The sequence below is a fragment of the Cupressus sempervirens genome, chromosome 9 (assembly GCF_028749045.1).
Source record: "Cupressus sempervirens isolate cs-2001-9-10 chromosome 9, ASM2874904v1, whole genome shotgun sequence".
NCBI classification, from domain to species: domain Eukaryota; kingdom Viridiplantae; phylum Streptophyta; class Pinopsida; order Cupressales; family Cupressaceae; genus Cupressus; species Cupressus sempervirens.
This window is the reverse complement of record NC_143126.1, coordinates 591,200,270-591,263,458: the sequence shown is the minus strand read 5'-3', so window position 1 is coordinate 591,263,458 and position 63,189 is coordinate 591,200,270. Positions and strand designations below refer to the sequence as shown.

The 63,189-nt window shown below is 35.6% G+C and overlaps 1 protein-coding gene across 2 annotated transcripts; it reads left to right on the top strand.

Moving 5' to 3' along the window:
* The first annotated feature begins 3,723 nt into the window (after positions 1-3,723).
* LOC149540064 (uncharacterized) lies at positions 3,724-39,195 on the top strand. 2 transcript variants are annotated; one of them, XM_089801254.1, is made up of 7 exons: positions 3,724-3,817; positions 3,905-4,102; positions 25,347-25,488; positions 25,706-25,794; positions 38,126-38,180; positions 38,413-38,498; positions 38,657-39,195. In XM_089801254.1, exons 1-7 carry the CDS (start codon positions 3,785-3,787, stop codon positions 38,801-38,803), a joined length of 750 nt encoding a protein of 249 aa, XP_089657380.1. In that variant the 5' UTR covers positions 3,724-3,784; the 3' UTR covers positions 38,804-39,195. The 2 variants fall into 2 exon arrangements, with proteins under 2 accessions (XP_089657380.1, XP_089657379.1); XM_089801253.1 differs by having other exon boundaries at positions 3,899-4,102.
* The last annotated feature ends 23,994 nt before the right edge of the window (positions 39,196-63,189 follow it).

The following is a 63,189-nucleotide window of genomic DNA, read 5'->3' as shown; positions in this document are numbered from 1 at the left end:
ATATAGGTTGTTTGATCCTGATTCCAAAGAGGTCTTGTTTTGGCAAGATGTCCTATTTGATGAGCATTATTCTCCAATGGAGTCTCCATCACTAGCTTCTCCCTTACTGCCTTGTAGGTCCTCTTCTTCTCTATAGGGTTCTTTTTCCTTTAAGGATGATCTTGATGATGATCCACCTTCCCCTCCTCCCCTTGATGTTTCGTTAGTACCTAAGTGGGCTCATGATATTGTTGATGTCGCTAGACATATGGCAGGAGATCCTTTAGATCCTCATCGCACTCATGCTTAGACATCTGGTGCTGGACTATTAAGTCATGCCATTTTAGATGATCCATAGAGTTTTTCACAAGCGCCAAGACACTCAGATTGGGATAGAGTTATAGACTAGGATTAGCCTTCTTTGACGAAGAACCACACATGAGATCTTTGTCCTCTTTTGAAGTGAAGAAAGTTGGTTTGGTGTAGGTGGGTGTATTGTACTAAGTATGTTGCAAATGGTTCTATTGATAGGTACAAGGCACACCTTGTTGCGAAGGGATTTTCACAGGTGGAGGGCATTGATTACTTCAAGATCTTTGCTCCTATTGTCAAGATGAATTATATTTGCCTTGTCCTCTCTCTTGTAGCTTCTCAAGGATGGACAATGTTTCAAATGAATGCGAAGAGTGCCCTTTTGAATGGAGACCTACATGAGGTGATCTATATGGAGCAACCTCATGATTTTGTGCAGAACTCTTCTATGGTGTGCAAACTTTGGAGGTCATCTAATGGTTTCAAACAAGCTCCTTGAGTTTGGTATGAGAAGATGGATTCCTTCTTGCTTACATCACACTTCACATGTTGTCATTTTGATCTTTCAGTGCACATTTAACATCATGGGGCTAATCCTTTGATAGTTGCGCTATATGTTGATGATCTCATTATTACAACTATCTCACCCTTTATGATTCAAGGTGTTCAACAAGCTTTGAGAGAGAAAATTGAGATGACATACCTTGGACTTATGTACTATTTTTTGGGCCTATAGGTTGTTCAGTCTTCAGATGGGATAACCATACTCCAACAGAAGTATGCTCTTGATATGTTTTAGAGATTCAACATGCTTGATTGCAAACCTGCTCCCACACCTTTTCAGTTGGGTGTTGTTTTATCTACCACCTGCTCTACTCCTATAGTGGATTCCACTTTATACATACAACTTGTGGGTAGTTTGTTGTACCTAATATACATACGTCCTAATCTTTTCTTTGCAGTTGGCCTTGTCTCTCGATTCTCACATGATCCTCATGAGAGCCATTGGCAAACTACCAAACATATTTTGAGGTACTACATGTTATGCCATTCACTATACATAAGGGGATCCTCACATTGTTGGTTATATAGATTCAGATTGGGCTTGTGATATTGATGATCAGAAGTCCACTTCTAGATTTATTTTTTGTCTTGGTTCTGGTCCTATCACATGTTCTTGCAACAAGCAACATGCTCATGCATTATCATCTACAGAGGAAGAATGCAGGGCAACTATGCTAGCTAGTCAAGAGGTTTTATGGCTTTGATAGTTGATGACAGGGTTTGGATCCCCCCCTGATAGTTCCACCTTTCTCTGGTGTGACAATTAGAGTGTTATACACATTTCTCATAACCTGGTTGAGCATTAACAAACCAATCACATTGAGATTCATAGGCACTTCATTAGACATTTGATTCATGATGACTCTCTTAGCTTGGAGTATATTGTCATTGCTGAGGAAGTTGCATACATCTTCACTAAACTTTTTGCATCCTTGTGGTATCTTCAGTTGTGTTCTATGCTTGGGGTGAAGGGAGTTGTCCATGGGGGGTCTTAGTGATAAGTCCTTCCTTCCTTCTTATTTTTTAACATTCTTATGTCTCTTTTTGGAGTAAGGTTCTTCTTACATAATTTTCCCTTTTTCTATATTTTTTAGAGAATTGGTTGTGCTAGGTACTTCATTAGGCCATGTTGTCAGGACTCAATTTTGCTTTCAACATTGCAATATCCTTTCTTTTTCTTGCATTGTTTGTAGTTGCATTGCTGCTCATCTTAAGGGGGTGTTAGAGTAAATGATTAATTTAATTTAATTTATTAAATTACCTTTACTCCCTATTTAAGATTTCAATTCACGCACATGCATTCCAATTTAATAATTAAATATTAATTATTAAATGTCATTTACCTTTTAGGATTTCCCTTTTAGGTTTTTTGATCTCCTTCTACAAGGATTGATTCATTCTATAATTTTACTTATTCTTATTTTATAATAACATATTCTTGCATATTTTCAGAGCCAAACCTTTGCCTCATGTTGTCTTTTGCTTCTATATGACATGTTCTTGCATGCAGGTGTTCTATGAGATGTATGGATTTGTTCTCATCAAATCCTTCAATAACTTATTAAACCCTTAAACCCCAACATTGACCAACCCATTTACATTCATTATCAACATGTAAAGCATAAAGCTTATCGAACCCTTAAACTCCATCTTATTTGTAATGAAAGCTAACAATAGTTGTAAAATGAGAATATCAAAACACAACTATGCATAGTAGGAGGCAAAATATGAACAAAGATGCTTGATAGCTTAAAAAGATTGAGTTTCTTTCATTGTGAACATGATAATGGAAAAGTATGATTCTTTGGGGTTAATAGTGTTAATAAAAATAATAAATCATGTTTAGAAACACAAAGCAACAAACAATAATTGTTTAAAAGCAAAGACATGAAAAAAAAATGTAGTGAGGTTTGTGTTAGTGAGACAAGCATGCAAAGAAAACAAGAAAAGAAGACATTGAATTGGGCACAATGGTGAGACACGACCGTAGTGAGGAGATATAACCTCACCTCCATTAAAGACCAGATAGTAAATGCGCTCCCGTATCTCCCACAACTCATTGTCTCGTCTTCTACCTCCTTGACTTTAAAATCTCGAGCATCATACATAAAGATTATGGTTTGCCCTACAACCACAAAAGAGAGAAATGAGAAAATAAGAAATAACAAGTAAAAGATTAATCAAACAAAAAAATCCTTGTAAAGTTGAAACAAAAGGTGGTCCATGGGTGAGTAGATAACAAAGACATTTAATGTTTGCAAGGTTCGACTCTTAATTGATCAAAGACTCTAGATTGGGCAGGAATGAAAGGAATGTTAGGTGTCTTAAGCTGTGCATAAGAATACACATTGAATAGATTCGTGATCATAAATTGCATCCCCTTAAGCAAAATTAAGGCGACTTAATGTATAGTGAAATCATTTGCTTGTACTCTGCATGCAAGGCAAAATTCCTACGCACATCTTGATCGCCAAGCATGTCCTAACCAATACACTGAAATGACAAGTTTAACCTACCTTCAACCGTAACATATAACATGTAACAAGATATTTCCAAATGAATTCAACTTTTGATTTCAGTTACCTACTAGAATAAGTGAACTCATGAAAAAAATTTAGATATAGGATCCACATGGCAGCCCTCGTAAGTTAGGGTGCCCCCGTTATAGGTCCTCCCCCAGACAAGTCGAGATAGAAAATTGGTCGAGAAACTCGAAGCCGTATATGCTAGACTGATGCCGTTTGGACGGTCGTGCCACAATGTTAGTTGGGGTAATCGGACCCGAATTGAAACAACGGGGTATTGACGGATAAGAAAAACCAAACATAATGAATTAAATAAAAAAAAAAAAACTACGAGCACTCTCCGAGCATTGTAAACAACGGAAAATAGGTTGTAAAGCGGTCCAGGTCTCGCAGAAGACGCTTGTATGGCATCCATGGCGACCTTTCGAACTACTTTGGTAAGCAAAGGCACAATGAACACTCCTCGTTGTTGTGCATATTGGGCTTTAGAGGCATTTTCATTTTATCTTTGATGGCAGGTGCAGAGGACTCTGACAGCTTGTTCTGCTTCCAATGCCCTTCTCAGCCCTCCCTCTTCCTCCAAAAAGATTCTCACTCTCGGTCTAAGGAAATCCTTAGCTCTGGGAACTTCATCAAATCCAGTTTGCACACCATTCCCCTCACTTACCCCCTCTACTAAGAAATCAGTACGGCGCATGAGCACAACTCGAGCTCAGTTGCAGGTAATGGAGGAATTTACATCAGTGTACTAATGCTCATTGTTTTTGAGTTTTAGAAACGTGTAATGGGTTTGTTACTATTGTAGAAACTAGTTCCGTAAATCCTGAACGAAAGACATTGATACGTGGAAGTTCAGATTGAATTAGTGGGCATTTATCATTGTTAAAATAGAAATTTAATGGTATCGGCCGTACAGTGCCGAGTTATCAATGGATAATGTTGTTTTCTGACGATGTCATTTGTGCGAAATGAAAGGCAAATATTTAATGGAAACTGCCCCTGCTCTGTTGGTCTTGTTAGTGCTTCCTCTTTTAATTTTGAGAGTAACTTAAAAAAAAATGTTTCTACGTTGAAGAATGTAGGAGGACCCTAAACGGAAATGGGTCAGCACACTATGGTCTATTTCCTAAGAAATGACTAATCTTATAGAATATTATGCTTAATCGGTGCTGGGTAATTATCTTGGATTGCGCTCGATTTTGTGATGAATTTTTGTGTCTCTTCCGCTTTATACCTTTTCCTGTGTCACTTAATCTGTTTTAGTTGTTTGGCCTCTCCACTCGCAACCTTGTTTTTTATTAGTGAATCCAAAATGAAATAAGAGGCAAGCAACCTGCTTGATGGAAATTAAGTTAAAGAGTGAAATTGAATTTTAGGAAAAGGGCGTTTCAACATCAGTTCATTAGCTTACTTTTATGAAAAAAACAAGTGCAGACAATGAGCAGTTAGCAATATTTTCAGGATGGTGAACTATCTTTTAGGTGATCACCAAGAGCTCCCTATTTTGCCTCAATTTATGTTGTTTTCTGTTGACCTCATATATTGTTAAAAAAGGTGTATATACGCTATTCCCTCTAGATGATAAACCCATAATGTAGACAATAAAAACGTAGACTTAAATCATAATGATCTAGTAGGTTCTTACGACTTGATTATTCCATGTACACTTTGGTAGTATGTGGTATGAGACATCTTCAACTTCGCCTTCAGGATTTTCTCAAGGACACAATCCATGTACCTGCCTTATGTTTGCTTTACTGAGACTTTTGTTGTGCAGCAACTGACTGCACGCTGATCCCTCTGAGCATATGTTAATACATCTGCTGGAATTGGGGTGGGCTGGCTTGCAATACTTGTGAGAGATGTATTGCCATCATACCCTCATACCATTTTTATATCAGTAGATTTGCCAATGCAGCTCTCTGATATTCTCTCTCACTGGCTTTTTCCTTTTTTGCTGGCATGTAGCTAGCATCATTGGCCTCATGGATGAAGTATTGTATCCTTTCAAATTCTTTGTACGTAATTGACATAGCTGATGAAGTATATTTTTTATTGGAATTTTTTCTACATCACTGGCTTGATAAACGACACACAAGTTTCTTTGTAAGTTTATGTGCATCATTTGCAAGTCCAAGTTATCATCAGAAAAATCCATATTTATAGTTTAGCCCTTAGTCATTGTTCAAGAAGAAGGCACATAATTTGCTCTGCTTTGACACACATATTCACCTTAACAAGAGAAAAACGATTTAGAGTTAGAGGAGCTCACATTGAGGAAGAAAAGTCAATGTAATGATCTAGATTCAACAATAGGGGCTGTACCAATGAGGAAGGTTCAAGAATATATGCTATACCAATGGGGAAGATTCAAGAACAAAAGCTTTACCAATGAGTTTTACAAAGTTTTCGAAATCTGCAATTTTTGTCTACTTAGGTCTCCTCCTATCCATCTGGGCTTCACTTACAACCCTCTTGTTAACAAGTCAACTACAGGGAAGTATTTCTAACCCTAATCTCTTTGTTTTGGTAATTTGATTTACATTCTGAATGCTGTATGCCTCATCATCATGCATTAGAGAGCATGGTGTTGTTTACTGCCTAATGGCATTCTAGTCTCAGTGACTTTTTCCTGCTGCCTAGTGGCACCACCCTCTTGCAAACAGCTCTTGATTATGGGTTCAGATTGCTTTGTGGACTGTCGTCGATCTAGAATCATGCTCTACCTTGTTCCTATTCAGAGGATCATCATATCATTCAGATCTATTTCAGGGCCAACACAATCCAAACTTATATTCTATGACGCAGAAGTTTGACAGTTTCAGACCTGTTTCACATAGGTGTTATTGCAGCACATGTGAAAATGAAAAAAACTAGCATATGGAAGGCAAACTAGCATATGGAAAGCAATTGCATCCCTTTTAAGTTGAATGCCATCTCTCTGTTTCTTTACCTTATAGTTTAATTATAATATATTATAGATACCCTTTGCATAAGCATTGGATGGATAGGAGCTGTATTTGCCTTTGGATGAACGTTCGATCTTTCAAATCATTGTGTATACCATAATTAAAATACAATCCAGTTCTAGGATGTTTTTCTTTTACCTTTGAGCCCTTTTTATTCAATACTCTGATTATTTCTTAGTGCACTGTTTCACTTCTAAATTGCTTCTGTTCATAGCACATTAGATTTTAGAATGAATTTTACTCTGGTCTCCCTTGGGAAACCTTGGGCCCAAAGATCAGTGGTATCATAATGTACATGCTATCACATCATAGTGGTAATGAAGTGTCTTTGCATTTGAATCCTTCCCTATATTTGTATGCCAAACCATAACAGGTCAGACTACAAGAAGCTTGGTATTGCAAATTATGATCCTTCATCTGATCTTCCTGGTCATTTTCCACAACTTCAATAGATGGCAAACATATACATGCATGAGATGGTGACTTCGGATTCTTTTTAGTGCATGATATAGAGTGCTTTGCAAAGGCAGAGGGATGATGCAAGTAGCACACTATATGAGAAAAATATGGGACCATTAATTTCTTCACTCAACTTCAATGCATACAATCTTTGTTCCACTTGTCAATGCAGTTTGCCAACGAACCATCTGGAGGCCAAACATTGCACTAGTCACAATTAGATCTAGAATAGAATAGAGCTAAAGGATTTTAACATCCACAAGGCCAAAGATAGCCTTTGGGATTGCAAACATTGCCACTCTAGCTTCTAACTTGTCGACATTTTGTCAGGAAGCTTGATGATGAGCTCCTCAAATTTCCCAACCTTCTCCACTTTGAAAAAATCTTGCATGAATTGGCTGCTAATGTACCCTTATATTTGGCCATGTCATTGTAAGCTTCATATACTAGAGTTCAGTACTTCTCTGATTCAGTTGCCTCAGTTGTGCACAAGATGCAATCTGTTTCCTTTCATTCTTCTTTAGGCCTCTACCATATACCTGTTTCATATTGAAGATGAACTTGTTCATAATTAGGATAGAAGTATGTGTGCTCCCCAAGGGATATTTGCTCCCATGTATGACTTTTCTTGATGATCATAGGTGTGGTTATACTCATTAGCTTAATATTTCCCCTTTCTTCCAAATGGCTTTTCCCATAGACTTGCAAAATCAAACCATGACAAAAGCTTTTTTCTTCTTTGTGTTTATTTGGACACACATTTAGGTGGATGTCCCATTTGCTCATCCACTTAGAAGTTTCCTTTTCCATCCAATACTTATTTCTTGTGCAAGTCTTCTTTGATAATACCCTTAAGCTGCCTATGCCTTCATTTGCACAATTTTTTCAAGATAACTTTTGAAATGGCCTTAATAGGAAGGTACTTTGTTTCAGTTAGAAAAATCTTATAGAGGACTCAAGCTTTGAGTTTGAATTTGTTGGTATGTTTGTCGTTGCGTCAAAAGCTCGAGCTATCAACGAATGTCACAAACACCAGACTTACCTAGATCCATGAGAGGCAGTTAAGCCATCTTGCGAACCCTGAAGGAGGTGCTGACCACCAGGTCAACAATCTCCCCCTTAGCACCGACTGAGGGTTCCGCATTGACGGAATGAAGGAGACCTCCTAAGATTCGGACCTGTGACCAAGGCTCTAATACCAATTGTTGGTATGTTTGTCATTGCGCCAAAAGCTCGAGCTATCAATGAACGTCACAAACACCATGCTTACCCCATGAGAGGCAGTTAAGCCATGTTGCGAACCCCGAAGGAGGTGCTGACCACCAAGTCAACAGAATTTGCTTGGAGTTGTGCATTATTATATCTTCTCTACTTGCTTCCATTTAACCTTAGAAGTGCTGCTGGTCCATAATTCACATATATAAAGCACCACTAAAATGATCAAAGACCAAATAGAATCTGCATGGTTTTCTAGTCACATAACTCCATGATTATATTTTGCAGTGTGTAAAGTGCTTTCCACCCTTCCAAAATTCTCTTCCGTCTACAAGTATCCCGATTGAGCTTGTTGCTAAGGTCAAATCCAAGATATTTGTACTTTGTTACTTCTGTAATATTTCCTAAGGTGGGTTGCTTTGCATGGTTTGCTCTCAGAAAGAGGATATTAACCAGCGACATACTTCATAAACTCAATATTTCACAACTTTTCAAATGTGTACTATGCAATGAAGCAGTGGAAGATGCAGATCACCTTTTTGTCCAGTGTTCCTTTGCTCAAAAATGCTGGCATCATATCATGTCAATGCCTTTGCCAAACACTTTGTGGGTAGTTTTTCAATCATGGCTGATTCCATTCTCCAAGTCCTATTTTGCATGCATTTGGCTCTGGTTCCCAGCCCTTATTAAATGGTCAAATTGGTGGGAATGCAATAAAAGAATTTTCAGAAATGTGAGTTCTCCACAGGATTTGATTCTTAATGGCTTAGAAAAGTCAATTTCCGAGGTGGTCAATGCTCACGTCAGGGAAAAGGTTTCTAATTATAGCTTTACTTATTCGGACAGCATGCTTGTTAAAGAATGTTATTGTATTTTCATTCCACTATTTATGACCCCCTCCTTATTGAATAATCAGTCAGATAGATCAAATGTTAGATGGATGCTTCCTTCCTTGGGATTTATTAAAATTAATTTTGATGGTTCGTCTAGGGGCAATACTGGGAAATCAGGCTGTGCTATTTGCATCAGAAATCACATGGGGGAAATCTTAGCATTTAAATACTCATCTTTACCTTCAGCTACAAATAACCAAGCTGAGGCTTATGCTTTTCTTCATGGCTTGGTCCTAGCTGAAAAATTGGGGTATAAGAAAGTCCATATTGAAGGAGATTCTAATCTCATTATCAATGCTTGTACCAGTAGGTGGTTATCTAACTGGAAAATTAGATAAATCATGGTGAGTATTTAGAAACTCTTGGAATTTTTTTGAATGCTGTCATATTTCTCATATTTTTAGGGAGGGCAATGTAGCTGCTGATTTATTTGCAAATTGTGGATCTAATGGATTAAACATGGACTCTTCACAAATAGACATCAATACATCTGATTTTCCAGAATTATTATCCATTGTTGAATCAGAAAAGAGACATTTGGATTGGAGATCCAGATCATTCACAAGATCAAGACCAATCAAGACCGCTTGGTTCACAGTAATTCATGCAAAGAGATTTTGTAGGTGTATTTTCTCCTATTCTAATGCATCTTCAGCAACTCAGGTTTTATGATATGCTGAAATCAAAAGTATATGATATTGGCCAACATATTATATTGTGCAGTCTGTCGTGTGGCGGAAAAATGTGGTGGCTGGATAACTTGGAGGAAGTCCTTGATGCTGATTTTGATGGATTGTATGAGCAGTGCTGGTTGGAATTGGAGCAGTGCAAGTGGGTTGTGGTTAAGAATGTTTTTGATTGCAGGGATGTTTGCAAGTTTTGACAAGAAGGAGTTTTGTCCCTCTCATATTTTTTTGTTCTACACCATATTTACGCTGCCCTGCGAGACAGTGAGATGGGGGGACAAGTTTCCTAGACGGGGGGATAGAGGGGCCTTGATTTGGGGACAGCAGTGGGGGACAGGGGGTGGCGGGGGGAGCAGGTGTGTATATACTATACATATGGTACTTAAAATGCTAGTTATGAAAAGATGTACTACAATTATACAATATAAGTTATAACTTGATGTAATCATATAAAGATGTAAAAAAAGTAAACTTAAACAATACAAAATTAAAATTGAACATTGCATTGGAGTTTTGAACTTGAACATCATGATTCATGATCAAATGACAAACAAACAATGAACATTAACATTAAACATCAACAAATATTAGTCTATATATCAGTCTTCATATCAATAGTATGAGTATCTAGATTCTACTATCTAAAACTAATCAATGATCATATGAGTCATGACATAAAGATGATTACAATAAGTATTATGTGCCGTGAATCATGATATCAAAACAAGTATATAATATTATAATTTAGAATGCAAACAAAAACTACCAAGTCTCCTTGCACCCACAATAAAGGAGACTCCGTTGCATCGCCCGGCAATAAAGGAGACTCTGTCGCGTTCCCCCTCACCCAAAGGAGACTCCATCGCATCCCCTCACACCCACACAAGAGACGTCTTTCTGTCTTCGACGGAGGTGGCGCTCTAAGTGGCGCTGCCCGAAACGTCAAGATGCCATCCCCCCGTCCCAAGAACGTCCCCGTCTTTGAGATGACCCAATTTGGGGTGGGGGATGCGTCTTCGTGTTAGACTGTTCTACACACTCCAATATTTGAGTAGGGTTTTCTTATTAATTCTGTCGGTGCTCTCATTAGTTCTTTATGCAGATTGGTATATGTTATTTTCAGAGTTCAAGTTATTGGCTGGAGTTGCAATGGTAGTTCATGGGGATCTCATTCATTATTCTTATTGTGTACTTGCGATGACTTAGTGTTTTCTTTTCAGATTCTTTCCCTAATGAGCCTTTGAATCTGGTCTGTTTCTCTATATTTATATAAGGCTTTGCCACTTTGGCCAGCCCTCCCCCCCCACCACAAAAAAAAAAAAAAAAAAAAATTCCCTCAAAGTAAAAGTTGATCTAGTGTTTCTTCTTTATTTTGGAGAAGATCATGATCGTAACTCACTAGCTCTTGTAACTATAATGTCCCTTTCCAGGATTTTCTTGTAATCTGCCCAGCATTCACAAAATCCATACAAAACAATGAACATAATGTAGTTAGAGATATAACCGTAACCTAGGAATAAGATGAGATAATCCTATCTTGGAACATGCAACGAAAATCGATTATAATAATATAATCACAACACATGTAGTACATCCACTTTTAGGGTTAAGAGTGAAATACTTATAGCATATAATTTTCATGGGCTCGATCATAGTCAGGGTTGAGACAAGAAAGACACGATGAGGTGCCCTAATTATCTTCAGCCCTAGGTGCAAGAGAAGAAACTTTGCCTCCTTGGCTACATGTGGGCATAACCATGCTCATGAGGTGATGTATGTTGTGAAGCCTATACGTCGTTCCCTACCATTACGCTATCCTTCTCTCCTCTTATGACTGGGTACCTCATTGAGATAGGAAGGAGATCAATGTTAAAATGTGAAGTTGAAGCTACTCATGTTGTTGTCATTGATGTCAACATATTTGATGCATAGAGGAGATTCATTTATGGATGGTTGAATGAATGAATGAAAGATTTTAATAATGTCCTTGAGGACAAAGTAGCCTATGGGACCACGTAGAAACGTCCAATGCCCAAAATCTTAGTTCTTTTGTAGTTGTTTCCTTAGATCTGTTCTTCAACAGTGAATGTTGACCACTAGATTTGCTGACATGTCAAGCTGCGTTTCTTCAAAAAGACTAACTAGGTTGCCTCTTTCCAGAATATCACCATAGCTGGAGCAGATGTCATTGTAGGCTGGGTAGTCTATGATCAAATGTCGCTCTGTCTCCACCACTCCCATGCTACAAAATAGATAGATTCTCTCTTCCCACTCCTCTTTTGGAATCATCCTTCTCCCAGTTTCACACCTCAACTGATGTGAGCTCGTTCTAAGTTGCGCTATGATCATTTTGACTTTCTAGCTGATATTTTTCCTATGTATACCTTCTCTTCAAGATCTCTCATTGGATTAAATTCTTTATATAATAGTCTTTTTTGTGCCCATTTTGATTTGTTCACAGGAAGCGTTTGAATTTTTCTTTTGTAAGCTTTTTTATTCCATCAATGTTATCAGGGCATTCATGTATACTAATATTCCATTTTTCCATCCACTTGATATTTTGTTTCATCTACGTTTTCTTTCTTCTATCCATATTTCCTCTATGATCAGTTTGGGCTAGCAATGCGCTTCCATACCTTGAGTTTTCTTTAAATAGCATAATAACCAAACCATAGTTGAAGCCTCTATAGGAAGCATGCTTGTTTCTGCCAATAGGATCCCATAGGGAATCGTTGATTTAATTTTGAGAGTGCTGGTGATTAAATGCTTTTGGATTCTTTCCACTTGTCTCCATTTTTTATTTAACAAGCTATTGGCCCAAATCTCGCACCCATAAAGAGTCATCGGGATGACCAACAGGTCGAAGGGCATCTTTTTGGTTCTCCAGTCCCATAATTCTGCATTCCTGCGTCTATTCTGAAGTGAGTATAATGCTTTCTATCCTCCTTGAATTCTTTTTGTTCTACATGTTTCCCAGTTGAGCTTTTTGTGAAAGTTGATGCCAAGATATTTGTATTCCTCCACTATCTCTAAAGTGCTGCCCTCAAAAAGAAAAGTGTTTTGTTGCTTCTTGGTCCGTTTTAGAGAGAAAATCATCAGTTTTGTTTTGGTATGTTCACTTGCATCCCGGCTGAATGACAAAAGACATCAAGTGCCTTCAAGTGCTCCTTCAACCCATCAGCCATTTTAGCAATCATAATGAGATCATCACCATATAGAAGAAGCTTTATCACATAGTTAGCTAGTTGAACCCCCCATTGCTGTTATTCTTGTCTAGACATTCTTCTAACTTATCAATATATAACCCAAACAAGGCAAGAGAGAGGGGGCAACCCTGATTAACTCCTATATCGCTGCCAAAGCTCTCTAACATCCCCTCCATGGTTCTGATCTTAGTCATTACTTGGTCATATAATTTGTGGTGCAGCTCTAAGTTCAATTGGGATTTGTAGCTCTTCCATTCTCAACCAAAGTTTGTCTCATGGCACCGTGTCAGAGGCTTTTTTAAAGTCAACGAAGCAACAAAAAGCCTCTACACCTTGTGTGTTTCTGTGATATCCCCATTTCGGCATATAAATTAACTAATAATATATAAAGAGTATAATATTAATAATCAATAATTTATATAAAATATTATAATTGTACTAAGAAACAAATATAAATTGTTATATATTATATAATTATAAATATTAATATATACATATGAATATTATTATATATATTTATATATAATTAGATATTTATATGTCATAGATAATTAATATATATCTGAATGACAATAGTATATGATATTATATCTTTGTTATATATTAAAATAATATAATATATAATCATATATCATTATAATATATAATCATATATAATTAATATATATATATATAATCATATATATTAATATAATAATATATATAATATAATTCGTTTATTAATATAATTATTAATATTATGAAAGGTCGTGACTCTATGAAAAATACACATATATATATAATATTTATCATTGATAGTGAAGATGAGGAAAGGGATACAAAAATAAAAGGAATCTAAAAATGTCCTGAAACAGGACATTAGAAGTGGTATCAGAGCAGGTTCCCTCCAAGGCCTATGAGGTTTCAGAACTATTATGCAAAGTTATTTCTGAAAAGGAAGCATATTAATTTGGTAAAATTCATCTTCTGGTTGATTTGAGCATTGAGGCATGGTTCTATCTGATAAAATTGTGTCTCTTGTTGATTGTCCGTGATTGATTGCTACTTCAATTCATCCATTGTCTTCCTTCTATGGACTCTGGAAAATTAGAGAATTTAGAGCATATCGGACCTCTTCTCTCCTAAGTGGTGACCAGGTTGCGTACATCATTGTGCTAGCCATTAATAACTTTATCTGTCACAAGTACTCCAATACGCGAACACCATAAGTAAAATTGTTACAGTCCAGAAAAAGAAAAAGCATTATATGTTAGTCATTGGAAATTTATGCTTTGTACAATCTGAACAGATATTTGTTATAGGCATATTATTGTCTCAATGATGACAACTCCCAGTTATGGAATCTGTGTAGTGATTGTTGATCTGCATTATGGTTGATTAGCAGCATGTGAACAATCATATATTGGCAGTGAGTGAGGTGTCTTGGAACTGGTATGACAACTGCAGAAAATGTAATAACCACCACTTATGTCCACGAATGCTAAAGTTGATATGTCACAGTTGTAAGACTGATGTATGAGTAGAATGCGATCTGCATGAAAATGAATGGTAATGACATCGTCAATGGCTAAAAGCTGAGAATATCAGTATATAATAACATTGGATCTGACACACCCACGAAGGCAATGTAAGGGATAAGTTGTGGAGGATACTTGGTGCTGCCTACACCGAGTATTATACTCAATTGAGAAGCACGCAGGATTAAGACTTTAAGACCAAATGCTAAAGGAGTGTGCACTAGTAATAAGAAGAACAGACCATTGTATTCCACGATCTACATAGAAGGTCAAGGTGTGAAGGCAAATTGAAAAGTAGGAATTATAAAAACAATTTGACATCATTTACTTGTAGACCCTTCAATTTGGAGGAGGCGTCAACCTCCCCAGATTAAGGGGTAATCTACAAAGAATATAGGCTTCATCAAAGGAGAAAGAATCTATGTTCCACGGAGTTTCCGGGACGGGGACGTTTTAGGGGACGGGGACGTGTTTCCGGTACGGGTACGGGTCGAAGCCAAAATTTAGGGGACGGGACATCAGGGGACGGCGATTAAAAACATAGGGGATTTTTTTAATATAGAGACAAAATTCAAATATGTATATCATAACATTGATAAACCATTCACCATATACATTTTAGAAGATAAATACATGGAATATTATCAAATGGCAAATACTAAGTGCTTCCATTATAACAATATCACATACATATATAGCAAAAATTAAAATGCCTAAAGGCTTCAAGTATCATGCTGAAATCAGAATGAAATAAAGAGAAGTCCAACTAAAATAGTTGGTAAATAGTAAATACCGAACGTAGTCTTGCCTCACTAAACACAATCTTTGCTCATTGCTGCTACTGCTCTTATGTTTTTTTCCTTCCTCTTAGCAAGTATGTTAAATCGAAAAATGAGTAGAAGAGTTAGTGTTTTAATGGACCAAATATGGGTTGCATATTGTTATTATGTCTTTAAGATGACTAGGGGCCACACGAACAACAAAAATTAGGAAAAAATGTTTTTTTGGGGATGGTTTGCCTTTACCAGATTGACTGGAAAAAAGGGGACGGCCAGCAGTTTCGGGGACGGATAGGGGACGGCAAAACTGTCCCCGATACTGCTGGCCGTCCCCAAGTTTCCTGCCCAAAAAAATTGGCCGTTTCGGGGACGTTTCTGAATTCTTCAAAAAAGGGACGTCACAGGGTACGGCCAAAATCCGTACCCGCGTCCCCGTTTCGTACCCGGTACGGGTACTAGGGTACAGAGGCAGGGGACGCGTCCCCGTGGAGCATAGGAAAGAATATATTACAAGCCAAGTCTACCTGTGAAACTTCATGTAGACTCCCCACATTTCAAGTTCTAACAGGGCATCAGATTGGGACCACTTATAATTCTAGCATAGACAGTCAATACATTATCAGATCTAATCAGAAATCTAAAATTCTCAACCAGCGGAAGACTATACTCGATTAAGAAGGAATTACTTCAGAAGATCGCTGAAATAGTACCAGCAAGTAATTAAGGGACGGTCTTTAACGACTAGCAAGCATTAATTCCATCAGTTCCCACCACTAAACACAGGTAAGTAGGTATATTGTAAGTTATTCACAATCAATAAATATGTTTATGAAAGGCAATGATTATATATTATAAGCTATATATTTGAAACAAATAATTGATATATTGTTTTAGATAAATTCATCCAATAGATAATTAATGTATTGTTTTAGATCTTATGGACCACTGAGTTGTTATAATTCTTTTGATCCAAGTAAACTTGGTGGAGGAAAGTGCACAGTTTTGAATAATTTTGAATAGTTTCAAATAATATTTATTTTATTTGAAATTTAATTTATTTAAGAATGGTATAATTGCATAGATGTGGATTATTCAATATCTTATTACAATTAGCAATCAATAATGTTCTTTCTACTATTAATTTCTACAACTTTGATATTAAATCTTAACTGAAATCAGTTTCCAAATCATTTTTTGCGCATAATTATTATGCCAAAATTTACTTGTAAGAAGGAAACAAGGATTATTTCTTTTGATGAATATTGAATATTTGATACTTATGGTTGATTAGTTATAATGGAGTGATTGATTCCCTAAGATGATAGGGTTCTAATTAAATAATTATCAAATCAGATGATTACAATTAAGTATTGATTGATTAGAACTAAGTTTCCAAATTCTAATATTGAATTCTAAGTGAGATTAGTTTTCAATCATTATCATAACTAATGTTGTTAAGTAAAACTAATTAAATTATTGAACATCATCATCTTCCAAGATAAGATAAGGCTTGTGGTGGAATGGGCTGGGTGACACTACTCGAAGGTACTAGGTAAGGCTTGTGGTGAGATGGGCATTGGGCTACATCATCCAAGGGTACTAGGTAAGGCCTACGGTGGAGAGAATACCTCGGGGTACATCATACAAAGGCACTATCTTGGAGATGATTAGAGAGAGATAACAATAATGAGGGAAAACGGTGAGGCCCATGACTGGGTAACAGGGCACCCTATTATAGTTTCTCCTTCTGTACTCAGAAAATGATGATTTAATAAATAAACAATACTTTTGATTGACAAGTCACTAAATTGAGATCATCAATACCTTGTAAAGGATTGATATAAGAAAATCCTAAAAAGTAAAATTTATATATAAATGTGTACTAATAATATTTTGTGGTTGTAGGTTCACAATCAAGGAATTGCATAACGTGAGTCTTCATCTGTCTGCATTGTGTTTGCTTCGTGTCTTCACTTGTCTGCATCGTGTTTGCTTCGCGTCTTCACCTGTCTGCATCGTGTTTGCTTCGTGTCTTCAGCTGTTTGCATCATGTTTGCTTCGTGTTTTCATTCATTAAGATGTAGATTTCATAAATCTTTTAGGACTTTTGTATGCAAATATGTTTTGTATCTATGAAGGAATTTGTGCATCATGTTTGCTTCATGTTTTCATTCATTAAGATGTAGATTTCATAAATCTTTTAGGACTTTTGTATGCAAATATGTTTTGTATCTTTTAGGACTTTTGATTGACAAGTCACTAAATTGAGATCATCAATACCTTGTAAAGGATTGATATAAGAAAATCCTAAAAAGTAAAATTTATATATAAATGTGTACTAATAATATTTTGTGGTTGTAGGTTCACAATCAAGGAATTGCATAACGTGAGTCTTCATCTGTCTGCATTGTGTTTGCTTCGTGTCTTCACCTGTCTGCATCGTGTTTGCTTCGTGTCTTCACCTGTCTGCAGCGTGTTTGCTTCGTGTCTTCAGCTGTTTGCATCATGTTTGCTTCGTGTTTTCATTCATTAAGATGTAGATTTCATAAATCTTTTAGGACTTTTGTATGCAAATATGTTTTGTATCTATGAAGGAATTTGTGTTTGCATCATGTTTGCTTCGTGTTTTCATTCATTAAGATGTAGATTTCATAAATCTTTTAGGACTTTTGTATGCAAATATGTTTTGTATCTTTTAGGACTTTTGATTGACAAGTCACTAAATTGAGATCATCAATACCTTGTAAAGGATTGATATAAGAAAATCCTAAAAAGTAAAATTTATATATAAATGTGTACTAATAATATTTTGTGGTTGTAGGTTCACAATCAAGGAATTGCATAACGTGAGTCTTCATCTGTCTGCATTGTGTTTGCTTCGTGTCTTCACCTGTCTGCATCGTGTTTGCTTCGCGTCTTCACCTGTCTGCATCGTGTTTGCTTCGTGTCTTCAGCTGTTTGCATCATGTTTGCTTCGTGTTTTCATTCATTAAGATGTAGATTTCATAAATCTTTTAGGACTTTTGTATGCAAATATGTTTTGTATCTATGAAGGAATTTGTGTATGAATGATTTTGCTTGAGGACAAGCAAATTCGAGAGGGGAGGATTGTGATATCCCCATTTCGGCATATAAATTAACTAATAATATATAAAGAGTATAATATTAATAATCAATAATTTATATAAAATATTATAATTTTACTAAGAAACAAATATAAATTGTTATATATTATATAATTATAAATATTAATATATACATATGAATATTATTATATATTTATATATAATTAGATATTTATATGTCATAGATAATTAATATATATCTGAATGACAATAGTATATGATATTATATCTTTGTTATATATTAAAATAATATAATAAATAATCATAGATCATTATAATATATAATCATATATAATTAATAGTAATATATTATTAATATATATAATCATATATATTTAATATAATAATATATAATATAATTCTTTTATTAATATAATTATTAATATTATGAAAGGTCGTGACTCGATGAAAAATACACACATATATAATATTTATCATTGATAGTGAAGATGAGGAAAGGGATACAAAAATAAAAGGAAAATCTAAAAATATTTTGAAACGGGAGATTACAGTTTCATATATTTTCAACCGAGAATCTTAGTGTGGCACCTGATCGATTGTGGAATGTTTATGTCTGAAACCTGCCCGCCCCTTCGCTCTTTTATTCTTTGATTTTGCCCATTTTGTGATTTTGCATTCCACCATGCTGCCAAAGAGCTTCACCAAGAGGGGATTGATCGTTATGGTACGATAGTTTGATGGATTATTTATATCTCCGTCTTTATGAAGAGGGATCACCATGCTAGTTGTCCAGTTTTTAGGAAAACCTACTTTGTTGAATTCATTGAAGGTTGCTGCTCTTTAGATGTTTGGCTTGCAGCCCATCTATATCTTGTGCCTTCCCCCTGTCAGTCTCTTTATGCCTTGGAAGATGTCTTCAATAGTGAAAAGTTCTTTTGTGGTCTTGATTACTAGAGGTTTATGCTTTGTCATTCTTGTGCTCATATAGCTACTTTGCATATTCAAGCCATTGAGACCCTGTAATGTTGTTATCAGTTTGCCTTATTTTTTGCTGCAGCTCTTTCCAGAACTTCTTGGGATTTTGTTTACGAAGGGCAATCACCTCCATCCTTCTTTTTCTCACATAGTAATCTTTTTTCTTTCTCAACAGTTGTTCATACTCTTTTTTGCTTTCTTTATCCATTTTCTTTCTCAAATTTCTCTTTGCTAACTTGCAATCTTCATTAAAACAAGGATTGGCTGGAAAGGAGTTTTTAGTTTTTTTCTTGGTTTGGTTCTTTTACATCTCTAAAACCTTGTGGATTAGAGGAACTAAGGTGTCCTTGCTTGCTATTTGCTGTTCTGTGTGATCCACATTACTTTTTGGACTCTCAATCAGTCTTTTAAGAGCCTTCTTAAGAAATTTCTGATTTTCTTGGTTCATTAGGATTCTGCCTTGTGGGGGCTCCCTTTTGTTTGAGCTGGGTTTCTTCTCCCTGCTTTTCCTTCTTGTGATATACTAGTTTTAGGAAAATTAGTGTTTACTGTACAAGGTAAACAGAGATTTATTGCATTTACAGACTAGAATGGGACACAACATAAGATAGTATTTTATTCATATAATCAGAACATACAATAACGATTACAATGATAATGATGATCTATAGTTCAATAGGATGATATACATATATAAATTCCAAAGGGGCGACTCAACTGTCGTACAACCTTTCGGGTACTAACTAATCCCATCGGCTTTGTTATACTTTTGCCGATCACAATTGGATTGTGGTCTGATTTTAGTTCTACAGAGCACTCTCTTATCTCTATCTCTTTTATTCTTGTGATGTGATCTTGAGAGCATATAATATAATTAATGACACCTTGCCCATTGTAGGTTTTGCATGTAATAAATCCTGATTTTGGCCACATTTTCATGCTGTTACATATGACCATATTATGTAAACTGCATAAACTCAATAATTCTGTCCCGTAGTAATTGATATTGCCTTTGCTGTCTCCGGATGCTCTTCTCCAATTGTGATCATTCTCTTCCTCTAACCATAACGGGTCTCTTCTTTCCTTGTAGCTACTCCTCAAATTGAGGGCTTGGTTATTCGCTGTCCTGGCATTGAAGTCACTGAGTAGTAGAACTACCCCCATCGTGTTGATAACAGAGATATCCTTTTTCAGCGATGACTAAGGGTCCTCATGATCTAAGTCTTTCTTATAAGTTTTTGATCCTTTCACTGCAAAGTAGTAGGTTGCAACCCTTATTGTAGCCTGATTTTCACGAATTTTTAACCACATATATTGTTTGTTTGGGTCTTCCTTCTCTAAACTTATGAACTTGCTCCATGACTCCTTAATTAGAGAAGTGATTCCCCCATGTCCTTTGCCTCTATCGGTTCTTTCATTCCAAACTGAAATTTTTTTGTAACCTTCAAATTCCGGAACTTCACATCCATCGTGCTCATGTGGCTTCATGAGTAAGATAATGTCTTTTCCTTTAGCTATGGGCTCTAAACCAGGTCCTCTTCTCCAAAGGTAACCTCTACACTTCTAACTAACTATATTCAAGTGCTCTTGGGGGGCCGAGTTCCTATTTCTTATGCTCCATTTTTTCGCTGATTTGGGCCTTACCATGCTGTAACTATGCCCACTTTCCGTTCTCCCTTGCTGCCTTTACTTTTTCCCACTCTTTCCTTCTCTCTTCTTGCTGGCCAATGGTGAATTTTGTCATCAATATATATACGTGTACCTTTGAGGAACCGTTTGTTTGTCAGTATCATGTTCTTATCTTCTGTATTTTTCAAGATGACACTCACATGTCTGCACCCTTTATCTTTCCACCCTTTACCAATCCTTTGTGCATGCTGAACTACTCAATACCATTCTAGGTGGTCTTTGAGGAAATCTCTTATCAGATATTTTGTGTTCTCCTTTTCTCCATAATCTTTTAGCCCTTTAAGGATGATATTCACTGCCCTATCATTTCTGTCTTTCTCCTCTCGTAAGTGCCTTCTCACTTGCTTCTCTATGAACTCCGTTGGTTTGTTTGTTTGTCCTTTCACTATCTGGCTCCACAATTTGACTTCTTCTATTTGCTCTCCAAGTTAGTTACCTTTTAACTCCATGTTTTCCATTGCACATTGTATTTCTTTAATTTGTGGGACCTCTTGTTCCTCCTCGCTTACCCTGCATTCCCCTGTTACTTTCATTTCCTCCATTGCCTTCTTTAATAGGATCAACTTGGATTCCCCTTTTTCCATATTAAATTGTAGCTTTTGAACCTGTTCTATAAGCGTTTTGTTTTCATTTGTTAGCATCATATTGCCGCTGACAACTTCCTTCATCCTATTGTCCTCTGCCTGGGCTCTTGATTCTAAAGCCCAAAGCCTTTCTTTTATGAAGTTTAGTTCACTTACAAACAGCTCCGGGTGCCATGTTAATGGTGTCAAAAATGGGCTATATGTGTTTGTGGGTCCTTTTTCTCCAATCTCTACCTTATCTGCCACCTGGGATTTTTCCTTGCATTTTTTCGAAATTGGTGTGAAGTTAGTCTCACTGTTCACTGCCCTTTTAAGTTGTCTCTGCTCGTGTTGTTTAGCCATTTCTAGTGCTTTCAGTATGGTTCTAGGGAGAATGTACGCCAGTTTTCCTATTCTTGCCTGTTTGTGTTGTCAAATCTTTCTGTGCCTTCAGATTCTTTTGTACTGCTTTGTATTTTTGTGTTGTCGAATCTTTCTGCACCTTAAGATTTTTTTGTACTGCTTTGTATTGACGTATACACATTTCTCCTTCAGAACTGGTTTATCAGGTTTATCATCCTGTGTGTTGCCAAGTTTGCAAGTTATCTGAGTACTTGCATCTGAGGGCTTGATTTTGAAAATCAGGGTTCCAAACCACCTTGAGAAGCCGCTGAGGGCTGTCTCGAGAAGTTAAATGGGATCAAACAACCTTTCTGTGATAGCACCCCAGACATAGGGTTCTGTTCTAGTTTCTCTCCTTGGTGCCCTAGTTTAGTCTGCGAGTTGCCCTTTGTGTTGTTGTTTCCCCGTCTCTGATTTTACTCCATCTGTTATTGTTTCTGTCACTGAACATGTCGTCTCAGTATGGTAATCACTGTTTACTACTATCATTGTTACCAGCTCTGATATTTCAGACTGGGAGCTGGTGTCCGATGTATTAAGACTTGTTATCTCCTTCTGACTATTTGTGTCCACTATTATCATTGTCCCTGAACTTGTCATCTCCGTTGTCTGAATATCTGTACTCAGTTTCTGTGCTGTTGCCTTTATTTGTTAACTGTGAGGGAAACCTTTCCCCCCTTGTGTCTAGTTCCGCATCAGTGCTGTTCACATCTGCTGACTAGTTTTTGTTTATGATTTGTTTTTTTTTACAGTGAGATGCTTGAGAGGTTTTTGAGAGAAGCAGATTAAAACAAAGCACAAAAGATCCAGAGTAAGGAAGTAGATTGGAACAGGTCGAGCTGTCAAGCCCTAGTCTGCATGCACTGAGTCCGCTGGTAGAGCCCTCGAGCCCTAGTTTGGTTCAGCCACTTGTTATGCCTCCACGATTAGAAGTGCTCACCTGGTTGTTTTTCTGTATCGGTTGATGTGTACAGATATCCTTGGTGTATTGGTAGAAGTGCTCACCCAAGGTTGTGCCCTAAGTAATGTTCCTTATCTGTGTTGGCGATGGCCCCATTTAGTGTGCAACATATGGTGGATCATTTGTTTGGGTTCAATCCTATTTGCAGTGTGTCATTTACGTTTTGGTCCCAACAATTACTGTGTAATACATTGTTCATATTTGTTGGTACTGATGGTGTAGCATGTTGACATGCATGAGGTGCATAGTGTTGAGTGAAGTGGTCTATGTTTTATTCCTTACCACCGGGAGAATGCTTTGGTGTGACATATTTCAAATCGGTTTAGCCCGACTTGATTGATGGTTTCAAACAATATAAGAAGAGGGATGATCTTAGTTGTTGAGAGATGCGTGATGCTTGTGTGCTAGTGATGTGTAAAGTGAATGCGAAGGTAGAATCTATGTTGGTAATTGTGTGAGTTGATGCAATCGATAGTAGAGCTATATATCTTGTTTGTATTGCAGTGTGTTGGTGATAGTGACTTCAGTGGTGAATTCAATTTTCATTTCTTATATTCTGGCTGTAAGCCTTATTGTATTGTCAGTGAGCCTATTTGTATTGGCAGCTAGCCATTTCTGTATTTCTGGGTAGTTAGCCCAACCAGCGGTGGGCCAAACAACAGCGAGCAAACCGGCAGAGAGCCATTTGTAAAAATCACCTTAACTGGTGTTCATTTCATGGGAATTAGTTTCTCTGTGGTTTTTCCCAGTTTTAGTTTCCATGTAAACCTTGGTGTTCATTGTGATGGTGGTTTTGTTCTTTTCTGCTTATCTGTTATGAGTTTCTGAATGTTTAAGTATTTACCAAATCAGCAAATGTTTTAGAAAGTGTTTGTTGATAACTGATTCATCCTCCCCTCCCCCCTCAGTTATTCAGCATGTTCATCAATGAGGTGCCCTAATTATCCCCAGCCCTATGCCCAAGAGCAGAAACTCTGTCCTCCATGACCTCATATGGTTTTAAATGTAGTCATGAGGCGGTGTTCCTAGCAGAGCCTGTACGCTTTTCTCCTCCATGCTATCTTACTCATCTCTTGAGGATCTCTTTCTTAGTTACTCCAATAACTGACACATACAGGCCTCACTGTTCCTCCTCTTTGCACTTCCTTTCCTTCCCTAATATGGTTGATTATTTTAGGTGTACAATTAATATCTTAACCGCACCCTTTGAGGATCAGATGACATCTTTATCCGAGTGATGCCTTTACCAGGTATAATTGTTGTTCTTACAATGAATTTTAACCTCTAAGCTTTACCATAAAATCTTTCTGATTTCTGCCATAGTTATTAATGAAGATCGCTTTCTCTTATATTATGATGATGACCGCTTCTTGCCTTGATCAATGTTTCAGTTTTTTGTTTATCTCTTTTATGTGTGTTCTTACCCCTACAATATTTTCTTCCATTCCCGCCCCATACAAAATCTGTTCTAGATTGCTGTAGATCTGCTCTTATTTGTCATAAAGGACTGCTACCACCTATTAGATCTGCTTATATTTCTGCAAATGAATAGATAGATATTCGTGCCCTTAAAATGAGTTTATCTCCCCTTTATATTTTCGATGGCAAGGAGTCACACCGCTTCATTTTGTCTGCCCTTTGCAGTGGTCACACACTAGAGTGACAACCCCTCACCATTTCTGCCCTTTGATTTGTCACACATATCTTGGTCCTTGAGTCAAGTTACGAAAGATAGTATAAAGTCAGTTTTCCGTTGGAGAGCTGTACCACAGATAGTATCTTAGTATTTTGGGAAGTGAAATTTTGCACAAGTGCTCGTGTTTGCTGAATCTTCTGCAACCATTTGATTGTGATTGATGCTCAGAAAGATGTACTTGAAGCAGTCCTCTCTCATTATGGTTGTCCAACTTCCTACAAGGAAACATTCATTTTCATGGCGATGTAATTTTCTAGGTATGTAGGAATTGCTACTGCAGGTGGTAATATAAAACTTTTAGAGCTTGTCAAACAGTTTTTGAGATATTATTTTTAATTATTTCTTAAGCCTATTTGGCCCTGGAGTGGCCGCAATATTATGTTTTGACATAGTTTCAAACCATATAAGCTTGTTTAAGTTACAGGTCACTACTTAATCATATATCAGAATTTTCAAATACGTTTTCTTGAATGCTTTGTTATATTATACTCACTTTTTCTCTTTCAGAGTTCCTACCATACATTACCTTGTTTTGACATAGAAGGAATTAAGGCCAAGTTTTGTAAGGCAATTTCCAAGTGCATAGTGAATAAGACAAATGTCAATAAATGCAGAAACTATTTCGGTTCATTTTCCCTACTTGCATTGGTGCATTGGTTATTCAAAAAATATGATGGTCTCAGAGCTATGGTGGAGTCAGCAATTAACATTGAGATTGCAAGCTTGTTTATGTGTATACATATGCTGTTCTACCAAAGTAATGGATGTGAAGGTTATAATATTCATTAAGTTTCTTGTTTGAATTGAATTTGAGCTTTATTTCTCATGTTTTAACTTATAAACTAATAATTTTTTTTTCTGTACTTGCAGGATGTGGCATTACAGTCCACCGTGACAACAAAATGTTTTTTTGATATTACGATAGGAGGGGAACCTGCTGGGAGGATTGTTATGGGGTTGTTTGGTGACGATGTTCCACAAACAGCGGAAAATTTCCGTGCATTATGTACAGGTATGTTTGCATGCCACTTTGATAAATTATATTCTTAATTTTTATAGCTTCAAATAATAGAGTCAGTATTTCAATTTTGGTCTGTTGTAGGGACATTTTTGTGTCCAATCGCTGTTTGCATATTGGTATAACCATTGTGGTTATATGTGGGACAAGCCATTTTCTGAAGTAGATAGGAAGTTTGTTTCTAATATATGTCTGCTGCTGGAATGTGTAGGAGAGAAGGGCTTTGGTTTCAAAGGATCTGCTTTTCACCGTATTATACAAAATTTTATGATACAGGGTGGAGATTTTGATAAGGGCAATGTAAGTGAGCTTTTAGAAATGATCTATGTACTTAACTTCGTTGCAGCCATAATTGCATGTCTTACTGTAGTTTCAGCTTTTATATGAAAGTTGCCGGTAGATTATAATAAGCTCTTGTTGCTGTAATTCAACCAATATGATTTTGTTAAAATATCTTTTCATTGTTGTTATTGATTTTAATTGCTAATTTTAAAATTATTTTACTAGTTTTGTTAGCAGAAAGAAAGAAAATAATTTCATATTTGGATCAAGTTAGACAGTTTCCTATGGGTTCTTTCTTAAAGATATCCAGATTCCTTAATGCAGTACATCAATAGTTGCTTATATGGATATTTAATTTTGTTTGCAACTTGGTCTTTTTCATTGAAACAAGCTTTTAGCAAAACATTATAACAACGTATTTAGTATAGATATTTCTATATTCTGAAATGCTTATATCAGTATTGGTTAATTTTATATTTCCAATGAAATAAGAAACACCTTGGCTAGGTATGATTTCTGCTTCCAATAACCAAAAAACCAATTTCCAGTTTGCATTTGTTTCATTGCTTTCTGTAGTGTTTTTGGTGCCCAAAATTCCTTTCCATGGTGTCATAAAATAGTGCTTTTCAGAGAGCTGTTTTGGGCATCAATGAGCATACAAAAGTAGAAAAGAGGGAACAAAAATGAAAAATAAAAGAAAAGACATAAAAACCTAAAAAAGACAAAGTTAGAAAAGCAATTTTGTCATTAAATCAAAATGATATGAAGTCGGAATTTGTTATAATTCAATGCAATGTTAATTTTCAATATTTAGAAGAAGTTGATTTCAGAAGTCTTTTCACTTTTTTGGTCAAGCATATGCAGCCTTGTCCACAATGCTAAAAATTGCTATTTTGGAATAAAAATTACTGCTTTGCTAGAAATGAGAATATTGTGTCGTAGCATAACTAGGTTTTTAAATGATGAGACATAGAAGGCAAAACTTTTTAAAAATCATATAGTTTTCTATGTTCCTTGGTGTTTCGGGGATGGGGACTGGGGGACAGCAGTGAACTTTTCGGGGACATGTCCTGAAGAGCCAAAAATAGGGGATGGCAGAGGACGAAAATATACAAATTTTATATATGTCTGTGTGTGTATGTGAGTGAATTTTTCAAAATATTATAGATAGAGGGAACGGCTTAAACATCACACACAGCTTAATTCCTAGACCAAAAGTTAAATAGTCAAAGTTGACTTTTTTTCCCCAAGCTTAATTCTTCTCTTAGTGTGTGATGTTTTAAGGGTGGCCTAGATAGAGAGGGGAAGAGAGAGAGAGATGTCAATAATTGATTATTACCAAGAGAATATGTAAATAAATCAACAATTCACGATTTGTAATAGAATGACAACATTAATGATAATAGCAGCAGTATAAATCAGTATAACAGCATTACAACAATAGTCTCAAATGTCAAAACCATGGTCTAATCAATTGAAATATCCAAATCAAAATGTCTCAAACATCAAAATTAAACAGGCTACAGACGCAACCTATATCCAAAGGTTCAGAATTGTCCAATTCACTATTCCCTTGGGCAGAAATGGATTATCCAATGAAGTTTAAACTTTAAATTCAATGCCGTTAAAGTTTTATATATATATAATATAACAATATTGGAATTGCTTTTTATTCTAATAATTAAATATTTAAAAGCTTTTAAATTAAAGTTATAATTATAATATATTTTCATTTAATATAATTTTTTAACAAATGTTTATTATGATGAATATTTAAAAACTTAAGTTAAATATTAGATTTACAATATAATATATAATATTTTTAACATATTTAATAAGGAATTTCATTACCGAACATTAATCATGAATTTTTTCATCCACGGGCACAAATTTGAACCTTGTAGGCCACCCACCCATCCACACATTGCCGATCTAGCAAAAAAAAAAAAGTGTTTTGATTTTTTTTAATGCCAAAAATCATTCAAATATTTTGGGAACGCTTTTTTGTTTCGGGGACGAATTGGAGAAGTTTTGGGTATCCCCTTGGCAGTTTGGGGGCAGATTGCTGTCTGCAAATGGTAGGGGACATTTCCTATGGTTTCCTGCTTTTTGTGAAATCAGGGACAGCTGGGGAACATTTCCTTTCTGTTCCATTGTCCCCGAAACATTTTGGAGACAGAAATGAGTCCCCTAGGGTCAGGAAACACATTTTCATGTAACATACATATTTTTAGATTATTGGCAAACAGTTACCAGAGCTATAATCTGGATAGATTTGTGTTTTGAATGGGCCCAAGCTTTTGTGCATGAAATTAAAGCAACTATTGTTGCCACAGACCACCTATTGTGCAATCACAACATCTAGTTACCTTCTTGCTGCATTCTTACAATTCTATTGGCTGCATGAATAGCACACGATTATACTGAGAGGGGAGGGGGGGGGGGCGGGGGGGGGGGGTGTGAATCAGTATAATAACAACTTTGTCAATATAAAACTTTTATCCAAACAATTGTTTGAATAACTTTAAATGCTGAAATCAACAATTATGCACATGAACACAAAGACACAATGATTTACGTGGAAACGAAATGTTAGAGAAAACCACGGCAAATAAATGCTTTATATATAAACTTGTTCTTTTACAAATTGGTTTGTAGGCTCCAACCTACTAGAGGCTATGATCTCTAATGTTTATAAGCACCGACTTACTATAAGCTTCAACTCCCCCATTTTGCAGGCGCCGACCTATTGGAAGCACCAACCGCCATTGCTGTCTTTCTGAGTACCAACCCACTACACACAAACTTCTTTACCACCTTGGTTTGTTGCTTACTAAACTGATGATGGATACTTCGAATAATCCTTTTATAATCCTCCTCTTTTAATTATTCTTCTATACCAGCACATACATCTCTTTTATTTGTACAAATCTTCTTTTTACATCTGTAAATACTGCTCTATATTTTAATCACCACTGATATACTTCTCCTTGCCCACAGTATACTTCACGATCTCATTTCATCTGCTTCTTATCCACTACATACTCTGATATATGTATATAAATCAGATTTTTAATCTGATTATATATTCTTCCCTTTTAACTCTTCATACTCAACTCTTATTACTCTCATCATTTTTTCGAATGATCTATTCCCTTCATAAATATCTCAAAGGTTAGTTGTGACTATTCAAGAATGGATGTGTCTTTTTGTTAATAATACTTTCATATCAAACGCATCCTTAACATATGCTCCATTTTCTCATAGCATGAACTCCAGATGGCAATAACTCTTGAAACACAACCAACTCAAAAGTGACACGCCATTTCAAGTTCGCATCCTTTTTCCAAAGCATCATTTTATAGTTTGTCAAGTCAAACCAATCAAATCCTTTTCTCACTGCTATCATCGTGACCTTAGTTGCAAATTGTGTTGATCTCTGTGGATTTCATGAAATCACAGTCTTTGTATTTCTCTGTCTTAATATAATCGCGCCTTTACAAACTTATAATTTTTATGATACATGATAACTATACTTATCATAATCACATTACTCCAAAAAAAAATTGCCAATGACTATCATTTCATTTTAATATTTTATGGTTCCCATCAGTCTCTTTTTGATCTTTTGAATATGTCAAACCTTTATTGTTCGGATTGTTATTGACACTATCTTGGTTTTTATTTCCAATGCCATTGCACTCTTATTGAAATTTTGTCGTTCCATGAGTCTGAAAATAATTATGTCTGCCTTGTGTGACTTCACCACTGAGTGGAATCTTTCAAATCATTGTGACTCATCACTGACTTCCATCTCCCAAATCCAAGCTGCTCTGAGTGCACAAACTCTTACCATGGTCTGTGATAATCATTTTCTCCAAGAAATATCGACTTCCAACTCTGCATATTTTCCAGACATTGCACTTGGTAATCATATTCAATATTATCACTCTTGTATATTGCTTTATGACATTCCTTGTTTTATGTGGCTGCTGATGACAATTACTCTATTCATGGTATTATAATATTTTATTGAAGTCTCCACTGTTTTTTTGATAATATGCAATATCAATATTCACAGGTCTTTCATCGCTGTTGACTTCCCCTCACAAATCAATCTTCAATACGTCTTAAGATGTCTTATATAAATTCCTGTTTATATTACAAACACCAATACATATGTTGAACTATGCTGCTTGATTTCCAATACAAATTCCTGTTCCTTTTGCTGTAAATGCTGCTCATTTAATTGTTACTGAATCTTAAATTTATATGGTCAATATCCTACTTCTGGATAATTCTGCTATTTATCCATTCCATATTATCAATCGTTTCTATGCATAGAGGTGCTGCTTAGTGCCATACATATCTCTTTATATAAAATATATATCACTGCCTATGTTGGACATATTGTAACGTTTCTTGAAGTCTCCTATCACCATTTCAATTTGTTCATATATTTACTTCATAAGGTAGTTCTTGTATGTTATTTGTTTCTTCTGGATATGGTTGGCTGCATATATCACTGTCACCATTTTTAAATTTTTCTTTTCAATGTGATTCCTGATGACTTTTGAAACAGAGACTCCTGTATCTTTCATTCATCTACCTTCATCGCTTCTTACTAATGTTTCTTTGTCTTACGTGTTTAGTTCATAATCTGTGGAGTTCATCCATCGTCATTTTATATAACTGCCCTTTAGTACATATTCACTTGACCTCTCTTGACTGTTGCCTTTCTATTATCAATTACAGGATAAAACGATAATGATATACTCTACTTTAATGCCGCTTCTATCACTCCAACATTCTTCAATATACCACTGTCAATTTTATCTTCACATATTGATAACACATCCTTCTTTTGACATACTTCAGTTTTTTGTTCTCATTCATGATATCTTCTTACATCAATGACAATATTTTCATCACTGCACATCCAGCAGTATCTGGCTGCTTTCTTGCCACTTCCTTGTCTAGCACTCCCTGGTTACAAACCACCTCATCAAACAAGTACTAAGATAAATAATATTTCAGCACAGCTTCCAGTGCTAAGGTTTCCTTTTGAGGATTTGAAACTTCATCTCCAACATGAGTACCAAGTGATCCACCACTTGAGCACACCCCACTTCACAAAAAGAAAAAAAGAAAAAATTCATTTGTTGAATCCATAATTTAATTGTTAAAACATGTACATATCATTATAATATATGGCAATATGATCCATAATTGACGTGGAAATTTCAATGTAAAATTTGTCAGCAAGGATTTAACTTTGCTTGTGTGTTGATCAGAAATCTATGTGATTTGCTACTAAAACCAACATACAATGTTTTGTGTTACAGCTATGGAATGCCATTGACATCCCTTATGCTAATTTTATTTTGTACATGCAGAATTTTATGCCATCACTGCTGAAAACTAAATATCCCTATTTTCCATTAATAATTTAATTGTGTAAGAGAGGTATGTTTATTTCTTGAAGTCCATTTGTATTGCTTGTCGTTGGTAGATTTTGTATTCTGTAGCCGACTGGGTTATGCCGTCGGTAGATTTTGTATTTGGTAGCCGACGGGTAGATTAGGATTGTTTTGTAGCCAACGGACCCCTTCGGGAAGGTTTGGCGGAAAGTATTTATATCCCGTCTGGGTACATTGTAAATCATCTTATGATATCTTATTCTATGTTATTCTATCTTATGCTCTGTATGTAACCTGTTGGCATATGCAAATAAAGGAGTACTGTTGTTGCTGTTCTTGTCCATCGTTTGTGTGCATTAATCCACTTAATCTATGCGGTAAAACATTTGGTGCCGTTGCCCCATGAACCCGGAAGGTGGGAGGAATGAAGATTAATGCCAAATCAGCTTAACAAGGATCGAAATAAGGTCGAGAAAAGATGGAATCCGTACTGCGCAAGAGAATTTAATTCTGGCATAGCAAGCCAAATGTAGAAGGAGGTTTCAGAAGATTGCCGACGGACATAGAAGTGCAGAGGAATTGATAGAGGAGACTCGATAGAGGGTGGAGTTGGTGGAAGAAGCAAGGGAGGAGTTTTTGAATTTGTATTCACCGAGGGAAGAGAATCCAGAGGGAAGAAAATCGACTTGCAAGGCTCGGAGTACCGGGGGAGCACGAGCGTGGAGTGAACTCTTCGTCTGCGATACACTTCCGCAGGGGACAACTTCAGAAGATCCTTTTTCACCAAGGTTTGCAACTATTGAGACCACCGGTGTGGGGGGAGCAGACCGCCGGTGTCAGAGAGCAAACCACCGGTGTGGGAGAGCAGACCGCCGGTGTGGGAGAATAGTTCGCTTGTGGGAGTGCAGACTGCCGGTGTGGGACAACAGTCTACCGGTGTGGGAGTGCAGACCGTTGGTGTGGGAGAACAGTCCGCCGGTGTGGGAGTACAGTCCGCCAGTGTGGGAGAACAGTTTGCCGTTGTGGGATTGTAGATCGTCGGTGTGGGAGTGCAAAGCCACGTTGTGGGAGTGAACAGCACCAGTGTTGCAGAACCGAACAACGCTCGTGCACAAAATCTAGTAGTAATGGCAAGACCAAAAGAAAAGTTGCTGAAATTTGATGGTGATGGTACGGCCGATCCGATCTGACACTGTAAAACATGCAAAACGATTTGGAGGGCAAATGGCATAACAGACACAAACGAATGGGTCCAACAGCTACGGGGTGTTGCAATTGATTGGTTCACCGATGTAGATCCCTAGAACTTAACCACTTGGGACAACCTTAAGGAGGAGTTTACTACCAAATTTCAACTGTTGCGTGACGACAACGAAATTGTCGTAGAGATATACAATACGAAGCAAGGGAAGAATGAAACTATCTGCGTCTACGCCAGGAAATTAAAAGATTTGATAAGTAAAATGAAAAATAAGCCGGCGGACGGACTGCAGAAAAGATGGTTTGTGGAAGGCCTATGCCTGAAGTTGCGGAAGAAGATGAAAATTGTGCCACTGTCGTCATACACAAAAGCATACAGCAGAGCGATGAACTTGGAAAGTGAGCAGAGGATGAAAAAGAAGAAGAATAGTTCCTCTGACTCAGATGACGACGTGTCCTCAAGAGACGATAGCAATGATGATGAAAACAGTACCAAGAAGGTCCGCGCCTTACAGAAGGATATGATCCGTATGATGAAGGAATTTAAAAACATGTAGAAGGAGACAAAGGGAAGTGAGCTGTGGTGCACAGAATGTAAGACGAAAGGTCATACTAAAGGGTCCTGTTCAAAGAACCAATTTTGCGAGATTTGCCAAATCATGGGACATTCCATAAAAGAATGTCCCTTCAACATGAAAACTAGACGACCTCAATAGGTGTTTCTGGTGCAAGCAGCTTCCACATCAAGAGGGAACGAAATTGCAAACATTGATGGTGCCACTTCGGGTGGGTACATGAATAATAGCAAAGGGCAAAACAACAATAACAATGCGAACAATAACAATAACAATGGCAACCGAAGTCGAATCCAGTATGATGCAAACGAACGACCGATTGTTCAATGCCGAGCATGTAATTTGTGGGGTCATTTTGTGCGAGATTGTACAATGGCAAACGCACCAAAATTATTATGCAGATGGTGCGGACTTGACAACCATGAAGATGCCAAGTGCCCAAAATTCAGAGTAAATTTGATCATTGTCGGAACAGACGAAGAGGAGGTTCTGGCAATTACACGGAGGCAAGAAAAGGTGTGCCCAGACTCGACGGAAGAAAAGAGGAAATTGGGGGAAGCGCGGGCAGAAATTGAAAAGGCATCATAGGCAGAGACATCTCAGTTGAAGGACACCACTGGCACCCCGCCAAGGAACTCCGCTGAACAAAACATTGTACAACAGATCTTACAAACAAAGGTACCAGTCAAGATAAATGACCTCACAATGCTCCAGTTATGGATGACCATTCTAAATTATACACCGTTTTCGAAAGCAACGAAGGACACAAGAAGGGACAGCAGTGAAGCGATGGCAACAAACCCAATGCTTTTGGCACTCACAATGGGAAGGCATTCGATGGTCATTGAGATGGGGATTTTGGAAAATGTTTTGACAGACACAATTGTTGACGAAGGGTCTGCCGTGAATGTGTTATCGGAGGATACCTGGAAGAAGTTGGGAAAGCCGACGTTGTGGCCACCTACATTCCAGTTGCTCACGGCAGACCAGCACGGGATCAAACTGTTGGGAACCTTGAGGGCGCAACCGGTAACTATTGGAACGCAACCATTTTAATTGGACTTTGTGGTCATTCCATTGAGAAGAAAATGATATGATGCTATTCTAGGACGAAATTGGTTAGTGCAAGCAAAAGTAAAACATGATTGGAAACGAAATACCCTATTAATGGAATGTGGAGGCAAAAGATTCATAATTGACCTGCACACGCAAATGGTAGGTGAGGAGGCAACGTCATCAGACTCAGAAGGTGAAAGCAAAAGTGATGAGAAAGAAAGAAGAGAATGGAACCAGACGAAAGGAGTATTGAGACTAGAAGGAGGATTGAATGACAACGACCTAGACTCGGTGAATGGCCTTTTCCACTGGCAGATAGAAGACTACGAACTCTTTCTGAGTTGTAATATGTTAAGGGTCGACGAAGGTGAGAAAATAGAGGAAAATGAATGTCTGAAGGAATACGGAAAAGCGGAAGAAGGAAAGGCAGTTACGCCTGAAGTTGAGGGGAAGAACATACAATTCGAAACCAGAAAAAAGAAAGATTCCATTGTCCGGTACATGGTGCATGGACCGCACAGAAAGAAAAGAATACAACGCACCACAAAATTAATTGAAGGGTGTTAACAGCAAGGAAATAATTTAGATGAGTGACGACCGCAAGCACAATGGGCCACTAAGGTGACAAAGAACAGACGCAAAGCGTGGCATGATAAGCATTTGAAACTCAACAGGTTTCAGCCGGGGCAGTTAGTATTGAAGTATGATGGATAGAATGAAAACAGACCAAGAAAGTTTAAGGTCAGATGGGTTGGACCATACCAAATTTGGGAGGTAGGTGACAATGGAGCAATAAAATTGTGGACCTTGGACATACAGGAAGTGCCTGAGGCCATCAATGGATTGAAATTGAAGATATACCATGCTAGGAAGAGCTTGTTGTCATTGTAGAATGACCAAGCCTGCCAAGCCCGACAGTCTCCTTCATCATCGCAGTATGGCAAAGTTTGGAGGGAAAATTGAGTTGTATTTTTTGTATTTAAAAAAAAAAGAAAAGAAAAAAAGAAAAAAAAAAAGATGTTCCGCGGACACATCCCCGTGGGTGGGTCGGCGGCTTGCTTCCCGCGGATGAGACTCGAGGGCTAGGTCTTTTCCGTGGAAGTAGCCCCCGCGGGATGTTTTCTTTCCGGCAGATAACTCCTCGTGGGTTATCATATTTCCGCAGAGTGCCTTCTCTTTATGTTTCGACGCGCACCTGATATTCCTTGCGGACGACTTTTGGTTCACGCGGACAGCTTCCTCGCGGGCTTTGGTGTTTTCGCATTGTTTTTTTTCTGTCAACTTCCTTTGATTTTCCGCGGAGACTCTTTCCTTTGTTTCCTGCGGATGTTCTGGTTGCCGTGGATGCCTTAGCTTTCCCACGGAATGGTCTTCTTTGCCACAACTTGCTTCTGCGGGTTCCTAACCTTTATTCCATGACTTTCTTTTTGCGGTATTGTTCTTCTCTCTCGCGGTTGTATTTTGTTCTTCTGTGGAGCTATTGTTCTAACCCACGAACGAAGCAAGTTGTTTGGCGAGTTAAAGAGCAGTCATTGTACTTTGGCGGTGTTTTTCCATGGGATGGCGTTGGTATTTTAATCTCTATGCCATGAGTTGTTCATTCCTGTGGTTGATGGTTATCTTTTAAATACTCTGTGGACAGAATAAATCGCAGTCTTGAGCATCCATGCGCAAGAGGAAGGAAGAGACGGCTTCATCGCAGGCGATGATAGTTGTTTTCATTCGTTGGGTTCATGTCAGGCACAAGAATTTTGCAAGCAAAAAAAAATAAAAAATACGACGACAGATTGAAATAGTTCTGAATGAGTAATGCATGATGCCGAGGGGAAGGGAAAGACATAAACAGGTGGAAAATGCAAGCAGTTGCCAGAAAGTGTGGAATCGGAAGAAAAGACAAAAATGGTGTGTTCCATGCAGTTTTGTGTGGGTTTCAGAGTGCTAATTTGGTCTTGGCGGCGAGGGGCGCTACTCCTTGACCCTGCCTTGTATTGCGACAGGGAGTGCACCTCGACCCCGCTGGGGGCGTTGCCCTCTAGACCCCCAGTCGTTGCGATTATCAGTCGTGGGAAGTGTGACCAATTGATGAGACTTGGAGCTGTTGCAGGCATGGAGTGTCTGTGTACCAGAGGCACTTGGAGTGGGTGTTGGACATGAGGCTGTCTTGGTGGATGCACAAAGAGCTCGGGAGGAGTTGATCATCCAATTGAAGGCAATTCAGCAACACTTGGCTCAGGGTACCCAGAGGTTGGAAGCAGAGAAAGCGGCACGGGTGGCTATCAAGGTCAGCTTGACTAAAGGAGACAGTATTGTGTTCGTAGAGGTTGCAGATGCAACATATTTTGGAGACCAATTAGTGTATTCTGTTTTGTTAATCTGTCCTGGATATGTTGTAATTGTATTTTGTAATTGTCGTCCGGAGATGACTTTTTCTTTTGGGGGGGGATGATGTCGTCGGTAGAAACTATAGCCGACAGGGTGTTGTCATCGGTAAAGATTTTGTAGCTGACGGCCCGACAGGTTCATGTCATCGGTAAAGATTTTGTAGCCGACGGGTAGATTAGGATTGTTATGTAGCCGACGGACCCCTTCGGGAAGGTTCGGTAGAAAGGATTTATACCCCATCTGGGTTCATTGTAAATCATCTTATCTTATCTTATCCTATCTGATTTTGTATTCTGTAGCCGGCTGGGTTATGCCGTCAGTAGATTTTGTATTTTGTAGCCAACGGGTAGATTAGGATTGTTTTGTAGCCGACGGACCCCTTTGGGAAGGTTCGGCGGAAAGTATTTATACCCCATCTGGGTACATTGTAAATCATCTTATGATATCTTATCCTATCTTATACTTTGTATGTAACCTGTTGGTATATGCAAATAAAGGAGTACTGTTGTTGCTGTTCTTGTCCATCGTCTGTGTGCATTAATCCACTTAATCTATGCGGTAAAACACTGCTACTTAAGTTCTACCCTGTTGGTGGATATATTTGTTTGCAGTTTGCACATTTGGTGCTTGTTGAATCTGTTTGACACATTCCACAGCCATCAATTCTGCTTGGCAATCTCCTCAGCTGACAAATGTGTCTTATATCACTGTTTTTCAAGTTCGAGGTTTTTGGGGCTTTTAGAGCTATCATCAACTTCCTCTAACTTTGATTTCCTGTATGCACGATTGCTTTCCTCATAATTGAGTCTTGGGATTTCTTCTTTTGAAGTGTGAGTGTGGGTTTTCATCTTCTTGATCATACAAACTGTAAAACTGAATCATAATTGAAGTCATTTGTTTGAGCTGATTTATTTTGGATCACAACACAGTAGATCAAGATTACAGAGTGTCTCTCTTAATATCAATATCCATGTCTTACGCACTAAAGCAATGTTATTACAGCTCAGAGTCATGAATATTTAACAAAATTGATTAAGATAGTACTAGTCAAGTGGCTGCAAACAGTGGCAGTGTTTTCAATGCAAAGTGTCACCTTGCTTTAGAAGCTAGTCGTTTAAAGATTTTCTTGAGAATTTTACTTATAATTTGATTCAAGTAAAGAACCATATTCCTTGAAGATACATTGCTGATTACAACTGGCATCAGTGGCAGTGTTTTCAATGTAAAGTGTCACCTTGCTTTAGAAGCTAGTCTTTTAAAGATTTTCTGGAGAATTTTACTTGTAATTTGATTCAAGTAAAGAACCATATTCCTTGAAGATACATTGCTGATCACAACTGGCATCAGTGGCAGTGTTTTCAATGCAAAGTGTCACCTTGCTTTAGAAGCTAGTCTTTTAAATATTTTCTGGAGTATTTTACTTATAATTTGATTCAAGTAAAGAACCATATTCCTTGAAGATATATTGCTGTTTACAACTGGCATCACAAGTAGGGTTTCTTGCAGTCATGAGATAAGTAGTAGTTTACATTGTTAATTAGATTTGATGACTTGAGATATAGCTGGCATCCTTATGATGACTTTAGACAGTTTGTGATTAAGCATCAATAATTATAAAAGAATTTATGTGAGGTTTGATTCTATTCATGCCATAGCAGAAATATTCCAAAAGTTCTGACACTAAACAATATAATTTTCTTGGAAACAATGATTCAGGGAACTGGCGGAAAGAGTATCTATGGCTGGAAATTTAATGATGAGAATTTCAAATGTAAGATATAGTATATACCTGCCTGGTTTTGTTTTCAGTTGTTATCAAGGTTTAAAGTACTTGAGGACATCTTGTACTGCCTGGTCTTGTGGACATCATTAAAAATCTCCGATCATTCATTCATCCTTTTAAAGCTGACTTCATAAATTTCTGGAGAATGTCAAGTCGAGAGATTCGATCATTAATTAAAATTTCTCCTTACTGCAAGGCTTCCTTTTTTTTTTTTTTTCAGTAACTCATGTTGGACCCGGTGTGCTAAGTATGGCCAATGCTGGTCCAAACACAAATGGAAGCCAGTTCTTTATTTGTACTGTCAAGGTAAATGACCACTTCCCTTTTTTTTGTAAAATCCAATAATTTGGTGATATAGCTTGATTTGGCTTTTTGCATTCAGTTAATCCATGTATTATTTATGTTAGTGTTAGCGAGAATGATTTGATATACATTTTGACAATTATCTCAATGAATTGATTCAGACTCCATGGTTGGACAAAAAACATGTTGTCTTTGGTCATGTTATTGAGGGCATGGATCTTGTCAAAAAGCTGGAAAGTCAAGAAACAGACAGAGCAGATCGACCAAAAAAGCCGTGTGTGATAGCTGACTGTGGTGAATTGCCTTGATTTTTTCAGTTACTAAGCAGGATTGTTTAACTTGAGAATGCTTGTAAAAGAATTTTGCATTCTCTATCCGTGAGAGACAATGCTAATTGTATTAAACTCCCTTAAAGTTGTCATTTCATGTTAAAACTAGACACCAGGAGGTTGAGAATACTTGCAAGAGAAGCATGCATTCTTTATTAGTGAACTACAAAGCTGAACAATGTGATTTCCTTCGACATTGCCAAGTTGGCATCAACAGCTCTGCTTATGATCATTTGAGGCCAAATTCTGATTTTTTGTTACTCAGTTTCACTAGAGTTTATTAATACACTGTCTTCAAATTCTGGATATGCTGTGAACAAACAAAGTCTGGATTAAATGGTCATATAAATAATAAAAGAAGCTTGTTCTAATTCTTAGCTTCCAATGTATTTTCTCAGTTTGGCTCCCTACAAAGTGCCTTCACGTTTTGACATCCACTTTATAGCTATTCTTTACATCACTGCATAGTCACTCTTACATTTGTTATGGGTAGAATCCAGAAAAGCTATTAGGATGCCAGTTAATTTAACTACCCGTTTTTCTTTTGAAGATGGTCCAATTTTTCACTACAGACGGATATGAGAAGAAAAAAATCCTGTTGATCAGCTTACCTTATTTCCCAAGCATTATTTTGATGCATGCGCTGAATCTTGATAAGAAGAGTAGAGAGTAGGAGAAGGATAGGACTTGGTTTGATTTTAAAATTTGTAGGAATTACTGAAGTCCACAGTTTTTCTGAAAAATAGATTTGCGATTGTCATAATGGCACTATCGAGTATGAAATTGAAATGAAAATATCTAACATATCATTTGATGAACTTATTAAACAAATAGAATATTGAATATAGCCCAAGCCATATTCGTTTCATAAGTGTGGGTTTGTTGTTCATATATTGAGCATTTCTCATCACAAAATCATGGTTCATTTACTTCGAGGAAAATGAATTGCTTAAAAAGCAATCTTGCTCTTTTTTTGTTGAAGATATGGTGGAGGAGGTGACACCTCTTGCACCTTATGTGGACATGTTGGAGTGCCCATTCGGTTTAAATTGGTAAGTTGGTAACTATAAAGTAGTTTTTACTGATTCTTTTACAGGTTTCAGGATAACCATACAGCTGTATTTGCAGATTTACAAACTTTTGATGGGAGAAATTAATCCATATAGGTATCTTTCCCTGGGTAAAAACTTGTTACCTGCTTGACAATGAGTTGTGAATTTGCTCTTGGATGGGGACATGCAATGTGTGTTTTGATCTTTGATGTGGACAGCATTTTTTATTCATTCACATTTTTACTGGCTAATGACACAGTTTGACATTTACAACTTTGGAAAGGTATGCTCTTTTACAAACTGATCTATAAACTAGTACGCAATTTCGCTAAATTAGAATTGGAGGGTAACAATTGACTCAAATACCTTTACCAATATTTAAATATAAGATGGAATAAAAAACTATGAAAAGAGCACTGAGATACCATGGAAAAATCTGTAATACCCTTTTCATAATTTACTTTTCGGTATTGATATTAAAATCTTTTGAACCACTTTTCATGTGTGTTTTGGTTATCTCATGGTGTGTCTATATATATATATATATAGTTATTTATGATTATGGATTACTTACCCCGTACTCAAGTATGTGTATGGTTTGTGTTTGATTTACATTTGTGTCTAATGTGGTTAAGGGAGAGAATCAGTCACATGCGATTCGGGATATATATGATGTACCACTTCCTATCATTGTTACATAAATATGTACATAAATATCATTGTTACATAAATATGTATTTGTATATGCTCATCTTTTATGCAGATTTGAAGGTACAAAACGTCAACTTCTCTGAGTTGTCAGCGTTAGCATGCCTTACTTTAATATCTCAATGGTAAGAGGGGAGATAATTTACAAACTCAAATCCTATCCTAACTCATCATTGTCCTAAAATATGGACAAGTATTTGATTGACTACTTATGATTACTTATCCAAGTTCATCAAGGTAAGTGAATTCATGAACCTAACCTTGAGCATGATAAGTCTTTTGAATTATTTTTACGTGGTTTAGTATGTGAGTTTTATTGGAGGTTTACTTGGTAAAATGAATTTATTAAAATTAATTATGACTTATGAATAATTAAATCTTATGAATAGTGGAGTATTCAATATTAGAATATTTAAGTTTGATATATTGGTTAAATATCTTTATTTAATTAAAATATTTAATTAAAAGTCTAATTGAGAAATTAAAAGATTTAAGTAATTATATTATTAAAATTTCAAATTAAGTTGTACAAGTAATATGAATTGATTTTTAAAATTAAGTTGCATATTATAGCTGGCTAAATTTATTAATTATTCTTCTATAATATTGTGGTAAAAATATTAAATTCTAAATTAAGTTATAATGTTTTATATTAAAATAGTTCCAATTGGGGGGTTACATTATTGATTCAACAAGCATTCATAATAATATTAAACTAGCATAGATATCTTAAATAAATCTATCTAAAGAAATGCCGATAAATATCCACCACAAAATAATTATAATTTAATTAATTACATCTAAAATTATATATAATTCATTTATCTAAGTATTGTAGAGTATCATCGAACTACTACCCGATTCAACTTTTACATCATATACAAAACTAATATCATATGATTCTATCTAAATATAAGATCTAGAATAACATGAACCAAAATTGATTTGTAATTGAGATAAATTAAGCTCTGCGATCTATCCATCCAGTTGTATTGGCGAGAAATTACTTTTTTTTTTGTGAATCAGCAGTTATCCTTCCTTCATCAACATCATAAATCTATCTCTAGATATCTCTAGTGCAATAGCAACATGTATCATAACTTGAAAATGAATGAGTTTACATCCAAACTCAATAAGATGCCTTAATTGAAAAACCATCCCTATCCTTCTAGAGCATACGTAATATCTCACATGTTAAAACAAACCAAAAAGTGTTAGCTTTTAAGTTAAATGAGTCCACCAAATCAATTAGTAGTTCACTCCATGAAAGACCAGGACTTCTATTCCAAGTAATAGGTGAATCAAAAAACATGGACTAAACACCACAAGCATAACTACATTAAAAAAAAAAGTGCTGAAATGTTTTAGGGATAGAACATGGAGTACACATAATGGGATTGCCTTTATCAGGAGGGAGGGTTTCGCCAACAACAAGTTTCCTTAGCAATAAAAGCCATCTAAAACGAGACTTTTTAGGTTCACATGGAGAATGCCAGAAGTCAAAGATAAAATGTCACATAGAGATAAACCAACTCAACCCTTAAACTTGGTTCACCTTTTCAAAGGTAGAGCATCCTTCTTTTAACATATTGTAAATCTACTTAGTAGAAATCTTAAAAAATTCAGTGCCATTATTCCATTTAACCCACTATAAGTACCGATTAGTGTTCATGATACGACTAGGAAAGAAACTACCCATAGTTTTAGAGATTAGAGATTAAGTATTATTCTAAGTATTAGGAATCTTATATATTGTTGAGGTCTCATCCCAAGACTCTAACCGATTGTCAATCATAATATCTTTAACCATAGAAAAACTATATTTATACCAATTTTAGTAAAGCAACTTTGAGTTAATGCGAGAGGTTTCCAATTAGTCTTCACTCTCCACCAAAGAGATCTATCCATAACAAAGTATGTAGGGGACCCTTCATTGGCTTCCCTAAGCAAAATAAGGTTCCTAACCCGGGACCAAACCTTCCATAGAGATTGGAAGACTTTTGAAAATAAATAAATAGCTGAAAGTCCACCAAGATAACTGAGAACAATAGATGCAACAACCATAGAAAGATAACCATGCACAATAACACCACATTTGTTAACTAGGGAAACCCTTGCTTAGAGGAAAACCTCAGGTGGAGATGGTACCTACAAAATGATGTACTAATATAAAAGTTCCTTGTAAGAGGATAGACACTGTTAGGAGTCAATGAAATACAAGCAGTACATATGAGTCTCTATTAAGAGACTTTGAATCCCTAGTAGGAGATTCCAACCTTGTTAGGAGTTGTGCCAACCCTGTTAAGAGTTGAAAGGAAGACTATTGAACCAAATAGCCTCTATAATATTCCTTCTGAACAATACAATGTGAAACAACAATTGTCCAACCAACAACTTTTTTGCCAAATACAGTTCCTTTTCAACTCACCGTGCCTCAAATACATGAAACTCCACTATGATCTTCACAACTTCACATACTATATTCACACAATAGATATTACAAAGATATTCTCATTGATTACAAAATATCCATGCCGGATCTCATTCTCAAGTTCGCATAACATGAAAATGATTTGACTGATGGTTATAACCAAGGAAAATATCTTTAATTTATACCAAGTTCTAAAACAAATTATTGAATTGGCCTTGAGTCTTTCCCAATTTACAATAATAATATAGGGTCACTTTAAGATATTACAATACACATTACATTAAAATTTTACACTTTGAACCAACATTAAAATCAATCAGTCGGCTCACAGTCATCATTACTTTACATGCAATGAACATTTGATCATGCTAACTTAACCAAGACATCTTCAACATGTCTTCAACCTCTGTCTCAACTCACTCAACCAGATTCCATCTTTGTTAGGAGATAAAATCCAAACAACAGTACCCACTTTCTAGAAACGATATCTGAAAGCTATTTTTACTAAAACTTGCATAACTCTCTTCAGTCTTCATCTTTCCATATGCACTTTTAACTATAACATGTAGACATACTCTAGAACATAATCCCAAGTGTGCATAGGCCGATCTTCAACCATGAACAACGTGAAGCCAATCTCTCTCTATTGTTCTGCTAGTCTTCACAAAATAACCAATATGTTGACATCAAAGACAAACACTGTCATAAATGTAAAATATAAGCTCTAAAAAATATCTCCAACAATGCTAATATACTCCCCCATAGGAATACCATCAACATCATGCTAACAATCTCCCCCTTCGGCATTGATGACAACATAGATGAAAAACATCTAAGTTCCAAGAATACCAAATATACTTCTTCCTCATCTGTGTTTGCTCTCGCATTCATGCTGCTCATGAATGTCTTCTATCATCAAGTAACCTACATGCATAATGAAGGTGTTAATCTCCCCCATACATCAACATCTTTTTATAAATCCTCTTCAATCAAACTCTCTTCAATATCAACAACTACATATCTCTCCCAAAGGATGTATCAAGTATAATGTACACATCTCTCCCAAACATAAAATATATATCAAAGGATGTTTTTCATGTACATATCATCTCTCCTCCATTGACATCAATGACAAAGATATCATTATGTTAATTCTCGAAGTTCAATCATTTTCAAAATAATCCATTCAAGCTCCAGTGTCAAAAAACACTATAGAATAGCAATACCAAGAGTCCTTAATGACTCAACTCAAGTACATATACTCCCCCATAGAGGAAGCATCAATCATCTAGTTCAGGTAAAAAATTAATGGTCTGCTACCATCCGGATTGATGCAATCTTCACATCATTTACTCTGAAGTAGGTTGGGGCATAACCCTAAGCATACCTCTCAAATACTCAAATCTGTCATTCGCCAAAGATTTTGTAAATATATCTGCTATCTACTCCTTTGTGCTAACATACTCCAATTTGATCTCTTTCTCTGCAACTTTCTCTTTCAAAAAGTGATACTTAATAGTTATATGCTTTGTCTTTGAATATAATATTGAATTCTTTGACATACTTACAATACTTGTGTTATCACAATGTATGATAATAGATTTAGTGAACTCTATCCCAATGTCTTTCAACATTTGCTTCATCCAAATGATCTGATTACAATTGTTTGTTGCTGCTACATACTCTGCTTCTTCCATACGTTATGAAATAAAATCTCGTTCCTTATCCAAGAAACCAATCTTCCTCCCAAGAAGAATGCTTCACTACCAGTGCTTTTTTTGTCATCTACACTTCCTATCCAGTCAACATCAGCGTATGCATATAAAGTGAAATCATGTGATCTGCCATAGCATAATCCATAATCAGAGACGCCTTTCAAATATCTAAAAATTCATTTTACTACTGCATAATGTCTCTTTAGGATCTTCTCGAAATCTTGCTACAATCCCAACTACATTAGCTATATTAGGTCTAGTGTGTGTCAAATACTACAATTCACCAATTATAGATCTGTACTTTTTCTGTTCAACAATAGGCGATTCGTCTTTGCTAAATAATTACATCCTGTTATCATAGGTGTTCCAATAGGTTTACAACTTTCCAATCCAAATCTTTTCAAAAAATCTTTAAGATACTTCGTTTGTGATATAAAAATTCCATCATTGTTTCTGCACAATCTGCAATCCCAAAAAGAATGTTGTCTCTCCAATCATGCTCATCTCAAATTCTCTCTTCATTTCTTCTAAAAATGCCTCGCTTTATCATTTCCTCCAAATATTATGTCATCCAAAAACACTTCAACAGTCAGTAAACCATTGTCATTCTTTCTCAAATATAAATTATTATAAACATTACCTTTCACAAATCCCAATCTTGTCAAATACTTATTTTATCTTGCATACTAGGCTCTAGGTGCTTATTTCAGTCCATACAATGCTTTCTTCAATCTGCAAACTATATCACCTTTATCTGTCAAAGGAAAACCATCAGATTGTTCAATGTATACCTCTTCTTCAAGATCTCCATTTAGAAAAACTGATTTGACATCCATTTGATAAATTTTGAAGTTCTTGTTAGCTACATATGCCAAAAACATTCTTGTTGTCTCTAGTCTAGCAACAAGTACAAAAGTTTCTTCAAAATCAATTCCTTCTTTTAGTGAATAACCTTCATCACACCAATATTTTTTTGTTTCTTCAACTTCACCATGTTTCATTCATCTTGTTTTTAAATACCCATTTAGCTCCAATAACATTCTTATGTTTAGGTCTAGGAACCAATTCCCAAGTCTTGTTCTTTTCAATCTGGTCCAAATCTTTTATCCAATAATCATCTTTACAAGCTTCATCAACATTCTTAGGTTCAACTTGAGAAATTAAACATAATTCTTCATGTGCCTTGTTCCTTTTCATGATTCCTTCGTCTTTGCTTCCAATAATCTATTCACCAGGGCAATTCTTTGTCACATTTCTATTAGGTGTCACAGTCTCAACTCTGATTTCTGCTCTAGGTTCAGATCTTGGTTATTCTCTATGTTCTTCTCTTTGTATTTCAGTTTGCAAATCAATGTCAGTTTCATAAAATAGTTCTTGCTCAACATTCTGTCTGTTAGTTCTTGGATTAGTCTCTTCATCAAAACTATAATCAAGTATCATTTCATCAACTCTCACATTAGCACTCTCAACAATAGTCTTTGATCTCTAATTAAAACATCTATATGCTTTTCTTTTCAATGAATATCCAAGAAACATACCTTCATCACTTCTATAATCAAACTTTATAATGTCATCATCTCTCTTAATATAACATTTACTTCCAAAGATTGTACTTCACAGTACATACATGTCCAAACCAAAGTTCATAGGGGGTCTTACTAGTGCCTTGCCTGATTTGCACTTAGTTTATAGCGTATACTATTGTATTCACTGCTTCTCTCCAAAAGATATGTGATACATTATTTTCCAACATCATTTCTCTTGCTTCCTTAGTCACTAATTTGTTTCTTCTTTATGCTATCCCATTCTGCTCAGGTGTCTTAGGGGCTGAAAGTTGTCTTTTTATACCATTATCTTCATAAAAATTGTTAAACTCATTTGAAATAAATTCTCTTCCTCTATCATATCTCAAACATCTAATCTTCAAACCAAATTCATTCTCAACTCTACTCTTAAATATCATGCAATCCTCAAAAGCTTCAGATTTTTCTCTAAGAAATACAATCTGCATCATTCTAGTAAAATCATCAACAAGAATTATAAAATACCTTTCATTATATGATGTTCTAGTCTTTGTAGGATCACTCAAATTTGTGTGCACAATCTCTAATTTCACTAAAGTAGTATACTTTTTGCTCAGAAAAGAACTTTTCTACTATTTTGCCATCATGTTAGTAGGTTTCACAATCTTAAGCATATTTCTAACTGCAAATGTAGTACTAACCTTCACAATGTTATCAAATTTGATATGACAAAGTCTCTTATGCCATAGCCAACTTTCATCCACCTTAGTACCTAAACATGTAATTTTACTAGGATTCATTTGAAATACATTACCTTTTGTTCTTGTACCAATACTAATCAATGTCCCATTCTTATCCTTGATAATGCAACTCTTCTCTATGAACTACAATTGATATCCCTCGTCAACAAGCTGTCCAACACTCAAAAGATTATATTTCAAGCCATCCACAAAATAAACATCTTCATTGTTAGTCTATCCATCAAGTGTAATAGACCATTTCCCTTTTATGTGACATGCTGCATTATTTCCAACTCTAACTACTCCATCATAACTATTGAATTCAACAAATTTATTCATATCTTCTGTTATATGATGGGAACAACCACTATATATAATCCAATTAGATTTCTTCTTTTCAACATGTGATACTAATATTTTTTCCTCTTTTTTTCCCCTTTTATTTCATCCTTTTTAGGACTCATTTTTAATAGCAATAAATCCCATTTCATCAACCTCATCATCACTTTTAGTTAAGAAATCTACCATTTTGAAATCAAATTCACCATCCTCATTAACATAAAATAAATCCTTAGGTACTCTTGTTGGAAATGTAGAGAATGCTAGGTGATTGGGGCGGGGTGGGGGTGGGGTTGAATCAAGAACCAATAAAACTTTTATTTTTATTTGCCAATTAATCCTTCATAAACTAGAATATGATCTAATTGCATGCACAAAATACTAAAATCAATAAAACATTCATAACACTTGACACAATATTTGGTAACCTAGAAACTTTCCAAATAGAAAGTAAAACTGGGGTGGGGATGATACCCACAAGCTTTAGTATTGCAGTATAAAGTTGGCTTGTTAAGGCTTACAAATGATCACTTCTAGTGATCTACTTTGTTAGGAGCAACAAGGACTATTAAGTCCACCTTGTAAAAAGATTTATACAATACAATGAAGTATGTACTCGGTTAGGAGATTCTGCATAAGACTATTAAGTCCACCTTGTTAGAGCATTTGACTGATGCACCTATTAGGATGAACCAGTACCTAATATTTGGTCTACAACTTGGATTTCTGAATTAGATTCCTTTGATGCAAAATAATCACCTCAATGTGATGGATGAGACTCTTCTTTTCCTTATACTGCTTGTAGCCTTCAAACTCTCTTATGCTTCATACTCATGGTTAATTCATACTCATTTGGATATGACAAGATATCTAATATTTATACCAATCCAAATAATTACCTTTTGAAGTTGGCTACAATATCATATTAAACAATCTTCACTTAGTCGGCTCAGTGTTGACACTCTGGTTCAAAAGTCCACTCGGGTGATATTTTGATACTCAAAAACATAGTGAACTCAATAATCTTTGGCACTCGGTTGAAACTGGTGCACGATCCACATTGATCACTCAGGAGTAGGTGTGAACTCGGTTAACACTGATGACTTGACAAACATTGAAGAGCTCGGTTGACACTGCAACAACTCGGTTACTATTGCAGCTCTGTCAACACTACTATCTACTCTGCTTGGTTAACATGGCTAATTATTCTAGTCGGTTAATTCTCCATGCTTGGTTGACCCTATCTGCAAGGTTTATTCAGTGGTTCTTGATGACAATGTAACCAACCAAATGACTAAGCGTGTACTAATTGACAACTAGTTTGGCCATAAGGTCAACAATCTCCCCCTTTGGCAATAGTGAAAAAAACACTTATCACACAAAAAATTCTGAATACTCAAAATGATGAGTCAAAACCCCCCTATCAATGTACCTAGGTTTGTAGATTGGTTTTGACTACTGTGCTGATATTCGATTGACATTGACTCTATTTTTAATTTTTCAAAATTATTTTTGTAGCTTTGCTATATACATAGATTCTTTCTTCCTTTTATAAAAGACTCCTTAAATGCTATATATAACTATATTTCCCCCTTGGATTCCTCACATGTTATATTTCCCCCTTATTTTTGACAGAAATGCCATAAATATATATTTACAAGGTAATACCAAAATTTGAGAGGAAATCACTACGAATCTTCAAAAATAGAGACACGGTTTTGTTCCAATTTTCTTGCAAAAATTTAGAAGTATGCAAAGCTATCTAAACTTCAGCTGATAACTCTATCATAGGATTAGTAATAGAAAGGTTGTTGCCATGGATAAATGTCTTTGCATGAACAATGTATTTCTACATTACATCCATGTTTAGAATTATCAAACTCTGAATTTTTGATAGTGTAGCCCTAATCCTTGCTTCTTTTCTCAATAACTCTGCCTGCAAATTGGTCAAATACCTGATCTTGACAAAATGTGCTGAGCTAGTACTAGGGTCAAGTGAAAACTGGTCTGCACTTGCCTTCAGATCAGTATCAATCTTTAACAAATTGTCTCTGATTTCCTTGGTAAAATTTGTGGTATCACTTAATTTTACAAAGAAGGAAACAACATTATTAACATTTCTTTCAAAAGAAATAAGAATAGTGGACTGTTCCACTTGATCTATGGCAATCTTCTATGCCACGTTATCCAAAACTTTATTCACCAATTTTCTCTCTTCCCTCTACAGTAGTTTCACTTGACCATTCAAATCTTCATTGAACTTGTGGACTGTGTCAACAAGCTGGTCTAAAATAGAGTTCTTTTCATCAATTTCAATACTTTGTGCATCAAGAAATATACCTTTGATGTCTTCCAACATTTGATTTCTTTTCTTCTTCTCTGCTCTAAGCTTCTATTTTTTGGCTCTTTTCTTCCAAAGTCCTCCAAGAATGTCCATTTGATCAAGAGTAAGATTGGAGAGATCCCAATCTGGAATTAGTATGTCTTCATCCATATCAAATTCATCAATGAAAACTTCTATCTCTTTCCTTTTTGCCTTTGGAATAGGTGAAGGAATGATTTCCTTACCTTTACTCATATCTTTTGTGCTCAGTTGATGATTGACTTTAATTGTCATTGTACTTTCTGTGAAATCACTTTCAACAGTAACAACATGACTGATTGGAGAAACACTTACAATTGTAGGAGTACTTATAGTGCCTTACTATAACTTGATTTGACTTGATTTTGAGATGAGTGGAGCTTGTAGCTTGGTAGTGTTGGAAATACAAATGGGAAATGTGTACTTCTGGGCGGGGAGGGGGGGGGGGGGGTGAATCAGAAGTACTAATCTCTAACCAATAAAAAATTTAACTTAAAAATAATGCATGCATAAATATATTGAAATAACATGTAAAGTAAATGCAAATTTAACTTAAAAATAATGCATGCATAAATATATTGAAATAACATGTAAAGTAAATGCATCCACATAAACACTTGACACCAGATATGATTAACCAGAAACCCTCCAATGAGAAGGTAAAACTGGGGTGGGGATGACACCCACAATTCTTCACTACTGTAGCAATAAAGTTCACCTATTAAGGTTACATAGTTTGACCATTCTCATGATCTTCCCTATGAAAGCCCTGTCCTATTAAAGGCTTACAAAGGATTGTTAGATCCCACCCTATTAAAGGATTTTAACATCGTGTTAAAAGTGTGCCTGGCTAAAGGACTTTAAAACACTCACTTGGAATGTCACCCTATTAAAGGATTTCACTATGACTGTTAAGTCAACCTTAATATAAAGGATTTCATCCTACTGATGTAGTTGTTAGAAAGTACAACATAATGTTTGATTTGATACACTTACAATCTAGTATTGCTAATTTCAGATCTCAATTCAGTCCTTCTTGATCATTTCTGATTTGATATGAAATTGCTGTATCCTCGATTCTCTATTCTACTAACTAATTCTGCAATTTTGTCCTTCTTTTTAGTCACCTGGAAACTGATCAATTCACCCTTTTCATTTCTTTCAAATCTATGCTAGCATCTCAGTCTCTTATGCATTCATATTCATACTTATTGAATTATGGGACTTCGACTTCCTTATAAAGATTTTCGATGGCTTAGGGTTAGTTATGAATCTACGGATGAGATTCATTCTTTTTGCCTCTTTATCATTTCATTTTTTTGATTGGTTGCATGTTGATCGCATAGGGAGTCAAAATAGATTCGATCTTATCTTTAAATCTTCGAGATCTATCCATACGTTGGCTCAAAAATGGTTTGCATTGTTGTTTATGCCATTACAAACAACTAGGTCAATTTTGTGTTACTTGACACTTGTTAATATTGATGCTCGACACATACTATAATTCTATCTTGCTTGACATTTGGATTTGCTTGGCATCAACTATTCACTCGACACTTGAACTGCTCGACATAGTCTATTTATTCGGCACTTGATTTGCTCAGCACATGAGTGACTCGACACTCATTGCAACTCGACATCTATACATATTATACTCGGCATATGTTACTAGCTCAACATGAACTTAGTAAAAAAATCTTAAGTGTGTTGACACTCAATTATCAAAACCAATCTGAGATCAACATAAGTAGTGATAACAATACTCATATTTGAAATTGATAAGACAAATCCAACAACCAATTGAGTGCTTGGTTGAACAATATTTAACCCAATGGTCTGAGACTCAGATGTTGTCTTCTTTGAACTTGATGTTATCAACGCTTTTCTTAGAGAATTAGTGAGGGAGGCCATTACCTTGGCTACAATCTTTTTTGAATCTGAATCTTCAATGTTCTAAATTTTAGGTAGATCCTCATTGACTATTTGATCTCCCCTATCCTCTTCATCATCATTCACATCATCTATTTGTACAACTTCCTCAATTATCTTTAAAATATTCAATCCATAAATATTTTTCCATGCATTTGTATTGGATTGCACAACAGATTCAATATCTTTTGATAGAATTAAGAATGCATTGAACTTAGGAATTAACATTTGTTCATGCTTTTTAAATGCCTCCTTCACTTCTTTGTCTGATAGGTTTGGTAGTATCTTCCTTAAGGTTTGATCACAGATATCCTTGGCAACCATTACTACATTATTCCAACAATGTGATACTGCCTTAAGTAGAATATCAAGAACTTGTGTTCTTAATTAACTTGGAGAGTATTTACATTTTTCCATCTTTTCTACTAAGGCTTCTTCTATTTGTATCTGCTCCTCTTTATTTCTAGTTTCATATTTAAGAAACTTAAAATTTGCTATACATCCACCTTCTTTGAGTCACTTTAGTCTTTCTTCAAAGTTTGGAGTAGACCTTTTGAATGATATCTATTTCTCTTCTTCATCTTCAAGTCTGAGCTTCTTTCTTGATCTGGTGGGTTGGCTAGTGGTAAAAGCAAGAGTTGACCTTGTAATTCTCCTTGATGTAGATTTTCCCTTTTTCTTAGGTAGTTCTTCTTCTTCTTCATGCTCCTCTTCTTCTTATTCATCTTCAATGTCATCACCCTTACCTTCTGTGAGTAAAAGAGGGGAACCAAATTTCATATTCTCCTTTTCAATCTTATCTACCTTCTTTATTCCTCTCTTTAGAATTTAAGGAGTCTTGATCTCAAGTGAAATCCTAGTTTTAGCTTCTTCATAGGTTAGAAAACAAGGTGATTTGGGGTCCATAAGCTTATTGACAAGAGCCTCAATGATGTTCTTAGTATCATCAATAATTACCTCATAGCCAAGAGGTATTACCCATGCAACTCTAGGTATGACTACTTGAATATATACCTTATCACAGTCTACAAGGAAGCATATGTCTTGTTCATAGTCATCCACTAGTTGCTTAGGAATTCTGAATCTGCTTTGCATCTTTTCTTTGAAAGTTTCAAAATATGCATCCATGATGCCCTCAAAATGGTCTCCCATTTCAATTATGAATTCATTAATCTGATACACAATGGGTTTGTCCTTCTTCCATACTACACTGCCCTTGGAAGGAAAAATTTCTAAAAATAAAAGAATAAGAAGGCTAAAAGTGAACCAAACTTACATGGATTTGTCTTTGATGCCCGAATGATTTCCATATTTTTGCTCAACTAGTTTAGCCGCAACTGGGTGAGGTCAAAAGAAAGATTTTTCTTGAATACCTTGAAAGCCAAGTCAACAACTTCACATGCAACATTGTATGATCGATTAGAACTATATATCTTATGTGAAATCACATGAATACCAAACTTAATTTCCATGTCAATGACACCATTTAGCTTCATTCCTCTACCATCCCACTTGGCAAGAGTCTTTCTTTGCTAGCTCAACTCGACCTAGGGTTTTGTTCATCTTTGATTTATCAAGCATGGAAAATCCAGTAACCCTATGAATCATGTTCTTTGAGATCTTGATGGGTTGATCAAGCCAGAATTGCATATCATGAATATAACTCAAGATTAACCTAATCCACTTAATTTAAAATTTTTTTGGCATATGCAAAATATGGGTTAACTTTTTTGCTTCTAGGTGTTTGTGCTTGGGTTTGAGGTTTTTGTCCATACATAATGCCTCATATGATTTTTTCAGCTCTAGAGTTCCTAATTCTTGAATTGAAAAGTTAATAAAAGATCTGGCATCATGAATTAATAGTACCTTTGGTGGAATTTGCGAGTGTGCACCGACTGGGTCCGATTCCTCTGCAATCACAAGACAATTCTTGAACTTCGAGTTTGTATGCACAACATTCCTTACTAACATCTCGGTGATGGAAGGATAATCCTTGATGAATTTGCTCTAAAATTCTTGGGCACTCGAGGTTGCTCTTGACTTTACGATGAAGAATAATTTTTTTTGATTCTTCCTTTTATTCAAAATTTGTCTTTAAGTTGCCGTAAATGCATTGTATAATGAGATTCCTTCTTAACCTTGCTACTTGATGAGGATGCCATAATACTTGGTGATGGAAGGATAATCCTTGATGAATTTGCTCTAAAATTCTTGGGCAGTCAAGGTTGCTCTTCTTTGTTCGCTCTTGACTTTATGATGAAGAATACTTTTTTTTTGATTCTTCCTTCTATTCAAAATTTGTCTTTAAGTTGCCGTAAATGCATTGTACAATGAACAAATCTATGACAACCTATTTAACTCGACAGATGTGACATGCTCGACTAATACCTTTAGTCTTCAACTCTAGTCTCCAACTCGGTAAGCACCATCTAAAAAGTGATAGAATCATTGAAATGAAGCTTTAATTATTGATTAAAATACATGGGGCGTAGGAGACCAATGCAAATAATTCACTAGGAAAAGAAAATTTAGGTCCCTTTTTACGTAGAACAACCCTTAGTTAAGTGATTTAGGATATAAACACAATTTTTGAACTTAAAAGTGTAAGAATTTGTCTTAGGGAAAATTCACCCAAGATTAAGGAACTCAAGCACAAGCACAAAATAGACCAATAGAGTATGATCAGAATAATAATATGATATTTAATTGATGTTGTACAAGTACACTAGGAGTGCTTGAATATAAAGGCCTCTAGACTGACTAGGAGTCAACACACTGATAAGTGTTACAGTGAGGCACATGTCCACCAGGAGTGGATTATTCTCCATTAAGCACATGAGTTAGTGCAATGATGAGAGAATAAGCCTACAAAGGTGTAGCACGTAAAATTATGTTGTAGACACCATGTGCTAAAATAAGAGTGCTAATAATTGTGTTGTCAACATGAAAACTCAGTTAATTATGCAAACTCCAATATTGTAGACACCATGTGCTAAATTAGAGTTGGTTACTCTAGTGTTGTCAACATGAAAACTCATATGAGTATGCAAAATCCTAAGTGTCTCACCTAAGAAATAATAAAATAATGCATTGACCTAAGTAAACTTAAGTAAAGTATAATAAGTAAATACTTATTTACACCATAAAAAAGGGGATGGGGTCAAAACTATAAAGTGATATCACCTAGCTACTCTTAAAATAAATTTCATGGAAAGGACCCCTCTTTAAGTAAAAGAAAAAGGTAATGTCAAAATAGAAAATTAGGGCATCCTTTTGGTTTCATTTAAAAACCCTCCACTACTAGGGCTTTCCTTATGCTAGGGTGTCAGCAAGGGCCTAAAATTCTAAAGAACTCCACTAATGACAAAAGGAACACAATTTCTTGAAAATAGACCAACATAAGGTTCTGCAAAAACATGATCAGTTGCGCACAAATTTTCAAATCATTAATACTAAGTACCTCAACTCTCATTTTTGTCAACAAATTCCTTATTGTACTCAAAGAATCAATAACCTTATTTGACAGTCCACTCTTATGTTTTAATGAAAATGAAAAGTTATGCAAAAACTTAACCCACTTCATATGTCTCTGATTCAACTTATTCTGACTTCCCAAATATTGTAAAGCTTTATGGCTAGTATATAATACAAAATATTTAAACATCAAATAATGTCTCCATTTATTCAAAGCTTGAACAATAGCATATAACTCTTGATCATAAAATGGACATTTTCTCTTAGCATCATTCAATTTCTCACTGAAAAAATATAAAGGTCTTTATTCTTGATTAAAAACAACTCCAATAACACTTCCACTAGCATCACATTCAACTTGAAAAACTTTATTGAAATTAGGAAAAGCAAGTGTAGGCAACTCTACAATCTTTCAAAACTCTTTTGTGCTTCATGTCTCCACTTGAAATCTATTTTATCTCCTCTCATAGTCTCAGTCATAGCATTACAAATAGATTTTTTTTTGATAAAATTCCTATAAAAACTCACCAAACCATTGAATGATCTTACCTCTCCAACATTCTTAGGTGTAGTCAAATCAAGAACAACTTTCGCCTTTTTAGGATCCATCTTCAAACTGTCAGATAAAATGACAAAACCAAGATACATAATTTATTCCTTCATGAATGAACATTTCTTCAGGTCAATCAATAATTTATCATCCAACAATCTCTGTAATACTTGTTTGACATGCTCAATATGTGCTTCTTTAGTCTTACTAAATATCAAAATGTCATCCAGATATATAATAAAAAAATTAATCAAGAATCTCTTCAAAACATCATTCACCAGCCTCATAAAAGTATTAGGTGCATTAGTTAGACCAAAAGGCATAACCATCCATTCATACAAACCCCATCCCCTTCTCTAATTTTGATATGATGATAACCACTTTTCATATCAATTTTGGTAAAATACTCCACTCCACTCAAACTATCCATTATGTCATCCATCCCAGGCAAATGAAATCTATATTTCACCGCTATCTTGTTATAGATCTAGAATTAGTGCACATTCTCCATTCTCCATTCTTTTTAGGTGCTAACACAATAGGTACTACACAAGGACTCAAAATTTCTTTAATCAAACCCTTCTCAAGCAATTCTTTCACTTTTCTATTTAATTTACCATTTTCATTTTTTGTCAATCTATGTGGTGCTTTATTAGGAAAAATAGCTACAGGTATGAAATCCATACAATAAATTATGCTTCTCAGAGGTGGTAAACCATCATGTACATTATCAAAAATTATGTCTTGAAACTTTGATAATAAGGATTCAATTTTAGGTGCATGTTCTAACTCATCTTATTTCTCCATCTTTCTAGGAATCAAAGAAAAATAAATGTACTGTTCTTTCATATCTCTAGAAAATTGATTACCTTCAACCAAACATACTCTAACTGTGGTGCAACGATTCTCCTCAAATTTCTCTACCAAAGGAAATAATATTCATTTCCTTCCATCTACCCAAATAATATACTGATTCAATCTACCATCATGCAAATATTGTCTATCATATTTCCAAGGTCTACCCAAAAGAATATGGCAACAATCCATATCACATAAGAATTCATCATGATAATTCCCAAATTTGAATTTTACAAGGAATTTCTCACCTATAAGTAATTTATGATCCTTCTAGATCCAAGCAACATGATAAGGCTTAGGATGTCTCAATCTTTGCAACTATAACTTGTTAACCAACTCCTTCATTGCCAAATTATCAGAACTTCCACTATCAATGATTACCTTGTTGCATTTTCCAACTATCCTACATCAGGTTTTGAATAAACTTCTTCTCAAGACAAGTTCTTTATCAATTTCCTTATTCCACAAGATCCTTCTTAACATTAGGTTCTCACCAGTTTAAGTTTAGTAGATGTTTCAACAACTTCCTCACAAGCCAAAGTGCTTCTATTATTACTTCCAATCTTCTTTTCAGAGTTAGTACATTCAAATTCTCTATATCCTTCTTCACCATATTTGTAACAAGTAACCTTAAAACAATATTTTTCCTCTCTTTTTCCACCATTACTATTCCTAGTGTAACTAGTAGAACAACCCCTAGTGTAATTACCTCTCTTACCAGCAGGTTCTTCCTTCCATTCTAATTTCCCTTTATCTTGTATTGCATTGTCAAATATGCTATTTTCTCCATATGTGTTGCCTCCACTTATCTAAAATAATCCACCTCTTCCTCTCTATCTCTAATCACGTCTCTTCACCATTCTTTCTTTAGACTTCAAAACATACTAATATACTTCTCTTACATTGTCCATGTTAACATAGATGATCTAATCTTGAATTGATGTCCTCAAACCATTCATGCATCTACCCACTTTATTAACTTCATTATCCACATGTCCAAAGATGATATCCAATATGTAGAATTCCTCAGTATATTCATTCACACTCATGTCCTTTTGCCTCAAATTTTGCATTTTCCTCAACAAATTAACTTGGTAATATGTAGGGAGAAATTTCTTTTTCATCTTTCCAATCATCTTCATCCATGTCTTGATATTTTCTTTTCCCCTTTTCTTTCTCTTTGTTTGTAAATGATCCAATGAAAGTGAAGCATGAACCTTCAACTTTATGACTTCTATCTCAACCTTCTTGTTATTAGGAGTACCTTCACACTCAAAGTATTTATCCATCTCAATGATCCAATGCATTAGTCTCAAGTATTCCATCATAGAAAGAAACTTCAACAACATGTCTAACATTCACCCTATACAAAAATCTTAGAAGCCCTTCCTCATCTTGTTGAATCTCAGGTTCAGGGTTAGGATTTAGTGGTGCCTCTTCATCATCACTTACATCTTCAAGATGTACACCTCTTCTTTCCTCATCTTGTTTCATCTTAGGTTTAGAGTTAGGATTCGGTGGTGCCTCTTCATCATCACTTATATCTTCAAGATGTACACCTCTTCTTTGTGCTGTCTCCATAGCTTTGAGTTTCACTACAATCTGCCTCAACATGTCCATAATAAAATTTTCAAGATCTCCTCTACCACAAACCATATTGACAATAGTTCTTGGAAGATTATGATGCAGGAGCATCCTAGGTTGCCTTGTTATCTAGCTCATTTTTGTTCATTTTGCAAGTTGGTGCCGAGTTACTGTAGCAATTCCTTCATTTGCCGAGTTACCCAATGTATGCCAAGTGACTCTTCATGTGCCGAGTTACCTAGTGTATTTCCAGTGACCCTTCATGTGCTGAGTTTTCCTGCTTATGCCAAGTGTTAGCATGTGGATGTGATTTTTGCGAGTTGACTTGTAGGATTTATTTTGATTGCAACATCTATGTTAAGATCTTTTCTTGGGATGTGTCCAGACCATTTTTGGGTCGGCCTTCCTCTTATGTAATGTTCTAGAATGATCTGTAAGCCATTGTGGCAAGTATATATAGAGTATTTAGGCTTAGAGTTAGGTACGTTTTTGGAAGAGGATTGCAGAGCAGATCTAGAAAGTGTGAATTTGCTGTTGAATCTTGAATGTGAATGTATTTGTATTTGGTTGTAACCTAAAAGGCCTTACAGTTGGGCATGTATGAAGATATTTTGATGAATCAATAAAGTATTTGACTCTTCTTCCTCGTTTGGTTGTTTCTCTTTGTGTTTTCCTTCATTGTGTTAACTCTTGTAGGGTGGTTTGGATAGCTGGGTGAGCCTTTGGCCCTAGTTATTTGTCTCTTCCTTGCGTTAGATTGTAACCTTCTACAAGTTATAGGTCATATTTCAAATCTTCCACCCTACAACCAATTTCAACAAGGTCCTCCATGATACAAGCTTTAAGAAAGAACTCATTCTGATAACACCTGATGTAGGGAAATAATAGGATTAAAAAAATTAGGAGAATAATATGTGGAATAAACTCAACTTAAAATTTCCAACAATACCTTGCTCAGAGATGCACATATAAGCTAAACATAACCCAATGAAACCACAAAAAATACAAGGCTAGATGCAAAATATTTTGCAGGTGTAATTATTTCACTTCACATAAAAATAAACCACAACATGCCTAGTTGTGAGTCCTTCTGGATTGTGGCCTTGTACAAATGAAATTGCAATCTTAGAGCATCATCTCACATCCAATATCTTTTATTCTCTATTCCTCTTATCCTATTGTTTTCCTATATCAAACCAAGCTTATTTTATAGCTAGCTAAGCCATAAGTTATATAGTTAGACATTTAATTATAATTTAGTTCCATACTTGGAAGAGTAAACCATAATCCATGCAAATAGGAATATGAAATCATGCGCACTTAAAGATAGGTCCACACATGTGTTAGGGTTAGATTGTAACTATGTAAGATGCCATGTAATAAAAAGAAATTTCACCAATCAGAACAATATGCTTCACTAGATAAAAATAGAAGGAAATAAGGACTGTAAAGAACAACACAAAATTTGAGAAACAAGGAACATTATAACTCACACACTTAGGCCAAGGAGCTAGGATAGGTCCTCGACATGATGGCAACTGCACACAACACAAAAATAAAAGCAACAATGACTACTTCATGAATAACAAACGATTATAAAAATTAAAAAATATTTTTGGTTGATGCAAGATTGTTCAAAGACCCAAGATGCTCCGGCATCAGATCATTTGTATACTATTTCTATTTAACCATTGTAGCATAAAATATTAGAAATACCTAGTCGACCTAACAAGTTTGTGAAATCCTATATGGTAACATCAAATAGTGGTGTTTGTAAGTCCTTTAAACTAGGACACTCTTTTTAGTCAAGGACAGGGATTGATAAGGTCAAGATGATCTTTTGGTAAAATCCTCTAATAGGATCATATTAACAATATGTATGCAACCTTTAATAAGGTTGGCTCCTAGAAAAGCTCACTTTAAAAGGGTCAAATTTTTAGGTTGCTGGTCCCAGGTGGTTTTTTCCTTCATAGAGTTTCCACATTAAAATCATGGCGTTAATTGTATGAATTCTATTTGTGTTGCAAGTTGTTTTATAGATTTTTATAGTTTACTACAACACGGTAATAACTAAGATATCACTAGGTAATAACTGGAATTTTATTGTTAGTCACTAATGCAAGGAAAAATGATTTGAAATTTTTGATTAAAGTATTTGAAAGAGTTGATTAATGTTTATATTGAGTGATTGAAGTTAATGTTTATGATGTCTAGTTGGTAATAAAATGTTTGAAGGGACTGTATAATAAATAAACATAACTAATTTTCTCCCCTCTCAATTATCTAATAATTTATCACCTTCAAATTGAACTTCTAAATAATTCCAAATCTCATTAGCAAGTCTTAAAAATTTACCTCTTAATATTCAGTTTTAGGAAGAGTTGATAACAATGCTTCTCTAGCAAGAATGCTCTACATGAATAAGTCTTTCAGTGTTACTTCAAAGCCCTAAATCTTGTCTTCTTCATCACATCCTTCTTGGTTTTTGTAAGAAACCAAAATATCAGAACCATGCATAGAAGGCACATCTTCATCTTTTTTGTTCCATTTGTCATAGTTTACTCTATCAAACTTCAGACTATCTTTCCTAAAATGTGCCATAGCTCTTCGTAAGAGGTTAAGATTTTCCTTCAAGGAACTGATGTTTTGATACCAATTGTTAAAAAGTAGATTCTATAAAGATAACTGGGTGGGGGTGGTGGGGGTGAATCAATTATGCAATTAAAATAACTCTCAATATCTTCTTTAATTTTGAAACATGTAAACAATAGATTCAACAACCATAGAAAGATAACTATGCACAATAACACCATATTTTTAACTAGGGAAACCCTTCATTAGAGGCAAAACCCCAATGGGGATTGTACCCACAAAATGATGTAGTAATATAAAATTTCCTTGTAAGAAGATAGACCCTATTGGGAGTCAGTGAGATACAATCAGTACATATGAGTCCCTATTAGGAGACTTTGAATCACTATTAGGAGATTCCAAACTTATTAGGAGTTGTGTTAACATTATTAGGAGTTGAAAGAATTACCATTGAACCCACAATCAATAGAGCCTTTGTACTATTCCTTCTGATAATACAATGTGAAACAAGAACCATCCACCTAACAACTTATCTTGCCAAATGCAGTTCATTTTCATCTCACTATGCCTCAACTACACTAAAATCTACCATGATCTTCACAAATTTGCATTCTATATTTACAAAATAGATATTAAAAATCTATTCTCACCAATTACAAAATATTTTCATTGGATCCATTCTCAAGTTTGCATAACATGATAATGATCTCACTAATGATTACAAGCAAGGAAAACATCTTTCATTTATACCAAGTCCTAAAAAATTTTATTGAGTCAGCCTTAAGGCTTTCCCAATTAAAATAATAATATAGGATCACTTTAATATATTAGAATAAACTTTACATTATAATTTTACACTTCAACCAAGATTACAAACAATCTGCTAGCTCACACTCATCATAAATTTACATTGGATGAACTTCTGATCACACTAACTTAACCAAGTCATATTCAAAATGTCTCCAACCCCAGTCCCAACTTCCTTAACTTGATTGCATCTCTGTTAGGAGATAAAATAGTACCCTCTTTCTAGAAATGCTATCTAAAAGCTACTTTTACTAAAATCTACATAATTCTATCCAGTCTCCACCTTTCCATAGGTGCTCTTAATTGTAACATCTAGACATGCTCTAGAACTTCAATCCTCAAACTATGAAAAGATAATCTCTCTTTACTATTCTACTAGTCTTCATAGAAGAAACAATATGTTGAGATCAACAATAAACACTATCATGAATGAAAAACATAAGCTTTCAATAGTGTCTCCAAAAATGCAAATATACTCCCACATAGGAATACCATCAACATTCATGCTAACATAATATTGTTTTTAATTAGGACCATCCATAGTTCTATTGGAAATGTAAGAGGAGTAACTTAGAGGGGAGGGGTGAATCAATTACCACAAAAAAAAATCATAGTCCCTTTTGATATTAGTACAAAACAAAATCAAACTATACTGAAACTGAAATACTTCTGTAACTCAGTTAGCACTGAAACACTCAGTTAACACAGTAACTTGGTTTACACTAAGAATGACTATCGCTTGGTAAACACTTAGTTAAAACTAAATTTATGCATTGTTACTTTGTTAACATTGAACATACAGATCTTATGATATCAAGTGTGATTAACCTTAACTTACTTAGTTGTAGAATCATAAAGAAAATAATATGAACACAAGAGACACTAGGATTTAACATGGAAAACCAATTTGGAAAAACCACCAATTGCAACTGGTTACTATTTTTCACTCTTCTGAAGTGAGCCCTATTAGGCTCCAACCCTGTTAAAGGTTACAAAACAGACTGTTAGGTGTGACCCTGTTAAAGGATTTAGTTCACCCTATTAGGAGGGACCTTGTTAGGGGCCTTTAGACACTTTAATCTAGAAATGCCACCTTGTTAGAAGACTTGACAAATAGTTGTTAACTCTGTTAGGAGATTTGATTCACTTGTACAATTATTAGAGAGTAACAATGATATGACCTAATTGCTGATGCAATTTTATTTGTTGATTTTAGATCTCTACTTTAGTTTGAATACTTGAACTTTCTTGATTAGAATGTTCTTTGCAGCTCGGTCAACTCCTAATTTGCTTCCCTAATTTATCTTTTCAATCCCATGCTTCTTCTCTCATTCAATCCTTGACTTGACCTTATACTTATATGTTTTACCATGTCAAGTTGGCTTGAATACAATTTCAAACAAATGAAATTCATCCCATGAGTAGGCTAGAACTAACCAACAAAACTGTTAGATCACATAAATTGATACAGGAAAATTCTTCGTTAGCTAACCTAACTCAATCAACACTATCTCAAAAATGAATTTTCTTCAAACTTTCTTTGTTAACCAAGTGAGCTCGATTAACACTCGTTCCATGCCATCTTTTTTTTTGGTAATCGAGTGAGCTTAGTTAGTACTAGTTCCATATAGACTTTCCTTAGGTGACCAAGTGAGCTCGATAGGCACTCACTCTAAACTTGGTTAATGTTGAAATGCTTGT

What these genes read in the sequence shown, in the direction of transcription:
- LOC149540064 (XM_089801253.1), top strand. Translation starts at nt 3,785, where the DNA reads ATGGCATCCATGGCGACCTTTCGAACTACTTTG. An exon ending in CGACCTTTCGAACTACTTTG is followed by an intron (nt 3,818 to 3,898) that starts GTAAGCAAAGGC and finishes CTTTGATGGCAG; the next exon opens with GTGCAGAGGACTCTGACAGC. An exon ending in TCTTTATTTGTACTGTCAAG is followed by an intron (nt 38,499 to 38,656) that starts GTAAATGACCAC and finishes GAATTGATTCAG; the next exon opens with ACTCCATGGTTGGACAAAAA.